At 34.4% G+C, this 72,089-nt stretch overlaps 4 protein-coding genes across 5 annotated transcripts in view; 3 read left to right on the forward strand and 1 right to left on the reverse strand.

Annotated features, from left to right (window-relative positions):
* LOC127178398 (myelin-associated glycoprotein) overlaps positions 1-2,359 on the reverse strand; it is a 4,912-nt gene extending 2,553 nt beyond the window's left edge. The window contains exons 1-2 of the mRNA XM_051131256.1: positions 2,241-2,359; positions 1,693-2,088 (exon numbers count right to left, since the gene is read on the reverse strand). Of these exons, the coding sequence (XP_050987213.1) occupies positions 1,693-2,088; positions 2,241-2,340 (496 nt within the window). The 5' untranslated portion in view covers positions 2,341-2,359. The remainder of the gene's footprint in view (positions 1-1,692; positions 2,089-2,240) is intronic.
* Positions 2,360-3,831: 1,472 nt separating this feature from the next.
* hpn (hepsin) lies at positions 3,832-20,194 on the forward strand. 2 transcript variants are annotated; one of them, XM_051131254.1, is made up of 13 exons: positions 3,832-4,066; positions 4,794-4,900; positions 10,822-10,923; positions 11,036-11,077; positions 12,127-12,256; positions 12,381-12,497; positions 13,640-13,680; positions 13,766-13,931; positions 15,054-15,250; positions 15,997-16,092; positions 18,286-18,428; positions 18,586-18,750; positions 18,841-20,194. In XM_051131254.1, exons 2-13 carry the CDS (start codon positions 4,882-4,884, stop codon positions 18,892-18,894), a joined length of 1,272 nt encoding a protein of 423 aa, XP_050987211.1. In that variant the 5' UTR covers positions 3,832-4,066; positions 4,794-4,881; the 3' UTR covers positions 18,895-20,194. The 2 variants fall into 2 exon arrangements, with proteins under 2 accessions (XP_050987211.1, XP_050987210.1); XM_051131253.1 differs by having other exon boundaries at positions 3,834-4,072.
* A 10,221-nt stretch (positions 20,195-30,415) lies between these two features.
* fxyd11 (FXYD domain containing ion transport regulator 11) lies at positions 30,416-33,739 on the forward strand. Its single transcript, XM_051131260.1, has 7 exons — positions 30,416-30,525; positions 32,211-32,255; positions 32,668-32,700; positions 32,866-32,880; positions 33,047-33,121; positions 33,220-33,244; positions 33,414-33,739. The coding sequence occupies exons 2-7, from the start codon at positions 32,222-32,224 to the stop codon at positions 33,439-33,441; spliced, it is 210 nt and encodes a 69-aa protein (XP_050987217.1). The 5' UTR covers positions 30,416-30,525; positions 32,211-32,221; the 3' UTR covers positions 33,442-33,739.
* Positions 33,740-34,227: 488 nt separating this feature from the next.
* fxyd3 (FXYD domain containing ion transport regulator 3) lies at positions 34,228-45,926 on the forward strand. Its single transcript, XM_051131259.1, has 8 exons — positions 34,228-34,386; positions 41,530-41,580; positions 41,698-41,733; positions 41,848-41,871; positions 41,976-42,050; positions 43,577-43,613; positions 43,719-43,762; positions 45,445-45,926. The coding sequence occupies exons 2-8, from the start codon at positions 41,547-41,549 to the stop codon at positions 45,462-45,464; spliced, it is 270 nt and encodes an 89-aa protein (XP_050987216.1). The 5' UTR covers positions 34,228-34,386; positions 41,530-41,546; the 3' UTR covers positions 45,465-45,926.
* Positions 45,927-72,089: the final 26,163 nt, after the last annotated feature.

Below are 72,089 nucleotides of genomic sequence, written 5' to 3' on the forward strand. Positions count from 1 at the left end.
GAAATACTTGCAGATATTGATATTATAACTTATTTTATATTTAATGTAGAAAGACATTAACAGGCTAGCCTAATAATGTCATGGTAACTAGTCACAATAAATCGTTCACAGTGAAGGTCATGAAACATTTACAGATTTCTCTGAGGAAGTGACTCTATTTTGTGGAAACGTTTTTGGTCCTCTTATGAAGAACTTACATTTGCTGTGGCCTAAAAAGGAGGTTCTGCTTTTACTCTCTATGGAAATAGACAAAAGATATTGGCCAATAAGATTGGGGTTTTTTTGGCTTTTTTTTTTTTCTTGTCTCACACATGTATGTGTCAGCTGTTATGATGCTTAATTTTAGACATGATTTGGATGAAAATAAAATAAAATAAATAAAAATTATTACAATAAGGTTCCATTTATTAACATTAGTTAACTGAATTAGTTAACATGAAATAACAATAAAAATATCTTCTATATTAATACTAAATTAATCTTAATATTAATCTCAGAATCTACTAATAAATTATTAAAATAAAAAGATCTGTTAATATTATTTAATAGACCTGTGCTAACATGAACTAGCAATAAATGTGTTTTAATTAACAAAAAATAGATATAATAATAAACACTGTAACAAATTTATTGCTCGTTTTTAGTTATTATTAGTTAATGCAATAGCAACCAAAAACTAATAAGACCTTTGGTTAAAGTGTTACAATATAAATAATAAAAATGCTGTACTAGTCAGTTTTATATTTTATGTGATCTAGAAATTCAGAAATATATAAAGACAAATAAAACTGCTAAAGGGATCTTATAATTTTGAAAATATTAGGAAATTTTAAAATTGTAATTTCCGGGCTTTCCTAGAATAAAATATTTTCAGAAATATTTTTTAAATTTAATTTAATTTAATTTTGTATTTTTGTATTACTAATATAAAATTATATTAGTAATAAAATTATTGTTCATAAAATAACATAACATGGAAATTGTCTAGTTAATATATATATATATATATATATATATATATATAATGGGAACATAATTTTATATTATTTTAATATATTATTATTTTAATATGATACTCATAATATAAAATTATTAATTATTATGCTCATTTGTTTTTCATAAATACCATAGACTGTGTATGCTCTGTGCCCATTTTATTATTGTTCAATAATAATAATAACAATAATAATCACAGCTATTATTATGTTTATAATATAATATGAAAATTAAAATAAAAAAAAAATATTTAACATAAATATTTAGTAATGTTAGTTTTAATGTTAAAATACTTAGTTATAGATTATTATTGTTCATAAAATGGCAAAACATTGGGAATTATGTAGTAACAAATTTTTCAAAATTCTGACAAATGATTGAAAACTTTGAAATTCATTGACGAAAAACAGTCACTTGAATGCACTTCTCATGCTTGGAATAATAAAGACTGTTTTTTTTTTTTTTTTTTTTTTTTTTTTTTTTTTTATAGTTCATTGAAGAACATTTTACATTCATGAATCTTTCAAAAGTTTCATTATGGGGGGGTTGGGGGGGATATTATTTACACTAAGAGAAAATGGTTCTTTTAAGAACTGTTTACTGAAAAGTTCTTTGGGGAACCAAAAATGGTTACTCTATGCGAAAACCTTTATTTCTATGAGTGCAGTGTGCATGTCCACAGAATAAGACACTTACTTCCTGTCTGATTTGTGACCTGTAGATTCACTCCTTTCTGTCCTGGTAGCTTGGCCTTCGGGTGGTCAGTAATAAACCAGAACATGTACACCCCGCTGTCTTCTGACCTCAGATTAGATATCATCAGAGAGCAGTTTTTGCTCCCTGTCTGCCCCAAGTACTTGACCCGGCCCTGGTATGAGGGCTCAGGGAATATCCCTGCACTGTGGTACACGTATCTGGGAGTAATGCAGCGACTTTCATTCAGACACCACATCTCTGACAGCACTTTGTGCGGTGTTCCCTGGTCAGACTCCTCAGGGTAGTCATAGGTGCATTGCAGAACTACAGAAGATCCAGAAGGAGCATAGACTGGATCCACAGGAACATGCACTATCCAGTCAGAGGCAAAAGCGACTGAAATGGAAGCATATGAGTAATTCTGAAGGAATCAAAAACAGCTGGTTCTTCTGTCTAAACAGCATTCCTATCTGTGCCTTCTCAAGAAAGTTAGATACTCTCAGTCTTGGAGAGCTCAACAATAGAAGCAAAACTTCTGTAAGTCTTACCCGGCAGAATCAAAAACGTCAAGGTCCATACGCCTGTAAGGAGATTCGCAAACATTGTTGCTGCCTTGAGTATTTCCTTACTGAGCAGATTTGAAAACATCACCCTTGTCTAGTTTTTGTTCCTCCTCCTCCTTTGTCGTCATTTATTTATGTCATTATTTCCTGCTTGTTTGATTTTTTGTTGTTGTTACTACATGTTTGTACATGTTGTTGGTACATGTTTATGGTATTTATTGCCAATCTTAAGAGCTAAAAAAAAACAGAACATCAACAATAATAATATATTATAAATTAATTATGAATTTTATTTTTCCATGTTTCATGATTTATAATATATTTAAAAATATATAAAAAATATATATTTTTAAAAATGTGTAAAATATATTCATTACTACATACTACATAATAACATAACAATTTTGTTATTTTATGAACAATACCAAACTATAACTAAATATTTTAACATTAAAACAAACATTACTTAATATTTATATATGTTAACTATATATTAAATATTAGTCTTTTGATCATTTTAGTATTTTATTAAAAATAATAATGCTTGTGATGATGATGATGATGATGATGATAATATTATTATTATTATTATTATTAATAATGGAAAATAACAAAATGGACACAGAGCATACATGGTCCATGATATTAATGGCCAATATAAAGAAGTAAAGAACATAATAATTAATAATATTAGTAGCACAATAGTAGAGTATTTCATTAAATAAAATAATATTATATTATATTATATTGATTATATAATAATAATAATAATAATAATATTTATTATATTGAATTATTATTATTATTATATTATATTATATTATTATTAATATTATTATTATTATTACTATTATTATTATTATTATTATTGCTGTGGTTGTTGTAAAATAATAAAATGAGCACATATGGTTCATGGTATTTATGGCCAATCTAAAGACCACAACTAAAGAGCGTAATAATTATTAATATTATATTTGAGTATTACATTAAATAAAAATAGAGAAAAATGATGTTCCCATTTACAGTTTTTTCTGAACAACAATCTGTTACTAATATATTATTAAATATTAATTTTATTTAATAAGTAATATTAAATACTAATTATTTTATATTTAACAATTCATTATTAATAACAGCTGGAGTGGTTATTTTAATAATAATAATAATCATTATCATTATAATTATTACTCTTATTATTGTTGGAAAATAATAAAATGGGCACATAGCATATATGATCCATGGCATTTATGGCCAATCTAAAGAACTAAAGAACATAATAGTTAATAATATTAAGCATAATATTAAATACAATTATTATACTGAATATACTGTCTATTAATATTCTGTATGTGAGTGTTATATTATAATATGAATTATCTTTATTAATATTGACCAATTTCAACGACTAGTTTTGTATGCAAAAATCTCTAAAAACTACAAGTTACACACTCGCTCGTGTCGTGCTCCATCAGACGAGCTGCTGCTGAAGGTGAGTTGTGCGCACACAGATTCACCTGTCCAGCGCGCGCGCGCACCTGCACACACTTTACACACCTGCGCTCTCCTGAGACTCGCTACTGACCGGAAGAGGGAGGTTTCCACTCCAGCGAACAGCGGAGAAGTAGCAGAGTGAGTGAGGTGAAGAGCTGTCCTGCCCGCCGGAGAATAGCTTCATTTAACACGCAATAAAAGAGAGAGGGACTCCGGGGAAAGTGAAATGTCAGCGCGAATATCTTGAAGAAACCGCTGATTTACTTCTTCACCTCTTTGTTTCCTATTCAAGAGTTTAACCAAGAATCTGAAGTGGAGAGGTAAAGGTGAGAACTTAAAATTTTTACTATTAAGAGCACTGATGAGCTGGAAATAAACGAATAAGACATTAACATTTTATATATTTTAATTATGTTCATTTATAGCCAATAATGATACCAACAATTCATTTCAAGATCTTTTTTTTTTTTTTCTTTTCAGATTTTTACCTTGTTATGTAACTGATCATCAGGACCGAATTCATTATAGGTTTTTTTTTTTTTTCATTCTTGCAATTTGTGTATTTTTTGTTTTTCATTAATTTAGAACTTTTAACGTACATTTAAAAAAGAAGTAAAAATACAGAAAATATGTGAATATTTAGAAACATTAGAGAGAAAAAGTGGATATTTAGCTGAACACAAAATACACAAAACTAAACTGCTTTCAGCCCTCTAAAAGGTTTAATGGCTTAATTTAAACCAAATTTATAAAGTTATAAATCACAGTAATAAATTAATTACACTTTAACCAGTTTGAATGTAATTATTAATAAAGATTTAAAAGTGAGTAGCAATTACTTAAATTAATGCACAAGTGAAATTATGTTGTGTCATAATTATCATTGTGTTGAAAACATTTTTACAGTGATTGTTAATAACGGCACTGACTGTAACCCTCTGAATTTTTTCTCAGTTTGCCCTTTGGTTTATTTAACTTGCTTAACCCATCTATGTCCACGACGGCAGTCGGATTACTTTTTATAAGCATTTTCCTTGACATTTTCAGGTTTGAAGAAGCAACAAATCAAGGTTTCGGGAAGGAATCACTGGAAACCATTCCAAGCTTATTTTTTAGTTTTTTACTTCGGATAAAGATGCCAGAGAAGAAGATCGGTGAGTACCGAGCTATTTCTCTCCTTTTTGACATCAGACGACTGCCATGTTAAAGATTAACAGTGATGGGTCATGTACTCGATTTGTTTTGGTCAGTTTGGATCTGTGTATTACTTTGACAAAAGGCCAAAATGTGTCAAGACATGACGTGATGTGCCCATACAGCTGTTTACCTGCACAAAAAGCTGAACTGATAGGAAATTAGGGATAAATTAAGGTTGGGAACTCTTAGATCAGACGTTTAGAATTTTCAAAAACTGTTCTAGACCAAAACAGTCATTTATAGTGGATGCATTTCATTGTAGAGGCCATTTTAGAACTGAAGGCTGTTGTGATGTTTTAATTTGGCTGCAAAACTCGAATCATCCAGGTATGACCATCTTGAGCAAGAGAGAGAGAGCAGCGTACCTTGAAAAAGCTCTGTCTCATAAAAACCCCCACTCAGACAAAAGTACTACTTGTTCTCCGGTCAAATGGGTCATAGCAGGTGCTGTAGAAACGGCAGTGGGGAAATCCTCAGGAATGAAACGAGACAGAGCATACAGGAAAACATCACACTGTTTCAATTTTGTTCTGACCTCTAATCTAACTGTTCAAATTTGGGCTTAGACAAAAAGTCACCAGTCAGTTGAGAGTCACAGTGAGATATGGATGGCCTCATTTTTACTTTATACTCTGATATGTTTCAAGTGCATTGTTTAAGAGCTTGCATCAGTGACCAAGACATTTCATAAGAAGAATTGCAACAGTTCTCAGATAGTTTCAGTCCAACATCTAATCTAGATGATAAAACCTCCTGTGTTATTAGATGCTCTCTGGAAAGCCGCTTCATGGCATAACTCATGCAAACAACTGATTATCTGCATTATGCACCTTATTTTTCCCGTAAGAGCGGCCATTTGTAAATTTTATGGGTCTGGCTTCTGGTTGTTTCTGTCCAGATAATTTTAGCTGTACAAAACAGCTTGTTTTGCTGCTTGATATTGCAAATTGGTGTGTCTTACCATATTATTTTAATGTATTATTTTAATTATGAACACACTGGTTTGTAGTGCAAACAGTTTTACCGTTTACTGCATGTTGGTATTCTTATGGTTCTTATGGTTATTTCCCTATAGCGGCTAATGAACTCTAAGTCTCACCCACAGGCTCACTTCTGTGTTGAAGAATAAGGTAAATAGACCTTAGTTAGAGTAACACCATATTTTATTTTTGATGGAAATGACAAAAAGGCTGTGAGTGAAAGAAATAAATGTTCAGTGGACTGCAGTGCGATTGTTCAGCTGATGAAACTTTCTTTCCGAAAAAACATATTTAGGCAAAAACTCTGTAAAATAGTTTTGAAAGTTGAGAGCTGTGAAAATGACATGATGTAGGACCTTTATACAGTGAGTGCCATATGTAGGTGTCATTTTCATGCACGTTTAATGCATGTCTAATCTGACTAGATTATGGTCTATAAATCAAAAGTTTGAGGTCGGTACAATTTCTGAAAAATGCTTTTGAAAAAAGTCTCTTATGCTCACCAAGGCTGCGTTTATTTGATCAACAATACAGTAAAAACAGTAAAATTGTGAAATATTATTGCAGTTTCAAATAACTGTTTTCTATTTAAATATATTGTAATATGTTATTTATTCCTGTGATGCAAAGCTGAATTGTCAGCATCATTACCCCAGTGTCACATGATCCTTCAGAAATCAGAAACCGCTGCTCAAGAAACATTTCTGATTATCTTACTGTTAATTTCTTACTATTACCAGTGTTGAAAATAGGTGTGCTGCTTAATATTTTGTGGAAACCATGTTTTTCCAGGATGTTATTTACTTTCACCTTGCTGAGTAAAATTATTAATTTCTGATGAAAGAAATGTATGACCCCAAACCACTGAATGTGCAGTATGCTGTCTCTTTATTTGAAGAGTTTATTTGCAAAAACAGATTTTTAATTATTTTCAGAAATCATGTTTTTTTTTTTTTTTTTTTTTTTTTTTTTTTTTGTGCATTACAAGTAAAATCAATCAAACTACAGTTGGGTTATTTTGAGTTAAGTAATATAACTTAATTAAATACAGGTAACTTACATAATTAAAGTTCAATAAAAGTATATTTTTTTAAATATAATAAATATTTGTTTTCCCTCACCATTATAACACGCTGCTTTTGCAAGGTTCTATGAAAAAGTTTCAGCTTTTATTTTTCTTTTACGCCCTGAAGAAGATATCAGGGGTTCATCAAGTTCATCGAAATGATCCATGCTTGATCACTTTTAGTCAGCGTTGACGAAATTCCTCTCATCTAGCGCGTCTTTTCCTCAAAGTGACTGGCAGCCTTGTCACCTGACCTGAATACAGCACGCTGATTCGCTAAAATTGACTTCTTGATCGGCTTCTGTTCACAAACAACAAGAGCGCTTGTCGGCTTCTGCAGTAAAACGTGAAATCATGATGCCCTAAAGGTCCACTGAGATGGCTTGAAACACGCAGCGTTATTCTTTGTGGTGATGTAATTTCAACTGAAACAGGAAAACAGGGCGGGACATATCGATCAGCCTCGCCCCCCTTTTTTAAAACAGCCAATAGCGTTTCATTTATATCTGCCTGGCCTCTCCGTAAAGCCACATTTGACAGCTTATGACAGCCACAGTCTAATAGATTACCTTCTAGATTCAATATCAAACTCTTACTAAAATCATCAAAATCAAGACGTGACTGAAATATGATGAATTCCAGTCATATTTTAAACCGACTTGACCAAATGGATGTCAGTACATGAGAAACAGTAGTAGAACAGTGTTCGTTACCTGACATCTCCTCACAGCTGATGTTGGCAACAAGCTTTTTTATAGTTTTTATAACTAAACTGTTCATTTGCAAATGCTGCAATAAAACAATTACCACTTTATAAATAATTTATTGGCAAACTAGCTGTGTAAAGAATGGGAGAATAGTCATTACTGCTGAATAGATTTCTTCCACTTTATGTTGAGAGGATGACCATGTTAGGTTTTAATTTCTGTTATGACTCTGTGATCGTACATTATTTCTTACATACTGTAGTGCATGTAAGAAAAAATGTTAGCAACTTGGGTCCTTAGCTCTTGGCGTTTGAAATTAAATTCAATGAAAGACAAAACAGCAGCTCACCGCCATTTTTCTTATAATGATAGAAACATCATTCTAACATCACTTTCCATGTGTTATTTATCTATGACCATGACCTGTAATTCCCTCCGAACTGCAAAGAGTGTGAATCATCAAGCTCTGGCATGAATGAATTTCCCAGCAAACGCATCACACATTGTTCTCTAAAGGACAGTCCACCCAGAAATGAAGGTTATGTCATCATTTACTCATTTAGTTTGTCATTCCAAACCTGTATGCGTTTCTTTCCTCTGTGGAACACAAAAGATGTTATTTCAAATAAAGCTGGTAAATAAACAGTTTCGGCTCATATATTACTTTTTGTCCATAGTATGGAAGTCAGTCGGAGCCAAAACGCTTACATACTCCAGAATATTTTCTTTTGTCTTTCACAGAAGAAAAAAACGATGACAGAATTGTAATTTTTGGGTGAACCTTTTCTCCTTTCCTGTGCTTGTTTAGGTCATAAGGATCACAATGGCCTTTAAATACTGTAAAGAGATGTTTCTACGTCATATGTCCCTATGACCCAAAGGCCTGTGCGTTCAGTCCTGATGCAGAGCTGCAGCAACCTGTTTTGTGTGTTTGTTTGCACTGGGCTTATCAGACAGCACAGTCTCTGCTGTAGTCTGATGTCGCATGGGCCGACTGTTAATCATCACACCAGAGCTTCTGCACAAGCTCCTCACAGGAAAACACACGTTTTGTGATGGTCCACATGGCAGCCGCATGTGCAGAAACACCTGAATCTGAAGCCCATCAATCACAAAATCCTACACATGCTTCATGTTTGTTAAATATTATCAAAAAGCACAAAGAAAGGTAAATTTGGTGATCCCTGCTCATTTTCTGTGGACTATATTGGGTCTTGACATTGAATGTAGTTTGGTTGGAGCCATCGCTCATTGGTACGTTAATGCATGTGGTTACAATGTAAAGGATGCAAGTTTGAGTCTTGTCTGTATTATTTCCCACTACTCCCAAAAAAAAGATTTATTGCTCATTTTTTTGTCCCAATGACAGAAGCAGGATTTTACATATTTATCATTTGCAAGAAAACCCCTTATATTGTCATCATTGGCTTTTAATAAAAGTAAAAGCAATGAAAATGTAAACTTAAGAACAATATTAAATCATATATTTCATATATTTAACACTTTATAATATAATATATATTAATATTTAATGTACACTACCAGTCAAACATTTTTGAACAGTAAGATTTTTTGTTTTTTAAAGTCTCTTCTGTTTACAAAGCCTGCATTTATTTGATCCAAAGTACAGCAAAAACAGTAATATTTTGAAATATTTTTACTATTTAAAATAGCTGTTTTCTATTTGAATATATTTTAAAATGTAATTTATTCTTGTGATTTCAAAGCTGAATTTTAAGCATCATTACTTCATGATCCTTCAGAAATCATTCTAATATGCTGACTGGCTGCTCAAAAATATTTCATTAAAATGTATTAAATTTATTATTAAAATTCATTACATTTATTATTATTATGTTGAAAACCTTAATTTTTCAGGTCTCTTTGATGAATAGAAGGTTTGAAAGAACTGCTTTTACCTGAAATAGAAATATTCTTTGTAACCGTATAAACGTCTGGAGTAATGATGCTAAAAATTCAGCTTTGATCACAGGAATAAATAACTTTTTAAAAATATATTCATATGGAAAGCAGTTAGTTTAAATAGTAAAAATATTTCAAAATATTGCTGCTTTTGCTGTATTTTTAAATGCAGGCTTGATGAGCACAAGAGACTTTTTTTTAAAAAAATCATTAAAAATCTTACTGTTCAAAAACTTTTGACTGGTATTTAAGTAATATTTAATATACTTAAATAATTTTGACTTGCATTACTGATCCAGAGATAAAGGGAAAATTATGAATGTTGTTCTTCATATTTACTGCTGTTTGATTCACTCAATGAAAATAATATTATATTTTTATATTTATAATTAATATTCATTTTCTTATTTTTTCATTATCAATTTCATTTATCATTTTTACTATCATTTGATTCACTCATGTCAAGAAAAAGCTATTAGGAGAAACAAAAGTTGCTAAAAATAGACACTAGCTATAAAAGAGTATAGAGCTGTTAATATATAATTTTATTTGTTTTATTAATGGTATAATAGCATATTTCATAAATGTTTGAGGTCATATGTTGACTTTTGATGCCAGACTTGTCTTGGCAAATCTGAGCACAGTTTATTCTGACATTGTTGAGATCTTCTCTAACATCATATAGGAGACACTTGAGAGATTATTAGGGTCTTTTCATTTCAGGATAAACATCTGAGAAGCAGGATACATAAGTCATACGTATATAAAATTATGTGTATGTGTTTTATCTATGTTGAAATTGGTTATGAATGAGCAATACCGATACAAGGAGAATGAAATAGTGCTTTTATAAAAAACAGATGTGGTAAATGTTCAGTGCATGCAGGACTGGATATGACTTCATATGATCTTTATGGCACTGGCCACTTACCACTGACATAGTTACATCTTTAGGAGCATGCTGACACTGTTCTGTGTGTGTGTGGAGAGAGAGAGCTGATCATGGCACTGAGATGAATCCCACGTTTACTTTAGCAGTGAGGAATTGATGACTTTGGACTATTGATCTTGTTCATGGTTCTGTTCTTTTCATCAGCTCTGTCATGATTTATGTGTTTGCACACAGGCATGTATTTTAACGCTCACAAAATATTAAATTACTGCTTTGTCCTGTACTGAAACGGTACGTTTCTGTCCTACAGGAAGTCCAGGGATGAGCATCTTCAGCCGGTGTCGGGTGGCCGCTGCGGTAGCTCTGATCTTGATCATTTTGGGAGGGCTGGGAGCCGCCATCTGGGCACTTGGTGAGACTTTCTGCTTGGATTTCTGGGAAATCCAGTTTGGTAATAGGAACTGCTTATAATACTACAGTCACTCCAGAAACTCAATACACTTGATTTCTTTGTTGTTTTTTAGTCACGTATCTCAGAACGACAGAAGATACTGGATTATTTGATGGTAGGCATTGTTCTTTTTTTTTTTAAAGATTTATTTTTAGCATTTTTGCCTTTTATTAAGATAGGACCATATGTGTTGGTACATTTTTATCTATTTGTCTATCTGTCTGTCTGTCTATCGATCTATCTATCTATAGATTTACATGCAAATCCTAGACCACCTGAATATACTGTAAACTGACTCGTAATATTTGTGTTGCATGTATAATTCAACAAGTGGCATCAGTTTATAATCTCAGAAGTAAATTCATTATTTTGCATTTTATATTTTGGAAGTTCATGTTAAGTGCATTGAACTGCATCATGCAGTATTTAGCACAGTGCATTCTGCATGTACACTCGTATCCTGTGCAACACAGGAAGTGTATTAGGTCATCTATAACAGTATAAGCATGCTCAAAAGCCACGTTTACATGTACACTTTTTTGTCATTCTGATTAAAATCATTCAGATTGAAAGATTAGGTGGACCGTTTACATGAGACGTTATCTAATCCGATATGGTGTTTATATGAGCTGGCGCCTTCAATTTTGGGACACTCTAATAGTGTACAATGACAACAAATACAAATCACCAGTATTTGCGTTAATATTTTGAATAGCTGCTTGCACTTGCTTAGAATAAAAGGCCTAATACTGAACACACCAAATAGATTTCTTGTTTGCAGTTTCTAATAACCAGGTTGCACAGATATATCTACCAGATAAAATGATAAACACAATATAGCTTCATCTCAGCAAGCTGATTAACATATATCATATTGCCCTAATTTCTTAATGTTAAAGCAGTAAGGGATCAAAAAATAGCATGACCCTCTGTAACGCAGTTCTAAAATGAGCTGCGTTGTGTTAGCTACTAAAAAGTTTTACTGTACCAAGAGTTGCTTAACAATGAATCAAAGCGTGCAATCTGTGATCGCGTGCAGTTGCCGACGATCGCGAAAGCGTGCAGTCGCTTTCTTATGCGCGCTGTTTTACCGGTTTCACTTTCGAAATAAAAATGCTCATTGCTCCATGTAAACACACATACTGTCTTGATCATGTCTTGCAGTACAGGTGAGCGCAGCAGACCAGAGGCTACGAGTGTTTGACTCCACTCAGCGGAGGTGGAAACACGTCTGCTCATCCACCACCAACCAGCTCGTTGCCAACATCAGCTGTGAGGAGATGGGCTTTGTCAGGTAACGAACACATGTACTACTGTTTCTCATGTATTCACATCCATTTCATCAAGTCAGTTTAAAATATGACTGGAATTCATCATATTTCAGTCACATCTTGATTTGCGTTTTCCTTTCTATTCAGAGCAGTGAATTTCTCAGCGACATGTGCTCCTGATAATGGTGGTGACCGAGATTTTTTCTGCGTGAAAGAGAGTGAGTTAACATATGGGAAGAAGATAAAAACAGCCCTCTATCCTTGGTAAGAAATGACCTTTACATACAATTAAAACTAAATATAGTTTAGCTCAAAAGTTTACATACACCTTGCAGAATCTGTTATTTTCTTTTCAGTACTGACCTGAATAAGATATTTCACGTACAGAAAAAGACATATATAGTCCACAAGAGAAAATACTAGTTGAATTCATAAAAATGACCCCGTTCAAAAGTTTACATACACTTGATTCTTAATACTGTGTTGTTACCTTAATGATCCACAGCTGTTTTTTTTTTTTAGTGATAGTTGTTCATGAGTTCCTTGTTTGTCCTAAATAGTTAAACTGCCCACTGTTCTTCAGACAAAATCCTTCAGGTCCCACCAATTCTTTGGCTTTTCAGCAATTTTGTGTATTTGAACACTTTCCAACATTGACTGTATGATTTTGAAATCCATCTTTTCACACTGAGGACGACTGAGGGACTCATATGCAACTATTACAGAAGGCTCAGACGCTCACTGATGCTTCACAAGGAAACAGTGCATTAAGAGCAGAGGGGTGAACATTTTTTGAATTTGAAGATCAGGGTAAATTTAACTTATTATGTCTTCTGGGAAACATGTAAATATCTTCTGTAGCTTCTGAAGGGCAGTACTAAATGAAAAAAAAAGTACACATCTTCATTCTGTTCAAAAGTTTACACCCCTGGCTCTTAATGCATCGTTTTTCCTTCAGTGAGTGTTTGAAACTGTTCAGGACAAACAAGGGACTCATGAACACACACACACACACAAAAACACAGCTGTGGATCATTCTAGTAACAACAGTATTAAGAATCGAGCGTATGTAAACTTTTGAACAGGGTCTTTTTTTTAAAGATCCAACTATAGATTCTGTATATGCACCATGCATATCACCAAACTAAATAAAAAAAAATCAATTTGAAACACTTCCCCAGCAGCCATTGTTTTAATATAATATAATTTGTGATTAATATGTTGCCTGCAATGTTGTTATGTCCAGCCCAGTCAACACCCTACACTCTCACGTCTAATCTGTCTTTAACAGTGTATCAGATTGAATTTTAATCTGGTAAACAAAAAAGAAACAATAACTAAAGTCTAAAAACAGCTGCAGTTTTGTTAACTCTCTAAACCATTTTAATGTTTCATTTCTGTTTTAGTAAATGTGACAAAGGTCAGATACTTGAGGTGATTTGTCAGGGTAAGTGCTACAACTCAAGCATATTTGTAGCATATTGAATATTTGTACTGCAAATACATGATTTGTTCACTTTCTATTGCTGTAGACTGTGGTCGTCGTATGCTGCCTGAGGAGCGGATTGTGGGGGGAGTGGATGCTCGTCAGGGTTCGTGGCCATGGCAGGTCAGCTTACAGTATGATGGAGTTCATCAGTGTGGTGGATCCATCATTTCAGATCGCTGGATTGTGAGTGCTGCACACTGTTTTCCTGAGTAAGTGACATATACACTTTTTACTACTATCTTTACTAAAACACGCTAAAAGATGCTTTCAAAAGGTGTGTCCCATGTGTACATGCACATTGTTTTATGGCATTTTTTAGTATAAATACTGTGAATTGTGTACTGAAAATTCCAAAAAACAAAAGTTGGAGGTTAATTATGTAATGGAAGGGAGAGGGCTATCAGACTGATATCGGATGACATAATAATCTTACTTGTAACCCTAGACCACAAAACCAGTCATAAGGGTCATTTTTTTAAAGTCTGAGAAGCTGAATAAAAAAGCTTTCCACTGATGTATGGTTTGTTAGGATAGGACTATATAATTATTTAAAAATCTGGAATCTGAGGGTACAAAAAAAAAAAAAAAAAAAAAAAAAACTCTAAATAATGAAATTGCCTTTAAAGTTGTCCAAATGAAGTTCTTAGCAATACATATTACTAGTTTTGATATATTTATGGTAGGAAATTTACAAAATATCTTCATGGAACGTGATTTTTGGCATTAAATAAATAATTTTGACCCATACAATGTATTTGCTGGCTATTGCTACAAATATACCCGTGACACTTATAACTGGTTTTGTGGTCCAGGGTTACTTAATACACTACGCAGTGGAGTACATAGTGCATAGTGTACAGTAGTCAACATTTGAAGTGGATCAAAAAACCTTTCATCAAAGTTGTCCTAAAACCAAAACAATACCCCTACTTGTCTTAGGACAACTTTGATTAACTTTTTTTTTTAGCCTGTGTCATTTGGGACACAACTAACAGGATAAATCATATTAACAATGTGTTAAAACACACTAGCAGTGCCCTATATTATGTTAAAAAAAATATGCTAAAACATGTTAGAAACATGTTAATGTCTAGAATCAAGCTAAAACTTACTAACTTCATGCTAAACAATGGTAGCAATGTTTATCTTACAGATTGCATGGCTAAAATTGTGAAATATTATTACAATTTAAAATAACAGTATGCTATTTGAATACATTTTAGAATGCAATTTATTTCTGTGATGCCATGCTGAATTTTCAGCAATTTTCAGTGTCACATGATCCTTCAGAAATCATTTCTAAAATGCTGATTTGTTGCCTGTAACCTCAGGAGGTATCGTCATGTGTCACGCTGGCGAGTTCTGATGGGATCAATATACAACACTCCCATCCGTAAGAATGTTGTGATCGCTGAGGTGAAGACGGTTGTCTACCACAGCAGCTACCTGCCCTTTGTCGACGCCAACATTGACGACAACAGTCGTGACATTGCAGTCTTGTCGCTGACAAAACCTCTGCAGTTCACAGGTGAGTTTTCACACAAACCAACAGGTAATAGGTAGCCCTGCCCACAGTGAAACCTCAGTGGCCAAAATCCTGCTCTGTATAAATTCAAATCAAACATCACAGATGTTCTGACTGGCTGTGGTTATACATATTCACTTTTGGTTTAGACAGAAAAATGACTTAATGACTCTCTGAATAAAAGTGTCTATTAAATGCTACTGTAAATGTCATGTTGGTTTTTTGTGTTGTGTTTTGAAGGCATTTCAATACAAAAGTATTTTCATAAAAGAATGCATGCAGAAAGGAAATAGCTCTGTGTAACGAGGACAAATCTTTACTGGCAGCCGTTTAATCAGCGTCTGTTTTGAGGAGTTTTTCATTAGGTACTGGTATGTTACGGGCCTGTCTGAATGAACACAGCGTTATAGTAAAACCTCGCCCCGGTCTCAGGTTGCTCATCCTGAGAACAAAGCTCCTCTATTTCCAAGGGGCCTTGAGTGAAACAAAAGACAATACCGTCAGAATTTTCCAGAGGGACAAAGCTTTTGCTCATATCCACAGTTTTCTGTAACCATTAACCAGACTGTGTTGTAGGGAATATGCTGGATTTGATTCTGAAATGCATTTGTTTCTCAATGTAAACTGAAAGAAATCAAACTCGAGAAGCTAAAAATTGCTCCTCTTTCCCTCTAGTGTCCTTTCCACAGTATTGCATTTGACTATGTTTGTTTTCCTCTCGGTTGACATCATTTCTTTTGGCGTTTTAGATTATATCCAGCCGGTGTGTCTTCCTACCTACGGCCAGCGTTTGGCGGATGGACAGATGGGTACAGTAACCGGCTGGGGTAATGTGGAGTATTATGGTTAGTAATAACTTATTCTGTGTCTTTGAAGTGTTGAATTCCAGTGTTTATCATCTCTTTACCTGGAACTGGAGACTCTGTCTGTTTTTCTGTCTGGCTTTGACCTTTGTGTCAGTGTCCTGTTTGAGTGTTGCTGTGCTCAAATGTACCGCACGTATGACCAGCTATCGGTTATCAGACAATAATTTCAACTTCCCTTACAAGTACGCTTACTTGTGAAAGAAACCTAGCAGGCTTATCACATCATTCCAGTGTTGTTGTCATTTGTGACAACAACAAGTACACCTATTTTTGTAACTGTTCAATATTATAATAAATTTAATACATTTTAAATGTTGCAACTTCATTAGAAATGCGTATTTACAAATATATTTAAATACACAACACAACTTTCATTAAAGATGACATAAAAGTATATTAGAAAGTACACAAAAACAACAGAATTATAAAATTTCATATAAAGAAGTCCTACTTAAACACTCTTAAGTTCAGTTAATTACATTTAATATACATTTAAACTATATGGTAATATAATTTGAGTTAATTATGAGTGCAATGAATGCAGTCTTTTAAAGTATATAATTTCCATAATAATTACTAATAATAGCATAATAAGTATGCTAAAGTGCTTTTCACAGAATAATTAAATTAATTATTTAAATGAATAAAATAAAGTAAAATATACTGTAAATATTAGATTAAAAAAAAACTTAAACTTGAAAACTGAACAAATAATTAAATCTAAATAAAATTATTCAAATAAAAATGGCAAAAGCACATAATATGACTAAAAGTTACATAAAATAAAACTAATATTAAAATAAACCCTTTTTAAAATATTAATAAATATTATGACAGAATATAATAATGCTAAAATAACACTGCATCACTTTCATATTCTAGCATGTTTCAGTACGATGGTTATACTTTTAGAAAAGTTGCATGTTTTAAATGTTTATTTATGATGCTGCCCACTTACCTGCTAAGCTTCCATTTACTGTAAATACATTTCCTGTTTGTTCATAAACACTGAGGGTCATGTATTATTGTCTGTGTAGTGATTGACAGCGTACATTTGGCTGCTTTTATGTCATGTCAGAATGATTGTATTTTAGATAGAATCTACTAAATTACTAATGGAAAACTTGTTGCTTAGAATCATGCCTGTAACTATTTGGTCTTGGTCATAATAAGTTATTAAAACTTATAAAGATTTATGAAAATGTTGTGATGCATTGTTACCTGTAAAAATGCATTTGCAGTTATATATGCATTCCCAGGTAACAAAAAACATATTTTAAGAACATTTCGCTAACATTCGCATTAAGTTATGAAAATGCTTTTTTTATGAATGTTTTGTTAATGTTCGAAATGTCCAGTTTTTTTTACATTTAAAAACCTTTTTTTGGCTATGCAAACATTAGCGAAAACATTAAGGGATTATTATTTTGCAAGCATAATTGAAATGTTACTTTTGAATGTTGACTGAACAATCTGAATCAAGTAGTAACATTTAAAAAAATGTTTGTGAAAATTCTACTTTGAAACAAATGTTCTACTAATGTTACTGGAAGAACGTTTGTTCAGAATTCTGAGAAAAAATTTGAGACAAAATTCTAAAAACATTCCCTGTTAGCTGGGTATATGTCACTCACAAGAAACAACATTTACAGTTATATATTTTTTTTTATGTATTATATCTTCGTCCTATGTATTATGCCCCAACAGTGAAAAAAGTAAAGCTACTTTCCATAAAAAGGAACAATGCAGCATTTTGTGATTGATTGCTTTTTACAGTATATTGAGTAATGCAATTCTGCAACAAATTACAGTGCTTTTAAAGGCATAGATCACTTAAAAATTTAAATTCTGCGTTCATTTACTTAGCCTCATTTAATTTCAAACCTGTACGACCCATCGACTTTTATTTAAAGTCAAAGTTAAAGGGAACTAAAATCATTTGGTTTATGTTCCACCGAAGAAAGTAACACAGGTTTGGAGAGACATGAGCGTGAGTAAATTTTCATTTTTGGGTGTACTATTCCTTTTAAATATGCTAAATCCAACTTAACATGAAAGCTAATAGACATTAGTTTGAAAAAGCATGAATACTCCTTTAGGGACTCTACAGACTTTCAGAAAAGTTTCAGTTTAACACAAACACCCTCCTTCACGTCTCATGATTTCTTGTAGGCACTCAAGCCAACGTCCTCCAGGAAGCCCACGTGCCCATCATCAGCGATGCTGTGTGCAATGGCCCGGATTATTATGACAACCAGGTCACAACCACCATGTTCTGTGCCGGATATGAGAAAGGAGGAACCGACTCCTGCCAGGTATCTGCTGCTTAGCTATGACATCATCAGTTTAGATGGACAAAGCAGCACGTGTCCACTAGAGGGCAACATTCATAACTAATGTGCGTAAGGTTGCTGTGTGGAACTGTGAACTGATTTGAAATCAGTTATAATACTATCTCTCATGTCATGTCAGGGGGACAGCGGTGGTCCTTTTGTAGCAGCGGATATCCTGTCTAAGACTAGCCGCTATCGTTTACTGGGGGTGGTGAGCTGGGGCACAGGCTGCGCCATGGCTAAAAAGCCTGGCGTCTACACACGTGTGTCACGCTTTCTGCCATGGATATCTACAGCCATGAGGGTGAGTGTTGCAGGTTGACTGACAATCACACTTTCAACAGCATATCTACATATCACAAAAACAAACTCTCTCTTATATTTACCTCCACAGATGTATGAAAACTCCCCAGGAGTGCACAAAATGGCACGAGCGGTTACACCATAGCCATTCAGAGCGGAAGAATGTTTCATATGAGACTGAAATGTTGCCTGTTGAGGTCAGATGTGTTGCTCGGATCAGTATAAGATGTCACCAGACGTCTGGTGTTGATCAGATGATCTGTGATGATCAACCTGTCTCAAGGACAATATCTGACTCACGGAGGCCAAGAACAATTTCTAATGCTGTGCTTTGGTTTAATATGTTTGAGAACATAGTATGTTTTATTAACATCAAACATGCTATTTTTCTCAGAAAATCTGTCACCAAAATACAGTATAAAAAGGTTTTTAAATTAGCAATTTTGGCTGAACCCAAAACCACTCATAATATGCGTGTTATATGTAATTATATATTACATATGTTATTTTTCACACAAAAACAATTGAAATAATTAATAATTTAGGATATAGAGCATTTTTGTCCTACTATATTGCCGGTTTGTACATAATGTATGGTAGCAAAACAAATTAAATCCATGGTCATGCTCAGCTGCAGTCAGATTTATGACTAGATTTAAAAATTGTTATTCATCTACCTGTACAAAAAAAAAAAAGTATGTTTCTGTTAATTTAAATAGTATGTGACCCTGGACCACAAAACCAGTCGTAAGTAGAGCTTGTATATTTGTAGCAATAGCCAACGATACATTGTATGGGTCAAAATGGTCATTTTTTCTTTTATGCCAAAAAATAATTAGGACATTAAGTAAAGATCATGTTCCATGAGGATATTTTGTAAATTTCCTACCGTAAATATATTAAATTTTAATTTTTGATTAGTAACATGCATTGCTAAGAACGTCATCGGGATGATTTCAGATTTCAGATTTTTAACTAGTTGTATCTCGGCCAAATATTGTCTTATCCTAACCAACATACATCAATGGAAAGCTTATTAATTCACCTTTCAGATGTTTAAATTTCAGTTTCAAGAAATGTACCCTCATGATGTTTTGTGGTCCAGGATAACATATAATGCTATGCAAACAGACATAATATAAACTCCAGACAGCAACACACACACAAAATACAATTTTATCACAATCCTAAATCTGACTCTATATTTCAGTCTACAGTATTTATCACAATTTTGTTTACTAGTGGCACAGGTCCAGTCAAAATCTGTAGAACATGAAGCATTTTGCCGAATAATACAGGCCTCTGTGAAATGTGCCATGATTATATATGTACTTAAATAGGTTTTATAAATTAAAATGACCAAAACGGTGACATTTGAAAATGTTTCATGAAAACTACACACTTCATGTATTTTACATGTATTATATTTTATTTTCTCTTCTTTTTTCTTAAAAGATGGGTTAAGCATTGATATGACGAGCACTAAATGTAAAGATACAAACCAAAGACTGGTTTAGAAAGCAGTATAAATAAACTCACCGCTGTTGCAGTCAGTATTGTTGCTTATATTGTTGTACATATGAATAGCTAAAGTACTATGCAATGCACTGTTTAATTCAGTTTTATGTCTAATTTTATGTTAAGCTGCTATATTGTTATCCAGATTTTGTACCGTAACCCTCTGAGTAACATTTTGTAGTAATTTGGTAGCTGTGTAGGCCTGCTGAATATGACAATGATAAAACTCAAACAGCATTTAGCTTTTATTCTATAAATATGCTTATTTTCTGTTTTGATGTTCATGAAACTGATATTAATATATGTACAATATAGAATTTTTGATCTGACGTACAGTAATCTCACTACTTTTTTCTTTTCAGTTCTTTTCAACCAAATATACATGTTGCACCCATAATATATGACTTTTAAATGCTGAAATAAAGACTTAATTTTTTATATAAAAGAGTAGTAATTTGTGGTTATTTTTGTTTGTGCTTTAGAAACTTGACATTAAAATCAAATTTTTATATTTAATTTATTAATTATAATGATATAGTAAATGCATTAGTTCTTAACACTGTGTGTGGTTACCTGGATGATCTAAGATAAGTTATTTTTTTGTTTGTTTGTTTTGTGATGGCTGTTCATGAGTCCCTTGTTTGTTCTGAACAGTTAAACTGAGCACTGTTTTTCAGAAAAATCCTCCTGGTCCTGCAGATTATTCAGTTTTCAAGCATCTTTTGCATATTTGAACCCTTTCCAGTAGTGACTGTATGATTTTGAGATTCATCTTTTCATAACTGAGGGACTCAAACACAACTATTAAAAACAGTTTAAACATGCTCTAGAAGGAAGCACAATGCATTAAGAGCCGGGGGGTGAAAACTTTTGAACAGGATGAAGATGTCAAAATTTTTCTTATTTTGTTGAAATACCATTTTTTTTCCATTCAGTAATGCCCTTCAGAAGCAACAGAAGATACTTGCATGTTTCTCGGAAGACAAATTAAGTACAATTTACCTTGACCTCCAATATAAAAAAAATTCTAAAAGTTGTCATTTTTTACCGATTCTGCAAAGGGGTTCCCAAACTTTCGCATGCCACTGTATCGCAATGGCAAATCAATCTTCATTAACTGAACCTTTAAAGCTTATAAAACTTTCAACAGGCTGTAACTTGCACTTAATCATATTGTTAAAAAAAACAGCCAAGCCTCCACCCCGGCAAGTAGTCCTTGTAGTAACGCTACTTAAAGAAATGACATCCCAGATGTAGAAGTTCAGAGAGTGAGTTCATATGAGGATCACTTAACCAAGTTTCAGTTTAATAAAAGAAAACCTAACCCATGTGCTACATAAAAGTCATTCAAAATGAATGTTTTCTTAACTTTTGTTAACGACTTTTGTCCATTTCCACTGAGGCCGACTTGACAGACTGGTTAGAAGAAATAGCACATGGCCTCATTGATCCAACTCATCTCACCAGTCGCAGATTTAAGTAAACCACTCCTCCAGATATTTTAGTTTTTGCTTTAGAAATAAAGCAATACATTTGTGGTTACTTTTGTTTGTGGAAACTAGTGCTGTCAAAATTAGTGCGTTAACGCAGGCGATTGATTTTTCCAGTTTAATGGCGTTAAAAATATTTAACGCAGTTAACGAAAGGGCAGGGCTAGAGTTGTCCACTCCACTCACAACTGCTGTTTGTGTCTCTTTTTTTCTTGACAAGAAGTGTATTTAATCACAGAACGTCTTTACGACCACATTAAACAGAAGACATTTCAGACGCGCACTTCAACTCCACACTTTAGCGAAATCACTAACTTTTGTAGATTCATCTATATTTAATTTAGCATTTAGTGTTTGATAAATTTATTCAATTTCTGTATATTTCCTACTTGCTGAAAGGCACAGGTAAATAATGGGTTTATGTGAAGATCACTTAAATTAATTAAATTAAATTTTAAAAAGTTTACTTAAATATTTTTTTAAAGTCTAATGAACGTTCAGATCGATAGATATTATACATTAATGTTGAATGGCTGTAGTCAGTGTTTAACTATTAGGAAAAAAGAACAATTTCCTAGAGATATCAGTAATATTGGTATCAGTGATACTCACCTTCAGTCATAGAAAGAATATTTAACAAATATTAAAAATATACTGTCTTTATGTTGTTACTAAATTAATTTTAAGACTGAATGTGGAATTATTTCAATATAAAAGTATATTTAAAAACTTTAATATTAGGTGGGATTAATCACGATACATTTTTATAAATAATGTGCGATTAATTAGTTGTTTTTTTTTTGTTTTTTTTTTAAATCGATGTATAGGTCTGTCAGTTGTTTAAATCTATTTAATTACATGATGTTTTGATGAATTAATCTTAAGATTATTTGAAGCTTTTTTTGTTTTAAATTAGAAAAAAATCAAGTGGACATTACAAATTGTAGTTTTAGAAAGAAAAATTTTATTTGATTCAACATAAAATTTATTACAAATAAACATTTAGGCTTCAACTGCCTAACGCAAACTATGGAACATAAAAGAAGATAATGTGAGAAACATCTCAGTATTTTTATGTTCATACAATGAAAGTCATTGGTAACTGAAACAGCTTTGCAACCAACAGTCTTCTAAATAGCTTTTTTTATGTTCCATAAAAGAAAGTTTTGAAACGACATGAGGGTGACTAAATGACGACAGAATAAATTTTTGGGGGGGTGAACTATTCCTTTATTGTTTTTTTTATTATCATTTTAATGAAATGATACTAATAAGAAACTAAATCTGCCAGCACGTAGCGATAAATGTCTTAATGAGTCATTCATTCATTTGATTCATTCAAAAAGTGAATTGATTCAGAAACTAAACACTGCTGTGTTGCTCTGAGACGTGCAACAATTCTGCTATCTGCGAAACCGAGCAAAAACACAATATTGTGTTTAAAATAGAACACAATATCAACTTCTTATTTACTAAACTGTTGTATAAAATCAGCTTTAAGCTTATGTTGATTCGGAACAAAATCAGCATGTGTCATATTGCTCTTGCTGCCCATGTGATATTGTGTGATGTGATATAAATATGAGATAAAACACATACAGGGGCATTTTTTGCACCAGTATCTAGAATTTTAGGGTATTACTGCATTTATGGAGTTGCTGCCCAGTATCATATTAGTCAACAGTCAACTATATGAAATGTAAGATGACGTACAGGTCTGGGGCAGGACCAGCTCATAAACTGTTAAAATATTTTAATCACATTATTTTTTCATTACTAATTTATTAACCCGTTAAACTGACAGCTATATATATATATATATATATATATATATATATATTTTTTTTTTTTTTTTAACGAATAATTTAAAGAAATGTGTGATTAATTTTTTTTTTTTTAATGGACAGCACTAGTGTAAATATATATATATATATATATATATATAAATGTATATGAAAATGTTTCTGATTCTTTTTTATTATTATTCTGTTTAATTTTTATTATAGGTTTGTACAAATGAATGTACAAATGAACAACGTTCATTCATAAAAACAACTTAGCATCCATGGAACCATTGCTGGGTGGAAAAAATGTGTCTTTCTGGCTGATGTAAATTTTAGTTTTGGCAGTAAAATGCCTTATACTCAAATGGCAGTTCAGCAATGCTAGGAGGAAGGGAAAGCATAAAGAAATCAGTGCTAAGCACACAAGGAAGTGCAAAGAGAGTGAAACGTGTGGCTGTAAAGGTTGGAATAGGGTATGCCCCAACCCAGCCTAAAACTTTCTTGGAAGAGGTCCTTGCAAATGAGCATCCTTCATCCGACAGGCTGTTTATCATCACAGTGTCTACTGAGAAAGAGCACAGCTCTCATCCGCTCCACTACTGAGCCATCGCTCGAGACACTGGACCAGCAGAAAGGGCTTTTTGTAGCCCTGTGATGACGGATGAAATGAGAAGGATGAAGACCCAAACCACTGTCCATCTGATGTGGCTTCTGATTTTAGTGCTGCAGTTTGCTTCGCTCACAAAAGGTGTGTTTTCAGGCTTCATTTTAATGCTTACGGTTTAAGAATTACTGTTGTAATGATAGGTACGGATTATTTATATTCCTTGACTTTTAAACTTAAATTCAACACGCTGTTGCTTTTAATAGAACAACACAAACAGCTGTTGGTAAAGAAGGATGTTTCAGTCTTCCTCATTGGCTCACAATGAGAGTGTTTTAACATTTTCCCTTTATTTTTACCTTTTTTTTTTTGTTTATATTTAGACTTTGTTGGCTAGTTTGTCATAGGTGTGGTCATTAGAATAGTCAAGTTCATCATTTCTTAGTCAAATGAGTGAAACCCTCCTCCTTACAATTTTGCTTTTCTGCTCTGCTTCAGGTCTGAATCACTTTTTAGTACCTCAGAATTTGACCTCGGAGACTGGAAAAACCGTCACCTTTGAATGTGGTGTCAGTGGACTGGGTTTGGAAAAAATTCGGTTTTACATTTTGGGTCCAAAGGTCAACGATTCTGTGTCTTGTCCAGGAGACAAAACCAAGTACTTGCCCGCTCAGGTGAAGAACTGATTTCTCTTTAAACTATACTGTTGAGTTTGGACATGCCTGTTATTATGACTCTCTTCAACATTTAAGAATCATCAAAACTAAAAAAAAAAACAACACTGAGTGATTAACAATCAAAACTAGATTAAAAAATAGCCAAAGTCTGCCTACACTCTTAAAAATAAAGGTTCTAATTGGGTTCCCATAGCAGTGCAATAGAAGAAACACTTTAGGTTCTAAAAAAGAACCTTTCAGTGAACAATTTTTAAAAGAACGATTTTTTTTCATAGTGTGAAGAACATATCAATAAAAACCTTTTGTGGAATGGAAAAATTCCAGGATGTTGAAAGTTCTTCATGGAACCATCCATGCCAAAACAAACCATTTTAGCTCTGCACATTCATGTAGTGCATCCTGGGATGCTTTTTAAAGGTCTTTCCATAAAAATGATAAAAATTAGGGCTCAAAACTATTTATTTACTTCAACCATCAGAAAAAGTCATTACAATTATTTCAAACTAACCTCAGTAAAGTCTAAACGTTTTTTTTTTTTCTAAATAATTTGTAGTTATTGATAAGCATATGAATTGAACTCTCATAAGTTAAAGACTTTTTTTTGTTTTTCTACAATTGATAAGCTCGACATAAGCAGCTGAGGAAAAAATATTATTTACTGTAATTTTATGCAATGTGTAATTTTTAAATGAGATCTAAAAATTCAGTGTTTGATTTTTAATAATTAAATTTGTAATGTTTTAAAAATAATTTCATTTTCTTAAGTTCACTTTTAATATTTTTTAAACTTTGATCAAATTAATAAATAACTAAATAAATTTCATAATTTTTTAACACATTTTAACCTGTTTTTTTGTTTTTGTTACATATTTTTTATTTTATGTAAAATTTTAGCTCTCTCTTTCTCTCTCTATAAAAACTAATATTTAATTTGCTAAATATTTTTTAAATACATTTTTTTTTTAGAAATACAGTATTTAAAATAATCAACCATCAAACTAACCTCAGTAAAGTCTAAACATTTTTTTTAAATAATTTGTAGTTATTGATAAGCATATGAATTGAAGTCTCATAAGTTAAAGAAAAAAAAAAAAAGTTTTTCTACAATTGATGAGCTCAACATAAGCGCCGAAATAAAACATTTACTGTAATATTTACGGTGTCACAAATTTATGCAATATGTAATTTTTAATTGAAATATAAAAATTTAATCTGTAATTTTTTATAATTTTATTTTTAATGTGTAAAAATGTAATTTTAGTAATTTAAATATTTTTTTAAATATTTCTAAAATTAGTAAATAAGTAAATTTCATACTTTTATAACACATTTTAACCATTTTTTTATTATTTTTTTTTTTATAATTTTATATTTTAGCACTCTCTCTCTCTATTTATTTAGCTAAATATTTATTAAAATACTATTTTTAAAATAAGAGTACATTTCATTTCTTAGTTGTAAAATCATAGTACCCTCAAATGACCATGAATCCTTCCCTTTTCTTCAGTCAATGAAAGCTTACTGTTACACAAAATCTATTGGAGACGTAGCTGCTTGGGAAGTTTCAGGAACGTCAGAAGATGACAACGGCACTGTTTTTTTGTGCAAGGTCAATACTGCAGATGACAAAATCGGACACCTTTATGTATACGGTATGTTACTAGCTATTAAAAAGTGCATGTGAACGTAAACAGACACTTGACTTCATGTCTCTCTGTGTGTTTCTTTTAGAGAATGATTCCTACTATGCCAAGCTCATTGGATACGTGATCGGAGGATTTTTAGCTGCCCTCATTACCATCATTGTGGCTTATGTCCTATTGAAAAGATCAGAGAAAGTACAGCACTGCTTCAGTAAGTTTCTCATTGCTTGTGTACTTGGCACATTATAGACAGATTTCAGTTTATAAAGTTTCCTCTTGTTCTGCATTTTTAGGGTCGGTGGGTGGAATCCAAGACGACGTGCAATCGGCACAATCTAAGCAATATTAAACCCCTCTCGTGCTCCTTATTAACAAATGTGGATCTGGAAGGTTAAAAATAACACGGCACACACATCGTAATATAATCTATGTAATATACAGCATACAGTTAGTTTCTATAGATTTGCAAAAAGGCCTGTGTTTCTGCAGTTTCAAACTTGTCCAGTAGAGGGCGCCTTCACTTCTTGGTTCACAGCTATTAATGTTTTAGTTTCTAATTTTATTTCTTAATTTCCAACTCTAACTTTCACTAAAATCAGAGGGATTTTGATCCAGGAATGTGTTATTTTGGCTAATCCGCTTTAAGCATCAAGCAGCTCGATCTTTCCATAATGTTTATCTCACAAATACAAAAATTGGATTGCTTAATTGTGGATCTGCTGTTTAATGCATAGTCAAGTACTCTGTGGCACTGTCATGCTGTTTACAATATGCATTTATTTTAGTTAGTTGTTTTTTATTTTACATTTAATGTACATTATGCACAACTTCGCCTGATTTCATTTCATTCATTTCATACTGCTTTAAGAGGCTGGATGACAAAACTCACAGCACACAAAATGAGGCTTTCAGGTTGCGTTGAGTAGATCAATAGTAGATGGGTCAATATTGACACAGGTGGTTCGCTGCACCCTGGAACGGCCGCGTTTCTATTCTAGCACGCTTTTCATTGTAGATGCGTCAGTCTGTGAGCATTGAGTTTTAAAGTTTGGCTCAGAAATTGTGCATTCAAGCCTGTTTTGAAGCTTTGACTATTTGCATATGTTCTCCGGCATTTGTAAACACTCAAGAAAGAGGTCACATTACAGCACACAACCATCTGCTTTAGCTCATAGACAGATATAAGTTTAATGTTGTATGATATTTTCAGAATATGCTCATTTTAAACATTTCAAATCAGATTAGACAGTCAAATCTAAAACATTTATTTTATGTTGTTTTTGTTTTCATTTTGACTTTATTTTAATGCTTACTGTTCTCCTGAGGGACAATGCTGTATGTGTAAAAATAATCATAGTAATTTAATTAATCTATTGTTTTCATTTCAAATTATTTTAATGTGTTCCACTGACCTTATCAAAACCCTATAGATGGATATTAATGAGGCTTTTACTCTCTGTTTTATGCATGTACTTTTCATAAAGGTGATTATCTTGTATAGAGACTTTTATTTGCGGTCAATTTGACCCCAGTATAAATACATTTTAGAATAATACAATAAAACAAATAAAAATCAACAAGTGGCAGGTGTGCATTTTTACAGTGTGTTCAGCAATCAAAAGCTTAAAATGTGAATTTCAAAATTTCAAAATGTATTGGATTTACTCATGATGTTTCTGTATAGATTTTTTTTCATGGACAATTTTTGAAAAAAAAAAAAAAGATAGGTTAAAATTTAGTTTATAATCAGTTAAAAAAAATGGTGTTTAGGACATCATAACAGCACAAATAATGATGAAAGATTCGCATAAGAGTGTTTTGCGTGTAATCTTTCAGTTGACTGCTCCTGATCCATGTGTTTGCTGGAGATGCCCTAGAGAGCAGCTCCTCCCTGACTGCCTACGCACACTTAAATACTGTGGTTAGGACATATAATTTCTTCTGTAATGGCGCAGTAGGGCAGATTTTTGTTCTCTATTCTGATTACAGTCCGTAATAAAAAGTAAAAAATTGAAAAAGTAAAATAAAATTAAATTAAAAATAATCCTGAACTACAAGACTACATAATTTTGCAAAGTTTTCTTTGCCATGATTAAAATGATTCTTGAAGCACACAAATAGTGACATTTCTGTGCCTAAGACATATTACATATTATGCGTATGTGTGTGTGTGTGTGTGTGTGTGTATATATAAATGCACCATTTGGACCAAATTAAAAAAAAAAAAAAAAACATAAAATAAATGTAAGAATATAAAAAAATTGTAATAGTTATATAATTTTTTATATATAATTTTTTTTTACAATATAAATAATTAGATATAATATGTATATTGATAAAAAAAAAAAAAAAAAGGTAAGGTACAAATACCAAAATTGTATAGTACTAATAATGTTCTACATTATGAAATATATCATTATTTTGCAATATATGTTATTTATATATATTACGTAATATATATATTACGATTATATATATATATATATTATTATTTTTAAAATAGTTTAATTTTTGTAATTTATTATAAATATTGATACAACTAATAATTAAATTTGATTACTTTATTAACATATTTTCACTTTTTTATATTTTTTGATTTAACATGGTTTTTATTTTGTGTATAATACATCTTGTATATTATATATCTTGCATATAAACTTTTGATACATAATTACATATTATACACATCGTAAATTATTTACATAATATCTAAAATAAAAAATAAAACTAAAATACACATAAAATATATGATCCATTAAATATTATAATATTATATTATAATTCATATTATAATATTATTATAGTAAAAAAATATATATTGTGTATATATTTTAATATTCTTTTATTCTTAATATTTTTATTCTTTTTTGTAAAAAACATATTTCATAATTTATAACATATATTATTATTACTATATTACAATTTTGATATTTGTATTTTACATGTTTTTTATCAATATACTTAATATATAATTACTTGTATTGTGAAAAAATTATATATTATATATATTCTTCTTTTTACATGTTTTTTTTTTAAATTTTATTTAAAATGAGGCAACATTTGGTGTAAATGTTTTTAAAATGGTTTCTAATATGAATTTTAGGTAATACTTTAGTAAAAGGACCAATTCTCACTATTTATTTATGTAGTTAGTTAGATCGTTTATTTATTATTTATTATATAATTAACAACAACAACAACAACAACAACAACAACAACAACAACCCTACTGTGTAAGGCTAACTGAGACTTATAGCATTTGCATATCATTGCTCTTTTGTTGATTTTGATTGCTTCCATTGTCATCATTTGTAAGTCACTTCGGATAAAAGCGTCTCCTAAATGATTAAATGTAATGTAAATGCTTATTAGCATGCCTATTAACATATTGGTTGTTTATTAATACTTATAGAGGACATATTCTGCAAGACCATATTCTACGTCCTTGATCCTATCCAATACCTAAACTTATATACTGAGCAGCAAATTAGGAGTTTACTGAGGCTAATGGTTTGTTAATAGCGAGAACTGAATTTTGCTCCTACCCTATCAAGTTAACATTTACATTTATAATAAAGTGCCAATGATGAGTCTTTGTATAGGTCGAACCAAACATGAGAGACAGTAATGCCTTGCACCCTTGAAAGTGTACACGTAATGTGCTCTGCCCTTCAGAGTGATGCTCACATCTGCTCATAGTGTCACATTACTGGTGACTGTCAGGTAAAGGACATCAGCTTTAAAGCCTATAGTCAATGAAAGAACATTTAAAGGACACTGATTTGTACTCATGTTAGCCTCAGTCTTAAACAACATTAAGCTGTGTGTAATTCATCAACATGCAGGTCATGTTTTGGGCTAAATAGTGGTCATGATGACGTGATGATGCACACACCCAAAAATGCATCCATTTGATATGCTGTGCAGTGTTTATGTGTATACAGTAAGGAGGAGTTTTCTTTAAAGGTTATTGAAAAGACAGAAAGGTTGTGAGATTAGCCCACCTGAGGAGCCTCATCCAACATCTACTGCTCAGAGAGCCATCAGTTCCTCTGCTAAGGTAAGGTGAGGGTCATTTGATATATTGGATTGTGCTAAATGTGACACGGGAATGATGCAATGAAGAACTACTTCCTTTAATATTATTGACTTAGCTTGCATGCCAATCTGGATCTTTAGAAAATCTTCATTAATGTTTGATTGATTGCTGTTTTAGGTGATTTAATACATAATCCGAGCTCTGAGTTATTCATTTAAATAAAAATTAACAGCGATTAGATAAAGATTCCTAGAATCAGGCCGATCGATGAAGGTGACCTCACACCTGCCATATTGGATACATTTCAAAAGTTCCATTTTGGAACATTTGACACTAAAAGGATAGCAAAAATGTAAATTCTGCCATCATTTATTCACCCTCAAGTTGTTTCAAACCTGTATGAACCTGTAAAACATATTTTGAAGAATGCTGGTGACCAAAGAGCTGACAGTAGCTATTGACATCTAGAAATACTATGAAAGTCAATGGGTACCGTCAACTGTCTGGTTACCAACATTCTTCAAAATTTATTTTGTGCTCAACAGAAAAAAAGAAAGTCATACAGGTTTGGAACAACGTGAGGGTGAGCATGATGACAGAATTTCATTTTTGGGTGAACTATCCTTGTAATACAACAAAAATGGCATCAAGACATCAAGGCCCATGTGTGGTCAGTGAGATCAAGAAAGCGCTGAGCGACAAATCCAAAGCATTTCGAGATGATTCTATAACCAGAGGAGGTGGGAGGGCAAACTTTCCAAAACACCTCGAGGCGTTCAAGGGTACACCAGCAGTGTCCTGGAACGTGCTGCGTCCCGACCGCGTCGACCCGTCGTTTCTATGTTTACTTTCAAAACACGAGTGCTGTTTTCTCTCAGCTGCACTTACAGCTGGAGTTTCTTAACAAACATTCCTCGTCTCAGAGGCTGCGTCTCACTGTTGACCTGTGCATGGGAACGAAATATATTCGATCTAATTATATGTGCTGCAAGTAGCCGATACTGACATTAAGCTGATGTATACTGATAAATGATTTCAAAATACATCTGGTTAAAATGTTTACAGCCAAAAAATCTGAAAATCTTTTACTCACTCTCATGATGTTCCAAACTTGTATGATTTTTTTTTTTTAAGAAATCTTCAACATTCTTTTTAATATAATGAATATGAATTGAGGATTGGAGCTGTCAAGCTCCTAAATGATGCATAAAAGCATCATAAGGTAGACTGTACAACCTGTTACTTGTTTTCTGAAGTCATATTAAAGCTTTGTGAAATAATATAAGTCGTCATTCACTTATACCACTCCAGTGTGCTGACTAGATGAGATTAAGTGAACTGAATCAGTCTGATTTAAGAACTGTTGTGTGATCAAAATCAGTTGATTCGTTAAAGAGATATGACTCAGAAGATTCACATATTGAACATGGTTACTTCTGACATTGCTATGAACTCATGAATGCACCAAAGAGAGCTAGTGCAGCTTTAGGATGGCTTACGCAAGTCATATGAATCACTTACATGATTCATTTAGGGTGCTTTTTGAAGCTTTGAAACATCATTCCTCATTTGCTGTGATTATATTGGGTTTAACATTACATGAGGGTCAATAAATGACAAATTTTGAGTGAATTATTACTTTAAGATAAAAAAATATAATGTCTCATTTAGTGTGTGTTTGTGTATATGTGTGTGTCCTTAAACAGGAGAGGTAAAAATGAGCCAGCTCACAGAACTAGTTCTCCTTACAGGTAAGTCATGACTATTTATGTACACAGTAAAGGTCACAGACAGATCTGTGACCTTGGACATGAAGGTCAAGCATTCAAAGACGACTTCCTGTCCACATTAAACTAGGACTAGGACATTATACTAGGACATTATACCAGGACATAATTTTGCTTTTAGAAAAAAAAAACAAAAAACTAAGTTCTCATTACATTATATATGCACAGTATAGTTTATGACATGAAGAAATCATGATTTTGTTTTTTACTTAAATTCCTTATTTATTTTATAGGACAACATTTTTTGTCTAAAACTGCAATATTTTAAGTGTATAACCTTTTCCTCAAATGACTGATAGCTTATTAGTTTGTTAATGTTATTAAATATTTTCTTCTTTGTGTATGATTTTTCACAAATCTTTATTTTAATTTACAGTCTTCTTGGCACTCTTCGGTCACGCTGAAGCAAGTAAGGCATAAGAGTTTTTATTTGCCTTTACCGCTATTCAACTTTTGAGCCTATCAGTCTCACACACTAAAAACATTACTTTTCTGGCAGCATTTTTGTCTGTTTTCAAAAGCAATCTAACTTCCTTTTTCTGTGTTTTTTTTTTTTTTTTTTTTTTTTTTGCAGATCCTTTCGTTTACAGTAAGTACTTTGAGGCAGATACTCATGAGATCTTAACAATATAACATTCATTATATATATTTATAATAAATATATAAATAAAATGTAGAAATATATAAATATACACGTCTAAATCTAAATTTATATTAAAAATATAATTTTTAAATTAAAATGCATCTGTTTTTAGACTATGAGGCGCTGAGGATCGGAGGTTTGGTCTTCACAGCCCTGCTTGTAGCCGGAGGGGTTGGAGTCCTATGTTGTAAGTAGCTCTGAATTTTGACTCATGCATTTTCTACCTAACGAAAACCTTATGTTTGACATACATGCACAAGGAGTAACAGATTGTTCTCTTCACAGGGGGGCAGTGCAAACCAAAAAGAAAGTAGGTCACCTGATCTCTCTCACTGATATTCACACTTTCACATCTCAATAAAATGATGTGCATTTTGAAATCAAAACATATAATTTATGAATAAATATAAGATAGGACAATATAATATAAGAGAGGACAAAATGCTATAAATAAGAAATATTTCATCTCTTTGGCGTAGGAATGATGAAGACCCAAGCAAAATCTAAGGATGGGGGATTTCATCTTCTGAAACTTTCCTTTGGATTTTTGATCGAACACAAGACTGATTTTTTTTTTTTCTGTCTAGAAACTACTGATGGCTAACTAGCTCCACTTTTCACCTGTACTTTATTTTATTGTATGTTTCAATATTTTTCAACCATTTAATTTATACAATAATCACAGTCCCTGCTTAAAAAAACGAGCTGCTGTTGTTTTGAATTTGTAGAATCATTCTATAAATTTTAAGTAATCTCTCCAAGTGGCGCTTTAATAAAGAGTCTCAGTTATGGGCCTGCATTTGAATTTGTTGTCATTTTTTTATGCCTGAATTTAGTTTTTAGATGAGACATAAATCTAATGAAGTCAAATGTTTTGTTGTTGTTGTTGTTGTTGTTTTCATAGCACTAGAAATCAAAATTAATTAAAAGTGAAATGCATGATTAAAGCATAGAGGAAAATGATTAATTAAATAAATTAAAGTGGTTAAATTTTATATGTTTTTGACCTGTTTCTCAATACTGTATACATTGGAATCCACAGAAAATGGATAATGTCCAAGCATAAAATTACCAGTAATTCTTCCATTTACATACATTTCCTTAAACTCTAAAACAAAACACAATGCAATGCATATTTTAGAGTATGTACACATTTTATAGACTTTTTTTTTTTAAGTGTACTATCCCTCTACTTCTGTTGGATCATTGTAGTCACACACCAGCTGGAAAAAATTCAGCCTGAGCGTGCACAACAAACTAAAAACTATCAGAGTTGCTCTCCCAGAGAAAGGATCCTTCATTCAAAACTCAACCCACATAGGACTGAGCCAACCTGTTGAGCGGATGGTGTAGGGTGTTGGTTTCAGTCTGTCTAGATCAAATCCTTACGGGTGGTTCCTACACGACCACGTTTCAAACTTCAACATTTCACTTTCTTTCTCCTTGAAAAGGGTGAGTAATCAGTTCTGATACCATTTTAAGGTTTATATAGTGAAACATATGTTACAGCTGATGGATGGTTACATTCACTGTATATTAAAATGTGATCATTACGCTTTCAGAAACTTCTTAAGGTATTTTAAGGTGTTTTGTGTTCACACTTGATGTGGTTTTTAATGAGGAATCTTTGTTGCCTTTGTATCCAGCTGTTAGTCTGTTTAACATTAAAACTGAAAGTACTAATAAGCGTCTAAAAATACTGAGTTTCTATTCTAAAAAAAAAATAAGACAAAATATACAGATAATCAGACATTATCGGAGTAGCACAGTGGTGTCCGAAAATCTGAGAAAAATCTACTTTTTAGCATTTTTCTAATTTAATACTAATTTAATTCTACAAATTACATGTTGTCAACATGACAATGTACATGAGAAGTCTAAATGAAAAATATCCATGAATTTCATAGTATTTGGATCCTCCACCTTTTGTTTGACAGTAGCATTGGAGCTGGATTGGCAAAATATAATAATCATATTCTCCAGCATGATGCAAGAACATCAGTACACGCAAGAACATCTGGCCATCCGTACGAAAGAGTCTACATATTCAGTGTCGCAATTTAAGCATAACTGAAAAGTTTGCAGGTTTTAGTAACAAAACAATCCGGCTTTTCAAGTGTGATCTCTTGACTTATGGACCTCACTGTATGAGTTAGTTTTCCTCCAGTGATTTGGAAACTGGAATGTCATGCAGCTTTACTGTGGAAAGCAGCTGTGTCCTGGATCACTACAACTTTTAAAGATCACAGGCACCTGAATTCTTTGCTGAGCAAACAAAGCTTAGTGAGTACAATCTTAAAAATAAAGGTCCTTTTTTGGCATATGGTTCCATAAAGAACCATTGAAATCCATGGAACCTTTCAATTACACAAAAAGTTCTAAAGTTCTCCAAAAAAAAGTTTTGGGAACTGCTCACTGAAAAGGTTCTTTGAGGAACTCTGCTCTTTTAATAATAATAATAATAATAATAATAATAATAATAATAATATGCAAGCTTTGCAAGCTTTATTTGTAAGAGTGTAGATCTTGAAGGTTAAATCATGAGCTGGCTGTGTATAAAAAGTAATGAAATCCAGACCTCCAATGAAGTAAACACATCTATCATGGTGTTTAAAGATTGAGATTCATCATGACAGCCGTCTCAAAGCGTGTTTTGTTTTGGTGACCTCTTAGCTTTTATAATCAGCGTTCCAGTTTTCCATTAAGGGTATAACAATTACATTTAGATGGTAATGGTCATATTTTTAACTAAAAATTGTCTAAAATGTATTTGTAATGAGGCTTATTGCATGATCTGCTCATGGAAACAGAGGTTCATAAAGACAGCACTGCTTTAACCACTGGAAAGGGCGGGATTGTGGTTTTTGGAATGATGATTCATTTCAATAGAATGTTTTGTTCCTTCCTGCGTCACTCTGAGCACATGGGTGGCAAAGAGCCTGAAAATAAACTTCAGTGCAAATGAAAGAGTTTTCTGGATAGGTGATTCCTTAAAACCCTGCTGAGCTTGATTGTTTTACTTCTTCATCTTTATTTTAAACAGCCTGTGCTACTAAAGGGCATCTGACAGCGTGTTTGTGCTGCAGTGTATAATCATACAATACTTCAAAGTTCACTGCCTGTTCTCAGGGGTGGAATTTTGTTCCTAATATAGCTGCAGTCTGGATTCCTGTGTACATGGCTTGCATCCTTTGTGGGCCATGTGATTGTGTCAAGTTGTCTTATATGGAGTTGGGGTGTTTGGAATAAAGTAGGTGAGAACAAATGTGACCTGCACTGCACTGACCACTCACACATTATACTGTACATGTATTTCACCCTTACTACATGTATTTTGTTTTCTTTTTAAAGTTTAATTACAACAACAGGTAGCAGTTTTTCACTATTTTATATATCCATGCAGCTACTTCAACATAACTCTCTCATCTGCTCAGCACAGAGCAACAGGCTTTAAACTCGACCAGCAGCTGCTCGCAATAAGTACTAGCCTGATCAAATTAGTGCAGAGAAAGAAGGTGTGTCCATCAAATTAAATCAAATTAAATAGATTGATCAGATCTCCAGCCAATCAAATGCACAATTTGCTGCACACGCCAGTATTTATGAGGCAGATGCAAAGATTTTCAATCCTAGAAAACTTGAAAATTCAAAAGGTTTTTAAAGTCATTATGCGTTTTGCACACTGTACAGCCTCAATGCATGTGCAATACTTAAAATAACAGTCTTCAGGTTGACTTTGGTCAAGAAACCAGTAGCAGACATGACCTAAATATAAAAACTATAATTAGGAGAGAGAAGTGTAGGACTAATATTAAGTATCTGTTCAAAAATTTAGGTTTGCAAGTAAATTATTATCAAGACAGAGATGTTTTTGCACTCTTTTTTAACTCACCACAGTGATGCCAGGATGGTGCCATGTGATTGCAAAGGTGTTCTGAATGATGTTCACATGTGGTTGCTAGGCGGTCTCTAGGGTTTTCTGGATGGTTGCTAGGCGGTTACCTGCTGGGGCAAGTCATAAGCACACAAACATAAGTTAGACAACTTAAAAATAGTAAAATGCCCTTTCACACTTCCAAAAAGGCTCATTCTTAGCATTTTTGTCTAATTATTATGCTTAAATTAAGAAATTTACTTGAGCAGGACAATTATTTAAAAAAAAAAATAGGTAATCTCTTCAGAAAAAAATTATAAAAATTAAGTGAATAAATCCTTTAAAGCAGAAAAGTCAGTGGGGTAAGAAAGATAATCATGTTTTCTCTTTGAATCAAGTTTATTTTTTCACATGCCATGACACCATGAAAACGCCATTTTCTTTTTTTTTTTTTTTTTTTTTTTTATAAATAAACTCACCTGATGCATTTCTTAGAAAACAATACTTAATATTTTAATGTTGCTTCTCTGGATCTTGATTTAGGAATGTTTTAGATGTTTTGCACTGGAAAACAAGACAAAAAATACTGAGTAAAACAATGTGTTTTTTTTTAAAAAAAAAAAACATTTTTGAACAAAAATTAATGCTTATAGCATTAGGGGTTTGAAAATCACTAAACTATGTAAAATTTAAACCGGACACAGTGCAGGTATTCAGACTGAATATTAACTTTCTCAGCAATATTCCTCGAACGTCTAGTTTAAATTCCTCATTTCCCGAACAAGGATTTAATGTTGCAAGTGAGGAGCAAAAAGGGCTAGGAGACAGTATTGTTAGCAGAATGAACTATGGCAACAGTAAAGAAAGAAACAAGGCATTGCATTGAAGGAGAGATGGTCGTTTTGTAATGTGAGAGGAGGAAGTGATGTTAAACACTGTAGGAGACAATTCCTCATTCTTTCTCATGACTCACACACACACATTGGCAAGGCAACGTGACCGTACCCTATCACAAGACTTTCATTATTATCTCCATGCACCCTGGGTGATGCTGCCTGGCAGGAGGTGCCAAAACGTCCGGACTGTCCAAGCTGAAAACAAGAACAGTGCAATGAAACACTCTCTCCTTTTCTCCCAGCTACAATATATTTATATATTTAGCGTTTCTAGGACTCTCTGAAACGATTGTAAAGACAGAGTTTCGCTTGGCAGAATTACCTTTGCACTGCTTGGTACTGGACTAGCTGTATCTGATATTTAATTTATTGGATGTAGTAGACATTACAGAAAGTTATAAGCGTGCATAGCCAACTTTTCCTACTTTTTTATTTGGGAAAAATAACTAGTTAAAATGAAAACCATTTAATTAATACTTTTTTATAGCTCCTTTTATTTACGTTAGAAAGCTTAGTCGTGCTGATGTTAGACAAACATGGTGGCTCCGAGTGATATTTTGTTTATACAACAGTCAAATAAACAAGGTAATCTTCTTACATTTTAGACACAATATTGACAGGTACTTTGTCTGCTTTTGTTATCCCACCGTTTCAAACGAATCCAAACACTACAGTATGATCCGTGTTTCCAAGAAAGTGCACTGAATACCTGAATGAATCATTGTTTTGAATGACTCGGTGGAGAATGATTCAGCGGCTCGCTAAAATAATAACAACCAAATTACTTGTCGTCACTTGCTGGTTTAATCAGGCGACTTACATAAACAATCACCATAATAAAAACCACTAAAGGCCCAAACTGTCTGTCTCCAAAGAGAAAACACGAAAGTGAAGTTCTGGTAGGCCAACAAAAGAATGAATCAGCATTGAACGAATCGGTTGACAACGTTTGAATCACTCATAACAATAAACAAAAGACTGTCACATGTCGTCATCTTTCTAGAAACCACGTAACGTGCAGACACTAAACATCGCCACAAAATGCTGACAGTTCATAATAACAACATCTACCAACCTCAAAAAGGACATAAATATTGTAAGCCTATCCACCTTATTCTTTAACGCGGAAGTAAGCCTATGAGTGAGACTTCCAGTTCATTAGAAGAATAACAAACCAGTATGCTCATAATTATAAGACAGTCAAACCAAAAATTATTCAGACACCAGATATATTTTTTACCAGTGGGTGCAGGACACTATAGTTCATTTATGTAAGTGATGATATCAAAATAAAGTAAACTGTGACATTTATACCCAAAAATTCTTCATACACTGGATTACCAGTAAAACTGATACAAATCTGGAACCAAAAATTATTTTGTCCTGACCATGTTTTGCTTAAGTGTTTGTCTTTAATTGCTAATGTGAACTTTTTACACCACTGACTAAACAAAATTAACTTGCTTGGTAATTGGTCAACAAAGTAGTGATAGTTGTGTAAATATTGTCTTACTAACAGCTGTTTGAATTTTTGGTTGATTGCAATCCATTACATACCTTTCTATCAAAGTTATCTGACATTATCAAGATGAATTTGTTCTGGCACAGTTCAACTCTGAATTCTTGTCATATTTTATTACCATTTTCTAAACTATAGCGAATAAACTAGTAATGTGAGAAATGTTCAAGGTGCCTGAATAAATTTTGATTTGATGGTACATATCACACGTAAGATTGCACACGTACGTCTGCAAGATGTCTGTTAAAGATCATTCGATCTGGAAAGCATCTGCTATGTACAAACGTCTGTAAGACGTCAGTTTTACATACACTCTAAATCATAAACATCTTAAAGACATCTAATAGACGTCTATTTGACATGATAGGAAACGTCTTATAGACGTATTGCAGATGAGCAAACAATCTAAAAAATATGTCTTGCAGATGCAGACATCAGATAGACATCTCTGAGATGTACGTGTGCTATCACAGAAAATAAAATTTGGTAAGACACCAATTTACAATATCAAGCAGCAAAATTGCTGGATGCGGATGAGACCAGAAGCCAGACCCAAAAAATGTACAAATGGATGAATAGTTTACAAAAGGTGGGTAGTTTTGAACCATATCCGAAATCTGATTTCTCAGTTATATTTAAATTCAAAACTGTGCATCAAGCAGGTTGAAGATTCTTTAAAAAACCTAATTTGTGTTGGACAAATAAAAGCATAAACGTTTTGAACCATGAAATAAATTATGACTGAATTGGTGCACTACTCCTTTAATAAACACATGGAAGCATCATCAGGCAAGCACCTGTTTGCAAATTTCATGTTCTGCATGCAGAATCTAATTTGACTTGATTTACATAAACAAACTGGTCAGGCGTCCATGCTTAATCAAATGAAGTAGGCCGACTATATAAATAAATTTAATAAAGAAAAAGTTGACACTCAAACAACAACACAAAAAAGTGGCATGCGTGTTTACAGGAAGAAGGAAATTAGATAATCCATAGTCAAGATAACAGGGTATAAAACAGACACAGGGATTTATTAAACCTCTCTGAAAAGCTCTTGATTAACCGCTGCCTTGTTCACTGCTCACGCTGGCCCAGGCTGCTCTGATGAAAGGCCTGAAATACTGGACTTTATTTTGTCTCAGCATGTCTCTGGTGAACCCATTATTTTTCCCCTTCTTTGCCACCATGGTTGGAAGCAGAAGGTGGAGATTGTTACATCATCTCATGCTGGTAGGGATGGGCACAGCATTCCCTCTGGTCTCTCAGAGACGGAATGGAAAATCCCAGCTAAGCTCAAATGGTGCTCCAGCATGTTTCCACAGTGCACTTTTAATTATGATGTGGACATAAGTCACCGTCTGCATCTGTCAGGTCACGTAAACCTCCAGCTGAGAATGTACTCTTTTTATATGAAAGGGTTTAGCGTGTTAGTGTGTTTCCTGGCAGCTGTTTTGTTTGGTGTATGAACGTTTGGTTGCGATGTTCCAGGCCCTTGTTGAAATTTGATCCAAGTCTGCTTTGTGTTCTCAGAGCTGCTATTTGTTGTTTAATCAGATCAGATGTATTGGCAGGGTATGTAATCATTTGATTTACCCCATTTTTGTTGATGTGAAGCTGGCAGAGGAAAATAATTCAGGCATTAGGGGATTCATGTTATATTTAGAGCATAATGGATTAGAGTGGATTTCAAAGCATAATGGGAATTAGCTCTCATGTACGCAACAGATACATGATCTGCTTTTCGATCCTAACAGTATTATTTTCCTTGTTTTAATGTGAAAATCTTAAGCTCACATCAACAATCCATTTTACATTAGTTAATCTGACTTATGTCAGAGAGAAAAAAGGCTATTCAATGAGAAAAAAATGTTGGGAGGAGCTTTTGAAAACAAATGGACCATAAAGTGCAGTGGCTAGAGTGGAAGAATTAAAAATTATGAGGGCTTGGTGACATCAACAAAAATGAAACTTGTTTGAGAGCTGTTAAGTGAGTGGACTTCACTGTCATAAATATACCACTGTTGTAATTACATAAAGCAAGCCATTTGCCTTAATAAAACTCATTGCATTATCAGAATTGTTTTGAACTGGTATTTCAAAGTAAAAACATACATTACATGCATTTGCCTGAAAGGTTTCGAAAAAAAAGTTTTAAGATTAAGTGATGATATGCTAATATTGCGTATCATGCACAATAAGGCCTACAACATACATTAGGAAAGTAAATAAGGATAATTTTGATTTATTGTAGAGCAGATGCATCTTATTATTTTGTTCATGGCAAACCTAATTTTGTATTCCAGGTTAAATCCACACTGTCATGATGAAGACGTTGGCACTAGTTTTCTTGACACGTGAGTATTTTTGTACCGTTTGTACCATGAATAGTTTTCTGTAGTAATTGCATAGGTGCATTAAGTTATGAACACACTATAATACTATGTTGCTAATATACTATATTACTTTTGTAGTTTTGTCCCTTGTATTGGCAGAAGGTCAGCAGTCAAGTAAGAGATTTCACATTTCAATTCTTTCTTTTCTTCTTACTTTTTTATTTGAAACATTCTTAAATATCTTACATAATGTTACATGCATTTTTAATGTTTTTTTGGATTTTACAGCAGAGGACGACCCCTTCTCTTTTGGTTAGTTGCACACATCTTTTAGTTTGAGCCTACCATAATAGACCATGATACTTAAGGAGTTCTTAAGATCATCTTTGATTGTAATTCATTCTGTCTCACACTAGATTATCACAGACTTCGGGTCGGAGGTCTGATCTTGGCAGCAGTTCTGTGTCTGATTGGCATCACTATTCTCCTAAGTGAGTGTTTCTTTAAGTTTTGTTCTTCTTTTTTTTCTTTTTTTTAATGTAAATTTTAACTTTATCAATGTTTAGACAAGCTGAGTAACATAGAGTTGAGGTCAATAGTTCACATACCTTGCAGAATCTGCAAACTGTTAATTTGACCAAAATAAGAGGTATCATACAAAATGCATGTTATTTTTTATTTAGTACTGATCCGAATAAGATATTTCGCATAAAAGACATTTACATATAGTCCACAAGAGAAAAAATATATATTTTTTAATTTACAATTTAATGAAAATAATTAATAAAAAATTCTTTCAGCATTTTTGTGTATTTCCAACAATGACTGTATGATTTTGAGATCCATCTTTTCACACTAAGGACAACTGAGGGACTCATATGCAACTATTACAAAAGGTTCAAACACTCACTGATGCTTCAGAAGGAAACACAATGCCTTAAGAGCCGGGGGGTGAAAACTTTTAAAATTTGAAGATCAGTGTAAATTTCACTTATTTTGTTTCCTGGGAAACACGTAAGTCTCTTCAGTAGCTTCTGAAGGGCAGTGCACAAGAAAAAAATATATAATATTTAGGCAAAATAAGAAAAATGTACACATCTTCATTCTGCTCAAAAGTTTACACCCCTAGCTATATATTTTCATTGTCATCGTAAATAGGCCTATATAGTTTTATATTGCTATGTTTGTTTTATATATTGCACTAAAATTAATGTATCCTTATTTATTTTAACTGGCGATATTGTGTTTAAAATGTAAGTTACTCAGTATAGACTCACTGAATTATTTAACCAATTCAATCATTAACGAACAAAACACAGCTACTGTTTTTCTTGCCTCTGTTCTGTTTTGTCTTTGGAGCTGCTTAACAATTTTTGTTTATTTTAACTGGCAATATTTTGTTTAAAATGTAAGTTACTCAATATAGACTCACTGAATTATTTAACCAATTCCATAGAATCATTAAGAAACAAAACACTACTGCTGTGTCTTGAAGCATTTCTGTTTTGGCTTTGTTTAGAGCTATTTAACTATTTTTATTCATTTAAACTGGCAATATTGTGTTTAAAATGTAAGTTAGGCACTGTTAACGCTTTGAATCGTTCGGCCAATTTCAGTGAATCATTAAGAAACAAAACACTATCACTGTATCGTGCAGTGTTTCTGTTTTGGCTTTGTTTAGAACTATTTAACTATTTTTAGCCATTTTAACCGTCAATATTGTGTCTAAAATGTAACACACTCAGTATTATCTACTTGATTATTGAACTGGCAATTAGTAATCGAGGCTTGGACGCATATTTGAAACTATAGCAACAGTAGATCCTGAATCCACGGAAAGCACACAATGGATTTTCCTAATTTATTTACATAGACTGTTAAACTGGCAGTGTTCAAACATTCCGATAAACGGCCTTAACTTTCGCTTGTGCGCTTATATTCATGAGGTGAAATGTGACCTTGACATATTTTTGATTCTCTCTGTGTAAAAACATCCTGTGTTCTGCTATTATCACAGGTGGGCACTGCAGATGCAAATTCAACCAGGACAAGAGGTATAACCAGAAGACATTTTTTAAGTTTTGCATTATTTTGTTTACTTTTATGTACATAAAGTTATATAAATTGTCCAGTTCTAAAGCACAGCTCTCTGTTGACAGGCGGAGGACAGGAAGTAACGCTCAAGCGATGCTCAACGACACAGGTATGACCGCCATCATCTACCTGTGCAGTTTACAACCAATAAACCGTAACATGAGGCCAGTGCTGGTATAAATCAGCAACCTCCCCCCCTCAAGTTCCCTTATAAGACACGTCACCATAAACCTGTGTGGCCTGATGGTCGTGTGAAATCCATCTGCTAATTATTGCTGTGCCAGTGCCCCTGTGATGCAGTGGGATGCAGTGGGTCTGTGCTCAGTGGTGGGTCCGTATGGCCCGTCTCCACAGCACCTCTCACATGGTTTCCAGGATGAGTCATACATTCTCCCTTGGGTGTATTTACGCTCCATGATCTCTGAGGGTGGGGTTGGAGAAACAGGATACAAAGATGTGCTATGTAAATATTTTATTATATATTCAGTATCTCATTGTCTATAGTGAAGAGTGAAAGAATCAGAAATGAATTAAAAACTTATGCTGATTGGAGTTTAAATTATTTACAGGGGGGTCAGATTTCCCTTGATCTTTTGAGATTAAAGTACAGTAGACACGTGCTGTAACTTTCAGACCTCAAAAACCTGTTTTTTTAAATAGGCTGCAAAAAATACTTTGTAGATCTGCAACTTTTTGATATTAGACAGATAAACTGGCATTTAAAAAACTAAATTAGGAATTATGACATTGTGACACAAAGATTATAAACTGATATTAAGGGTAAAAAGTGTGATCATTGGATTTTTTTAATTCATTTTAATTACCTACAAAGATCATATATTTAATGCAACAGTAAAAAATATGATATGAACAAATATAGTAAAAATATTTTTATTTATAAAAACATTTACATTTAAATGTAATAATAATAATAAAATATAAAAATTAAAAAATTAAAAAAATATATATGATAATGAAGATACAATTTTAAATAGATTATTTATATTCATTTAAAAAATTTCATGCAAATGTAAAAAAAGAAAAAATATAATAAAAAATAATTTTATTATAAATGCATTTACATTTAAATGTAATAATAATAAAACATAATACAAAAGTGAAAAATAATAATGAAGATAAGATTTTGTATAGATTGTTTATATTCATTTAAAAATGTTTTTAAAGTGACAGAAAAAAATACAAAAATATAACCCCATTTGATTAAAAAAGTAGAAAAAATGGATATGAAAAAACAAAAATAATTTTATTTACAAAAACATTTACATTTAAATGTAGTAGTAGTAGTAGTAGTAGTAGTAGTAGTAATAATAATAATAATAATATACAAAAATTCGACAAAGATTTTATATAGATTATTTATATTAATTTAAAAATATTTTATACTTTATAAAAAAAATACAAAAATAGGACCCCACTTAATAAATTATTGTATTTCATTTCATGAACATCTTGATGTAGATCTTGTAGATCTGCAACTTTCTGATATCAGACAGATTAATTGGCATTTAATAATTAGATTTTTTATTAGTTTGTTGACCTACAAAGAATATAAAGCATAAAACATAAAAAAGTGAAAAATTAAAAAAAATATATTATGATAATAAAGATACAATTTTAAATAGATTATTTATTAACGAATATAAATAATGTTTTTAAAGTGTTATGTAACGCAATAAAAAATGACCGCACTTGATAAATTATTGTACTTCATATCATGAACATGTAAATTCAGTTATATATTTTTAAATGTGTTTGAATACTGTTTTTTAGGAAGGGCCAGTGAATGCTGAAAACCTGCTGACCTGACCCGAACCAATCAGAGGAGACGGTCTGCCTTTATCCCATGTGCTGGTTTTTTAGAGGAAGCATTTCTCTTTAAGACGAGGAACCTGATATGAAGGTTTTTCTGTGTTTTCACTGCCTATCTGCTCCAGAGGAGGAAGGTGGAAATCCATATACCGTTTTTTTATGCCAGATGTGTCTTTATAATATCATTTAATATAAATCAAATACCAAAAAATTGAATGTAAAATGTTTTTTTCTATCCTGTCAGTAATTGTATTAAATTATGTTGGATGTAGGTATGTAAAGGAAGGCTTTCAAAGGCAGTGTACTGAATCAGTCTCAAAAGGTAAACTTTAACTAAATATTACTGTAAGCTGTAGTGAATCCATCCAGTACTACACTGTTGCATTCTGTGTGAAGTAGTTCAGATTCGCTTCGTCATTGAGTAACTAGTAGATCTTGCTATCTGAAAATACAAACTCCATCATATTTACGTTGCGATGTTGTCATGTGCTTGATTTATTTTCATGTCCAGCCTATTCATCACAGACATGCTAGTAGTATTACAAAGTTTATTTTTATCTGTTGTGTAAAAAACTGTCAGTATCAGTCAAACATACACTAAAATAAACTAAAAGACACTAAAAACACCTGTATCAATGTTTTCTGTTCTCCGTCTCCAGCTGAGTGACACCCTGCTGTTTAGATGAGCACGAGATTTGTGTGGATTTTGCATGATTAAGGCTAGTAGCCTATGGCCTGTTATTTCAAAATCAAATCCTTTTCATGCATGTAAAGTGTTTTTAAGAAGCTACAGGGCTCTCAAGTTTTGGAAAAAGTTTGGAGTGAGATTATATCTGTTAGGGGAGGAGCCACTCAAATATTTGCAGCAGCGGCCCCTCGGCCCCACGCAAATCTCTCCAGTTTTTGCTAGAAGTTCAACTATCTATTGTTCATAATTGACCAGCACAAAATTTAAAAAAATATAACAACTGGTAGATCTGATAAAAGTCAAATTCATAAAAATAAAATGTTTTAAATATTTAAAAAATGCAGATGTATCAAAAGTTAAAAGACATTTGGCCCCAAACAAGCAAACTAAACAGCAGTGCTCAATGCACATACTGTAAACACACAGGAGAATTGCAGAACTTGCCCTGAGCATGTATGTCAATCTGAGTGTGTGTTTGTGTGAGAGAGAGGGTACATATTTCAGCTTACGAATGTCATTTTGTATTTCAAGTGTTTATTGCACATTTTGATGCCTTGATGACAGTGGTAGGGGCTCAAACTTAGCTAAAGTAACTAGTTACATGTAATGGAATTATGTAATGTAATTAAAAACAAAATTGAACTAATCTGTTACAGTTACTGAGAAATAACGAATATAGTTAAATTACAGTTACTTATGAAAATGTGTACAATTACAAAGTGGGTTACATGTGAATATTTTGACTGATTTATTTCCCAAATTGCATTGACTGCTTTAAAATATGAGACACCAATGTTTCAGGAGTTTGGGACACAAAATAGGACACATGCTTATTCAATAACTGAATTATTTCATATTTGGGTGTATGTATATGCTTTATGTTTTAAGATTAACTGTATCATAGCTATTAAACTATATCTTATGATTTTAAATCTGTATTTAACCTCATGATCTCAAAGTAAAAAGAGGTGCTAAAGATTTTGTGGTGACTGTGATTTAAAATTATATTATTATAATCTTAATTCAAGTGATGAAATATTTGGTAAATTTGACACGTGAAGACGTGTACGTTGCCTAGTGACGAACGTGATTGTAGCGGGATCACGTAATATACCAGAAATCAGCAAATTCTAATTTCTTGGCTGGTAGGTGGCATTTAACTCTCAAGATAGCTATGAACTCGACCTCGTCCACTAACATTATATAGCGGGACAAGTTAACCCTTACTTCTCAGCGTGAGAAATACAAGGTGTGGCGTGAGAGCGTGTGAACTGGTTGAAATGCGTGTGTCTCACGGTGAATGCGTGACACTTGAGAGCCCTGAAGCTATTCAGATGAAGCTACATAAAACTGTGAAAGTCAAATGTGACTGGGATAATAATGTGTAAGTTGGGAGGGTTTGGCTGAAAATGTACTCAACAGCGCCCTCTACACACTAGTATTTTTAAGGCATTACACAGGAACTATTATCAGAATTCAGCTGTCAAAACTGATTGTAGTGTGAAATACAGTAATGTTCATACACATTTTGATTGTAATTCTACATTAACTGCAGTTCCCAACATTTTTAGGAGTCACAAACAAATGTTCAGAGCAAGATTCTTTGGTATACTACCAGTCAAAAGATTTTTTTTTTTTTTTTAAAGAATTCTCTTCTGCTCACCAAGCCTGCATTTATTTGATCCAAAGTACAACAAAAGCAGTAATATTGTGAAATATTTTTACTATTTAAAATAACTCTTTTCTATTTGAATATATTTTAAAATGTAATTTATTTCTGTGACCAAAGATACATTTTCAGTATCATTACTCACATTGTCAGTGTCACATGATCCTTCAGAAATCATTCTAAGATGCTGATTTGCTATTCAAAACATGTATTATAATAATATATATATATATATTTTTTTTTCAGGATTCTTTTCAGAACTTTATACCATTCAAAAGCTTGGAGTCAGTATCTTTTTTATGGGGGAGAAATTATAGAAATTAATACTTCTATTTAGCAAGTATGCTTTAAATTGATCAAGATGATAAAGACATTTATAATGTTACAAAAGATTTCTATTTTAGATAAATGCTGTTCTTATGAACTTTCTATTCATCAAAGAAACCTGAAAAAATCTACTTTTTGAGCAGCAAATCAGAATATTAAAATGATTTCTGAAGGATCAATTGTCTGGAGTAATGATGCTAAAAAAAATCAGCTTTGAAAAAAATAATGGTTTTTGAGAAGTGTTTTTTAGATGTTTTTGAGCAAAGTCTAATCTGGCCTTTTTTTATTTGCTCTCTGAAGTCTCTTGATTGTGGACTTTGACAGTGACAGTCTACCTCTGGAGATTGATCTTCACTTGGCTGGAACGTCTAGGCCAGTGGAAGGAATTATTTGAAACATAATCAGATTGGAGATTAAAATAATAGCAGATTTGTCTCATTTTAAATAAATACTAAAAACTGAGATTAAAAATTTACTTCAGCCAGAAATTTACTTTTACTATGGTAAAATAAATATTCAGCGATATCTTCAAAAAGCTTTCGAATTTTGGCGCACTTTTTTCTCTGTATAATGTTGCTATGGCAACTAGTAAACACCATAAATTTGGCTACGCTACAAGCGGCAACCTCCCGGTCTCCCTCTTGAAGCCAACACGGAAGTGACTAAAACTGCAATTCATCGACTGGCTGCAAAAGGGAGTCAATCCCATAGACTCCCCATGTTAAAATGCCCAACTTTACAGCAGAAAAAAACATGTTTACAGCCTGGTACAAAAAGTGGCTTTGGTCTATATAACTAATTTTGCCCTTCATGTCAGCTGTGAGGGGGGTGAATTTTTTTGTAACTCATCCGTTTAATTTATATTAAGCCTTAAAGTTCTGCATAATTTAGGGCGTGGCCACTTGATTGACAGGTGGATTGTCGCTGCTGTCACCACCGTCGCATGAGGCGGGCGTGGTTTCAGCAACCAGCTCCACCCACGTCCCGCCTATTTGCCCATTTTTGATTATCTGGGAGTGACGTGCAGTGACGCGATTCGAAGATGGCGACGGCCGACTCACGCCCACTAAAAGCTTCAAAAATGCCCTTCAGAAACCTACAGGTGACATCACGGACACTACGTCCATATTTTTTACAGTCTCTGCTACGCTAGCGTGTGTGGAAATATTTAAACCAGGCGTGTTACAACTAACCTCGCATTAGTTTGTGCCCCACGCACCCCTACTACAGCACGTTACAGCACAGTTTGTGACGCTATTGCAAACAGGAACAAATATATGTAGACATTTTCTGTCGGTGCGTTATTTGAGCGGACTTTGCTTTTCTGTTGAGCATAAGCGGTACACAAGTGGAGCATTCATATGGGCCGTGAGCAACTCAAGGGAACACACATTCATAGAGCGGAATATTGAGCGGAGCGTCACGCATTGTGCGGGCACGCTGAATACTGCCGGGCAGCGCGGCAGATATTTTCAGCCGTTTATCTCTTTCAAATCTATAAAAATCATATATATATATATATATATATATATACACTGTAAAAAACAATTTGTTGTCAACTTAAAATAATTTGTAACCTGGCTGCCTTAAAATTTTAAGTTCAGTCAACTCAAAAAAAGTTTATTCAACTTGAAATGTTAAATTATACTAAGTGACAACTTAGATATTTGAGTTGAGTCAACTTAAATTTTTAAATAGCTTTTGAGTCAACTGTCCAATTACTTATGGTCACTTGAAAATGGCGGAAGGTACATATTAAAGAGCTGTAATTCCTTAACCTTTCCTCCAATTTTGATGAGAATAACCTTAAATTAAATATAAGCGTGAACTTTAAACTTTTTTGGTCAACAGCTAAAATAAAAAAATAAAGTGTCATTGTGGGGTGGTGACATTTTGACCTTAACAGTGAGAGTGAAAGTACTGAAAATGTAACAAATTAAATTATTATTATTTTTTTTTTTACATAATGGTGAACTGTGGTCTATTTATCTGTGTGCATAACCTGAATGAACTGTAGATGCATGCACACTCTCACTGTTGAGAGGTGAATTTGGGTTAGGTGTTTCTCACTATGCACTCAGAGATATGAAACCTCAAGCAACCTACTCTCCTCCTCCACTTTCTTCAAAGATGTCACAAAGGAAGTGGAGGATATTGTGAACTTTCCAAAGAAATTAGTTTGAAAAGATCAAACGTTTTTTGCACAAAGAACAGTCAGTTGGTCACCACTTCCAATGTAAATATTCAATGTGAAATCCTAAAGCAGAACCAGTTGAGAGCTGCTACTGAAAATGGGGTATAAATTGCACAAATTAACTGTGAACCATTGGAACTATAAATGTTTCTTCCAGAGGGTGGGAGTACACAATGACACGGCGATTTAAACAGATGAAACAGCGCTGACAAACAGGAGAAACACTGTGTGCAACGATAGTCAGAATCATTTAATATGGATTATTTTTACTGTAACACTGACTGCACTGTATTGCATCAGAATTGTGGGACATATCAAACTGTGTTATATTATTATGTAGACATGTATTAAATCTATTAAAGGAGTAATGGAATATAATTATAGTATTTTCTGATTAATAGCGTTTGTGCATTTATACTAAGACCACTGTTCTTCATAAAAATACCTAGAAACCATGTAGTTCATTTTTATACCATGGTATTGATGTGAATAATTATTATTAATAATTTTATCAAATAAAAATAAGATTGTTACAATTTTTACAGATGTTACTGTTTTTGATAATGAACATTATTTGAGCTGTAAATCAGGAAATCAGTTTAATATATTACTAGACATCTTGCTTATTCCATATTAATTCTATTTCTGCAGGTCTTTAAAAAAGCAACAAAAAGCCTTAAATTTGATTTAAAAAAAAAAACCCTGTATAAAATTTCTTCCTTGATATTTGTATTTTTAAAAGGAGGAAAGAGGGGCATGCCCCCAGACCCCCCTACAGGGACACACGTCCACCCACCATTTGTATATGTGTCAGTATAAAGAATCTGTGAATTTATTGCATTAAAAATGTCATTCATTTAATTAACTAACTTACTAATTAACTTTTACTTGCTTAACTCATGTAGAAAAAAAAGGATATTGTGAACTTTCCAAAGAAATTAAAGAGATAAAACATTTTTTTGCACAAAGAACAGTCAGTTGGTCACCACTTCTAATGTAAATGTTTAATGTGAAATCCTAAAGCAGAACCAGTTAAGAGCTGCTATTGAAAATGGGGTATAAATTGCACAAATTAATTGTGAACTGTTAGAACTATAAAAGTTTCTTCCAGAGGGTGGTAGTACTGTGTGGGTAAACTAAAAAGTAGGCCACTTCTCTTTTACCACAACCCATTGCCATTCCAACAGTTCACTATAAAAGACCACGGTACGGAGAAAAGTCTCACAATATTTGCTCTGAAAAGTAAAGAACTGTACCTAAAGAAGTAGGGTGGAAGTGGTCAGGCATGGAGCAGGCTTCATCTCCACTATATCCTCAGAGTGGTAATGATGGACGTCCTTATGCAGTCCATCCCGAGAGCATCCAGCTCCATCCCCAGGTCCAGAATCAGGCTGTAGTCTTTGTTCAACCCTCTGCGAACACGAGGCACCATCCACCAGCTGAGCCTGTGCCGGATTACATGAGTTACTCCATATTTACCACGCTGTGCTGCTGCCTTCTTCTGGGATTATGCGCTCTTAGTTACTCTAGAGCTGTGAGTATTCATTTATTTAGCTTTGATTGTATTTTTCCTGTAGTTTTAAGGTTGTGCACATTATACAAACATGTTCACAAAGACGTAGGTTCAAATTATTTTGTGGTCGGTAAAATTGTTTAATGTTTTTGAAAGAAGTCTCTTATACCCACTAAGACTGCATTTATTTGAGTAAAAATGCAGTAACAGCAGAAATATTGTGAATATTGTTATTCCTTTATCAACACTCCAGTCTTCAGTGTCACATGCACCTTCAGAAATCATTTTAATATGCTGATTTATTGCTCAAGAAACATTTCTATTCAGTATAATAACAAAATGACTAAAAACAGTTCACATATACTGTATAAACACATTTTTAAATCGTTTTTATTTTTGAGGGGTATGCATAAATATTGTCTGATTGGAATGCAATGCAGTTTGTGAGTTGATGTATCTGTCACCTGATTTTCACTATAGTGTAGAAACTGTTTTCACTCAAAAAGTTGCCAATAAATTTCACAACTCCCTACAAAGAAATTGCAAGTAACACAATTGAGTATTTGAGTATATATGAGTATTTGGAGTATAAAGACTGAAAAAGCACTTTCTTCTAACAAGTACAAGTATATTCTTTGTTTTATTTATTTTGTTATAATGTGCTTGTAATTCTTTTTTTTTCAGATGTTTTAAATTATTACATATCAGTTAATTATTATTATTATTTTACTTTTTTTTCCCCTTGGTTTATAGAGCTTTTTAGCAACTGACCTCAAAATACCTGATTTTATTGTTTGCACATACTATTAAAATAAATAATAAAATGAATGTTATGTCATAGGCCACATTTTGACCCTTTCAGAGAACAGGACTGTGGAAAAAAAGTAGGTTAAATGCATGCAAGCAGGTTCTTCAGTTCCACTGAAATTCAGACAAATGTTTCTTGTAAGTGCATCAGGTCAGGTGCGTGGAAAACCACACTACTGGCACATTCTGAGGTCTCAAGATGACATTTTTGATGTTATTTTACAGACTCGCACTGCTAATGCTGCTGGACAGAGGAGCGAAGCAGAGAGTAACTCTCAAACTGCGCTCATCCTGAACCATTTCAGCGTTGTTGTGGGAATCATCGTGATTGGAGTATATCTCCTCAACAACTTTTACTTTTCAGATAAAATACATGATCTGTAGTTATCTTTCCAAAGTTACATCCCATCTACTTTTTAGACAAGTTTGGCAATGTACTCTCACATGCAATGTTTTCATCATTTTTTGTTCTGTTTGTAGATCTGGCTAGTTTCATTCTTGCATAAAACATTGTGCTATGTTTATATATGCAACATCTTATTTTTTTTATAATTGGATTTTGGATAATAATCTGGATTTAAAAACAAGGAAAGTTTCAATTGACAAGTTAAATGTTTTATTACTTCTTGTTAAATCTTGGATTTATTAACATAAATGCTAAAATAAATACTTCAAATGTACTTGACTTTGTGATTTTGTGAAAAATAAAGTCCATTATGTAAATGGAAACTTGATGGTAATAATGGATTTTTCCATTTAAAAAGCACTATATGCAAACAGTTACAGATATAGATCAATATATATTTAAACATTTATAATTTGCATTAGTACTGAAATTCTCAAGGTTCAGGTGAGACTGTTCCCTCATGCCCTTAACCTTGTCCTCTCTAATTTGCATCTGAAGTGGCATTTAGATGTATTTACAGACTGTTTAATGCAGCTCAGATGTAATGAATGCATTTATGCTCCAATTACAATTAATTATGAAATTAATGTTTTAAATATAACATTTTGAATACGGAAACAAAATGAATTTGTTGAAACCAACTGATTTGTGATTTTATGATTCATTCATTTCCCACTAGGTTGGTAGAAACTATGTAACCTCAGAATGAGTAGTTCTGAAAAACAAGTGGTAGACAGTACTTACTTTCAGAGCCAACATCTCCAGAAATCAACAAGCAGAGACAGAAAGCCATCCTTCATCTACAGTACATCTTTTTTATGCTCATCTACACTGGATATCTGAAATCTCCCTGATAGTTAAAAATATTATACAAGAAGGTGTCCTTTAATACAGACTTAAATATAATTGAACACAAACAGATTTAGTGTTATGATTTTAAATTTTCAATGGAGATCTGCTATAAATGCAAATGTAAGAACAAACAAATGTTTACAATATTATTTTGGTCTTAAAAATATGGCTCCACTGGCAATATGGGTTCCATTATTTAAATGGGTTTAAAGATAAGTGAAAGTATAGTAAAAAGTTAAAATAAACATTTATTTTGCTTCACATACAGCTCTTGAATGGTAAAGATTCTCCATCAGGTTGATTTCACTTAAACAACTTATAAAAGAACATAACTATAAAAGATACAGTTGACAAGCAAATAGGTGAGAGGCTAAAGCTTGAGCTGTATCTGTAGTCACACAAATGTTAGCATTATTAAGTTAAGCTCATTCATGTTACTTCCCCATAACCATCATGCTCCACTGATAGGTAATCATTTTTGCTGTATTGTGAATAAGTCAGGACTGAAGATTACTTTTTTAAAATAAACTCATGAAATGCTATATCCTACTGCTAAAACATAATTCCTGACAGTGAGAGTAAATGGCAAAAGAATGTTAATATGCCTTATATTATGGCGCTCAAACAAAAACAGTGAATAGGAACTGTTTTTATGTGCTGATCTTTTTTTTTAACACCATATATGTTATTTTCTCACACACACATCTGCTTAGCTCTTAGCATGAGAAAATGTCTGATTTCCTGCATGAGAAGATTTTCTTTGATGAGGAGAATGGCATGGCCCCAAAATTAAAGGTGAATGATGCAACATAATGCCAGATGGAGTCATGATTCATTACATAAAAATAATTGACGATGCACAGTTGAATTCTTAGAAAATAATGGTTTATTATAATGCATGGGTGTGCTTTATTTCCGAAGAATTAAACAGATGAAATCGGACGAAGTCAATTATTCTGCTTATACTATGGTTACCGTACGCCTCAAGACATCAATCAGATGATATATTTCAAGGCATTCGTCCAGTTTTTGGCCTTAAAACGCTATTGTGAGTATGATTAATTTATTACGCATCTCATCCACTGCCTCCATTGCTAATTCCAAAATGTTGTAAACTTTGTAACGACGCATGAGCCATTGATCGCAGACTAATGCAGTTAATAATGAAGTTCAGACAGACAGGCAGAGAGAGAGCTTGTGAATTACCTCTTGTGAACTCAGAAGCATCTCTACTAACCTTTAAGTTCATTTTTATTCAGGAACAACGCTGCTGTTCCCTTGCTTGTGAGAAAAGTCATGTAGTTTTTAAGTTGTTAATTGTCAGAGCAGCGCTAAAAACATTGGTGCGTTTGTTAATGTGTGTGTAAACTGTATGTGTGTGCGCCTGTAAGGCAGAGAGAGTGGGAGAAATAGAGTATGTGCTTTCCGTACATAATAAAACAATTTTGTGGCAAAACCATGAAAATAACCTGTCGTTTTTATCCTATTGTTTACTGTATTTATTTATTTGTCCAGTGTTGTTGTGGGTTTTGGTTATTTTGCTGTTTTAGGCTGTAAGGACCTTTGAAACAATGGAAATCGTGTGGTGAAGTGATATCCACCTTATTTTTCAATGTGGAAGTAAGCTGTTTTCTGGTAATGTGTTAGACGTCCAGTTCATAATCCGCCATAGGGAAATAATGAGAAGAATATCTAAGTGCAGTAAATGGTAAAACAGTTTGCACTACAAACCAGTGTGTTCAATACATTACAATACAAAAGACAATACATTAAAATAATATGGTAAGACACACCCGTTTGCAATATCAAGCAGCAAAACAAGCTTTTTGGTGCAGCTAAAAATAGCTGGAAGTGGATGAGACCAGAAGCCAGACACACAAAAAAAAAAAAAAAAAAAAAAAAAAAATACAAATGGCTGCACCCACTCTTATGGGAAAAATAAGGTGGATAGACCTTTATCACAGTCCGCGTGTCGTCACATCCGGCTCCAAATAGTAGCGTAAAGGAATTTCCGCCTTTGTCAATGAATAAACGACAGTTTAGTGAGGAAAATTAAACTAATTTAGTTGCACTTAGCAATAAGCAAAACTGTTTATTTTTAACTGACTGTCACACTCACGCACACACAAGGGGATGGAAGAGACGAGAGATGAGTAGCAATACTATTCAACCATTTATTTAACAACGTCTTTAAAAAAGACAACAGCATCGAACAAGTAATGAGGCTCTTAACTGAGTGGTTTTGGCAGATGTAGTAGTCCCAAAGTCCAGTAGTTGAGCCACGCCACAGCATCGACAGAGAGAGCAACAAGGCTTGTGAACGGTAGACCAGACAATGTGACAATGGCAGAGAGTCCTGTTTTATAGGGCGTGACTCAACGAGCAACAGGTGATAAGGATTAGAATTCGGGTGATTGTGAACGCGTGGGTGGAGCTACCGGGTGTGTGTCAGATGAGGGTGGCTGTGGTGAATGCCTGACACTGACACACTACTACGTATGTCATTCTTCATTTTTCATGTGTTACTGTATTTGATTGACGCGATTGTCATCGCTGCTAATGTTGCCTGTCATGAGATTAAATGAATAACAGCATGCAGCTCAAATTACTCCCAGAGAAATAATCGGAGTGATTCAAGATTTTCTTATTCTTGCATTATATTTATTATGATTTACCTTCCATTTTGTGTAAAGTATAATGCTATTTAATAAATGCACTCAATCACAGAGGATATGACTAATTTATGATGATCAATATTGTTTTGGAATAATCGTCTATGGGCTGGAAATGTTCGTTTATTTAAACAACTTTAATTTGATGTAATTACTGAGGATTGCATCATAAAGTAAGTGCATAAAAATGTGAGCATTATTGTTAAATATGTGTTTCCCACTGAACCTTTAATTGAATAATTCAAAACAGTCTTTAGTCGTAATTAATATTTTAAACTTTGGCTAATTGGCATGCTCTTTAATATGGAATGCTGTTTGTATTGTTTTCTTGCAGTTTTGTAATAACATAATGTGTTCAGACTCTAAAGTGTTGATCATACACATATGGCTTGGGCTCTCCCCTTTAAGTCACAAAATATACCTGTGGATACCATAAAGCCATCTTCCTTGGTTTCATAATATTCAATTAATAATTGTACACTGAGTTTGGTATTTTTAGAAGATGTATCTGTGCTGGATTTTACATAAATACATCACAGCTATCTCATGGGCACAGCCATTGATAAAGGCTGCAGCGGAAGTTTTTTACGCTACTATTTGAAACTTCCCCTTTTCTAACGTAAAGTGTGATAAAGGCCCATAGACATGTAATGCGGTCAAGAGTTGCAGGGAACTACTTTCGCAGTGTATTTACTGGAAAATAAAGCACAATAACAAAATACTACAAAGACATTTGGTTCACAGTGATCAAATAACTAAGCAGAAGTGGGTGTTTTTCTATTGATTAAAAATAGCACAACAGCAGTTTAAGTGGGCTAAACTTTGGATCATTTCCATATAATGCTACTGTTTTTCTTAGGTCATTGTTTCATGAAAGCGTGTGCAAGTTGGGTGATGACATTTGCTAGTGTCACAGAAGAATAAGTTGATCTCAGACATGTATGAAAAAAAATAATACTATAATTAAATCATGTTTAATTTTCATAACGTAAGTTACATTTGGTCTGCCTCAGAGAAGACTTCCAGCAAAATGGCCACCCTCAATGTAAGGTAGACTAGTGTGGATGCTGGTGGAAAATGGGGAGACATAAGTCGTCTGGTCAGAGACAAAGTAAACTTTAATGGTTTAAAGCTTGTACAGGGTTTACAGTCCTTCAGTTTGCCTGAGTGAACGATTGGAGTACAGGTAGTAGAGTATATGTAGAGTATTACAGAGTAGTTTGGAGTGTATAGTGTAGTATGAGTGGTTCTAAACAAACAGAAAATAATAATACTCAATTAGTAATGATCTGGGGTCTGATTCGGGCCAATTTGCACGTCATATTTCAGACGTGGGACGGTCTTTGGGCCAGTTGTAGGCTTCTTCTTATTTTTATATTTTAGACATCCACCAAATATGGTGATAAAACAAAATTCAGCTGGTTGAAACAACAAGAGACTTCACTTTTGCTTTCACTTTCGAGACCGGCTCGGAAGGCGTTTAGTGTCTCTGAATTTGCCGATCCTGACTCGCCATCTCCTCTTTACAGATTACATAATGAAAGCGTTTTTGTTTTCGATTTGCTTTATTTCGTTAAGTTATAATTTAAAGTTATAATTTTTTTGTGAAGCGCTTCTGTTGAGACCACGTTTGTTTTCTTTATTTTATAGAACCGTTTGCAACGTTTTGTTGATGTTGTGAGTGCACACAAATATAAGCAGACCCTTCACAGTTTGGAATGATGTATTATTCATACTTTTATCAACAAAAATGATGGAATATTTAAAATGGTTTCCACTGAAAAAAATGCAAGTGATCGCGCTGTCGCCTCCATGTTCTGCAAAGCGGCTTTAGCTTCCACTCTCCGCACAAATGATTGGATATGGGACTAATAGCACACATTTATCTAGGTTTAACGTTTAAAAGTAACATTGTTTTATACTTGAACTGTCTTTTTATCTTTATTATCACGTAAAAGCACCACTTATCTCAGTTCTAACTGATACTAGGAAGCGCGCTCTTCTAATACACTGCCTGGGTGCCGAGGGTCAAAGATTGTTCTACACCCTGAACATGAGTGATCAGGGAGACAATACGTACATGATTGGCTCTGCGTCGACTTACGTGAACCTAACAAGGCATGGGTGGTGGACAGCTTTTCTCTTCCGTATATGGAGGAAATGTTTGCTAACCTGTGCGGAGCAACAGTGTTTTCTACATCGGACCTCCAAAGTGCTTATCACCAGGCAGTGTTGCATGAGAACAGTCGAAACCTTACTGCGTTTATCAAGCATGATGGATTATTTAGTTTCAAAAGGGTTCCATATGGATTGGCCTCAGCCCCAAGCTGCTTTCAGAGGATGATGTCTGAAATACTTAATGGTCAGTCTGGAGCTCATTGTTACTTGGATGACATCCTGGTCGCAGGAGCAACGCTCAAGGAACATGATAAAAATCTGCAAGTTATGCTGCAGCGAATTGATGAAGCAGGTCTCAAACTGAATATGGCAAAGTGCAACTTCAGCAAAACCGAACTGTCATTCTTGGGTCACACCCTGTCTGAGAAGGGATTACAGCCTGATGCTTCCCATGTCTCTGCGGTGTCCGACGTGCCACTTCCTGTTGATGAGGTTAGTCTTCGTTCATTTCTGGGGCTCACATCTTGATATTCTAAATTCATACCCAATTTACGCTACAGTGGTGGAGCCACTGCGTATGCTTTTATGAAGCTCTACTTTATTCATTTGGTCACCTGAGGCTCAGGAGAGTTTTGAGACTGTTAAGGGACTGATTGTGAATAGTGCTGCCCTGGCGCTGTTCAATCCAGAACTACCTACTATAGGGACCACAGATGCCTCAGATTATGGAATAGGAGGTGTTCTTACCCAGATACATAGAGACAACACAGAGAGAACAGTGGCTTTTGCCTCGTGTACCCTTACTGCAGCAGAACGGAAGTACTCCACGGTAGAAAAAGAGGCACTAGCATGTGTTTGGGCCACATAGAGGTGGAGGACCTACTTGTGGGGACGACACTTCACACTACAGACAGATCACAGCCCGCTGACCACCCTTCTGTCATCCAAGGGTCAAGGCAGAGCAGGTATAAGTATAGCAAGATGGTCAGCTAGGCTGATGGCGTTTACCTATGATATTCAATACAAGCCGGGGCATGAGAACGTGAACGTTTATCTCGCTTACCACTTCCTAGTACTGAACCTAGTCTGGAACATGATTTGGAAGTCGAAGCCCTCAGTTCTACGCTTACTGCAGTAACCAGCTCTGAGTTCAAAGAGGCGTGTGATTCTTGTTCTATCCAAAGCTATGTGGATTACTTGCCTCAAAATGGCCGAAGTGTGCTAAAACACTGGATCATGAGTTACGACAAAGAGACTTGTTATAAAAAAAAAACATAGTAACTTGTATCTTAACTGTTAACAATTTGCACTGAGACCATGTCCCTTTAGACCAATTATCTGTTTGTAAACATTCAGGATGCATGCGCAGCATGGTTGCAGAAAACCCAGGAGAGATAGCCTTTACGGCTAGAGAATTACACGGATAGGGTACAAAATACTTAGATTTAAAAAGAGTATGGATTATATTAATTAGATGTGATTTTCAAAATGTTATTGGCATATTACAAGAGCTTGTCACCCAGCAATAAGCACTGTTATTCAACTAAACTGACGTTAGATAGTGGGATAATCTTACAGATCCAAAACAGAGATGACGTTTTTTCCGTGGGCGGTTCAAGTGACAGTCTATGGAACCATGGAATAGAAGAGTAAAAAAAAAAGGTCATTTGATTTTATATTTTAAAATTCTGACTTTATTTTCGCTATTCCAAGATTTTATCCCACAACTCTAGAGGAAAAACAAATCGTCATTCTCTCTTTTCCCCTCGACTCAGAGTTTATATCCCACACTTCTGGCTTTTGTCCCCCTCAGAATTTACAAACTCACTAGTTTTGTTAAGTCGAGTTATAAAGTCCGAATTAGGAGATATAAACTTGCGTTTGTGAGGAAAAAAAGTTGGAATTGTGAGAGAAAATAATAATAAAAAAATGTTATGTAAAAATGTTAATAGTAAAAAGTTTAAATAATATTTCATGCTATAACTATAGGGCTAATACAGTACATCCCCTATGAACAGCATATGTGAATGTAGACCTATTTTTTTAAATCAAATGTATGCTTTAAAAGTAGAGTAATCATAGCAGTTTTCATCCATAGTATGTACATTTAAACGTCTGTGTTTAGCTTCAAAAGGCATCTTTGACTACAGTATTCTATAAAAATTATTTGCATTGCGATTTTGACATCAAAGGGCACAAAAATATTATTCCATGGATTTTACCCGTTTACCTCCACTTGTTACCAGTGTTTTTCTGCAACCACTATGCGCGCACAGCTGCAAGTGACGTCACTGTCACGTCTACTCAATGTTAGTCTATAGTATGTTTGTTCTTAAGAGAGAGAGATATGTGGTGTTTTGAGTAAGCCTCTAGAGGGAGCTCTTATATGCGTGTTAAGGATGAGAGCAAGAGGAAGGAGTTCAGAGTTCCAGACAAAGAGTGTATTTGCTTTTACTACAGACACTCAACCAAAACTTGATCTGAAAAACAAAGAGCCGTATGTAAAGAAGAAGTGTGGAGGTGATCAGGCATAGAGCAGGCTTATTCTCCACTATATCTTCAGGGTGGTAATATTGGAGGTCCATATGCAGTCCATCCCGAGAGCATCCAGCTCCATCCCGAGGTCCAGAGTCAAGGCAACCACCCTGTGGTCATCATTCAACCCTCTCCGAACATGAGGCACCATCCACCAGCTAAACCTGTGCCGGATTACACGGGTTACTCCATATTTACCACACTGTGCTGCTGCCTCTGTCTGGGATTATGCGCTCTTTATTACTCTAGAGCTGTAAGTTGTCATTTATTTAGCTTTGATTGTATTTTTCCTGTAGTTTTAACAGTAAGGTTTTCAAATTAGATTGACACATTCAGTAAAATTGTTTAATGTTTTTGAAAAAAAGTTTCTTATGCACACTAAGACTGCATTTATTTGACAACCGGTAAGGGACGCATCCATTGCTAGCATTACGCGGCAACAAGGAGCTCCCAGCACCGGGCCCTGAGACAGGAACCAAGACTTCCTCCAAATGTCCAAGGCACATAGGTATCACCGTGTGACCTTGATGTTTGAAACAGGATCTGAACACAACCTCCCCATCCTTCTTCGGAACAATGAAGTACCGGCTGTAGAACCCTGTTGTGAGGAGGGACCACCTTGATGGCCTTCCTTAAGAGAGTGTCTACTTCCTGTTCCATTACCAGACCCTGCTCGGGGCCCACCAGAGTGGGAAGACCCCGTTGAAAGGTGGCGGCGGAGCGCTGAATTGAATGCGATAGCCTCGCTCTACAGTGCGCAGGACCCAAGCAGATACATTTGGCAGTAGTTTCCATGCTGCCAAATAATCTACTAAGGGAACCACTCTCGAGACTGGCCTCCGGTGTTGTTTGAGCTGCTAGTTCGGTGTCCTGTAACGGATGACCGGCAGGAGACCGCCAAACTAGCTGCTGTAGAGACCCCCGCAGTGGTGGCGAGCTCCCCAGCTCCGCTACATTTTTAGAAATGAGCAATCTAATATGCAGTCAGCTCATATGCAGACAGCATCAATCTCCTTGGAGAAAGATAGCCGCAGCAGCACGAGCTCTCACTCAGGGGGGGAGGAACCGCAGCGCGGGCTTCCGAGCCCCAAGAGAGAGCGCTAGATCTCAGGAGAAAGGCAGAGAGGGAGCGGACCCATCTCTAACCCGTTCACAGATCTATGCTGCGATCCCCACGGCCGCAGTCGCTGCTCTACCTCGGCAAAGCAGGACCTGAGCCGTGGGGAAGCTTACGAAGGCTTCCGACCCAGAGAGAGAGAGCGCTAGATCTAGGGAGAAAGGCAGAGAGAGGGCGGACCCGTCTCTAACCCGCCCGTAGATCTATATCCGTTCCCCACGATCACAGCCGCCGCCCTGCCTCGGCAGAAGCGGGAGCTAAGCTGCGGGGAACGCAAACGCGGGCAGTCAGCTCCCTCGAGAACTGACTCCCATGCTTTGCTCCCAAACAGACAACAAATAGATTGTGTGTATCGCCACCCAAAATAGCGCAGGCAGAGAGGAACAGTCTAAAATGCCCCTGCTTATATTCGTAAGAATGCTTTGTAGAACATAGTGACACTCTCAAATAAACGCTGTGCAAACTAGCACAAAAAACAGAGTGACATACACACACACACAGAGCGCTTGCTGAAAGAAGCTGCCGGCTGCACGCACCACACGTGCTTTTAAGCTCCCTGGTCTCTACGTCACCCCCCCACCCCCATTTTTTTGTGGAAAATAATGTAGGTTAAATGCGTGCAAGCAGGTTCTTCCGTTCCAATGAAATTCAGACACCACAATGTTTAATGTTTCTTGTAAGCGTATCAGGTCAGGTGCATGCTTTTGGAAAGTCCTCCATTGCAGCATGGAAAACCACAATGCTGAAGGTGGTTTGTGTGCTTGAGCTTATTGGCACACTAGTCTCTAGATGACATTTGTGATTTTACTTTTACTTTCACAGACTCACACTGCTGACACTGCTGGACAGAGGAGAAAAGCAGCATGTAACTCTCAAATTGCATTCATCCTGAACCATCTCGCCCTTCTTGTGGGCCTCATCTTTCTTGGAGTATATCTTCTCCAAGATTTTTACTTTTCAGATGAAATATATAATCCATAGTTATCCTTTCAAAGTTACACCTCATCTACTTTATAGGCAAATTTGGTATTGTACTCTCACATGCAAAGTTTTCATCATTTTTTGTTCTGTTTGTAGATCTGGATAGTTTCATCCTTGCATGAAACATTATACTTATGTTTATATATACAACATCTTATTTCAATCTTTTTAAATGACAGTTTTGCATTTAAAAAATGAGGAACGTTTCAATTGACAAGTTAAATGTATTACTTGTTAAATGTTGCATTTACTGAAATAAATGCTAAAGTAAATAATTGACAAGTTTTTTTGTTGTTGTTGTTGTTGTTTGATGTTGTTGTTTGAATACACAATTTTCATTCTAATTTTCTCTGAAGTATCCAAAATTAATGCTTGACCAGAGATTTTGTGAAAAATAAAGTCCATTATGTAAATGGAAACTTTATAGCACTAATGGAGTTTTGTCCTATAGTTGTTCTTTTGTCCATGTAAAAGCAAAATATGATACAGATATAGATAAATATATATTTAAACATTTATAATTTGCAATTCTCAAGGTTAAGGTGAGACTGTTCTCTCAAGCCCTTAACCTTGTCCTCTCCAATTTGTATCTGAAGTGGCATTTATATGTATTTACACAGACTGTTTAATGCAGCTCAGATGTAATGAATGCATTTATGCTCCAATTACAATTAATTATGAGATTAATGTTTTAAATATAAAATTTTGAATATGGAAACAAAATGAAAATGAATTTATGATTCATTTATTTCGCATGAGGTTGGTAGAAACTATGGCGGCGTCCGAAAGCTCTAAAATACTGCCTTCAGAAGCAGCATTCCAAGGTAGGAAGGCAGCAAGGCACGTCAAATTCTGCTCACTTACTGTCTCCGGAGGTACCTTCTTCTGATCGAATTTTGAAGGCAGCATAGATGTATCCTTCGCTGCCTTCGATTTCCCACAATCTTGTGCATGTGCGTCACATAAACTATATCAATATAGATATTATGGTGAAATCAGACTTGTTACTTTATATGATAGATGAGATCTTGACAAACAAGATAAACATGATAAACTTTATGAATTATAATAGTGTAAAACACAATATTGTTTGTAATACTAGTATTTAATAAAACATGTTAAAATGGTTCAAATGAGTAGTAAATAAGAATAATATTTACAACATACTACCAATAATAACTAAACAGCCTCTAATAACTATGACCTGTTCTGCAATATTATTTGCATCAGTGCTTTTATTTTTTTAACCAAAAAGTGGCTGCCATTCTCAGTTGTCTTCTCCGACGCACAGACTTTCTGTGGGTAATGACATTGAAGTCTTTATGTATTATTAAAGCATTTATGCATAACTGTAAAAGACAAAGGGACAGTTTCTTAGAGAAGAACGCACATGGATGGAGTACAGGGGGTTCACCTCTCCATTGGGACAGTATGGTGCCCACTCCCAGGGTTGCAGCGTCCACCTCCACCACGAAGCGGAGATTGGGGTCTGGATGTGTGAGAGCTGGGGACGCACAGAAGGGCTGCTTGAGGTCTTGAAAGGCTTGGCGAGCTTCAGGAGTCCATGATAGGGCCTTGCTCTTCTGGCGGATCAGAGAAGTGAGAAGAGCTGAAAGCTGGTTGTAATGTGAGATGAATCGCCTGTAAAAGCTGGCGAACCCCAGGTTCCATCTGCTTGATGGTAGTAGGGAGTGGCCAGTTCCGCACCGCATCCACCTTCCTCTGGTCCATCTGAACTCCAGCAGGGGTGATGTATCCCAGGAATTTGATGGTGGTTTTGGGTAGGAAGTGGGTAGGCGAACACCGTTATTTTTTTTTCATTGAGTGCCCGGTAATCAATGCAGGGTCTCAGACCCCCGTCCTTCTTGGCTACAAAGAAGAAGCTTGACGCTGCGGGTGAGGTGGACGAATGGATAAACCCCTGTTGCAATGCGTCCTGGATGTACTGCTCCATGGTGGCTCTCTCCAGGATCGATAAAGGATAGACTCTTCCCTTAGGCAGTTTGGCCCCAGGCAGAAGGTCTATGGCACAGTCCCATGGTCGGTGAGGTGGAAGATGGGTTGCAGCGACCTTGCTGAAGACTTCCTGGAACGCCTGGTATTCGGGAGGAATGGAGAGAGTTTGAGAGGAGTTGGGCCTTTCAACGGAGGTGGAACAGACTGACAGGTGAGTGGTAATGATGACTGGTTTGGGTAATTTCTTCAGACTCTCCTGGTAACATCTGGAACTTTTTTCGGATATCCGGATATCTCCAGACCTCCAGTTGATGATGGGATCGTGTCTTGTGAGCCAGGGGTGTCCTAGGACGATATCCACATTAGCCTCCTCCAGCACCAAGAGTGAAATCCTCTCCGAATGGAGACATCCGATGTCGAGCATGACTTCTGGCGTGCTGTGGCGCACCAAGCCCCTACCCAGCAGTTTTCCTTGAATGGTAGTAATCTGATCGTCCAGTTGTTCGTGCTGGGTATATGGAGCCATTGGAGAGTGCGAGATGAGATGAAGTTTCCTGAGGCACCGGAGTCCACCAGGACTTTAACTGGGAAGGACGTACAATTATGGGTGAGTAGAGCATCAACGTACGGAACACAAGAAACAGAAGGAGTTATATGGACAGTGCTCACCGCTGGGCGTGGTGGATGGACAAGACAGGTGCACACAAGATGGTCTTGGGAGCCACAGTACAGGCAGAGGCCATTAGTAATTCGACGTGCTCGCTCAACGCTGGACAGATGGTAACTCTCCGTGATCATAGGCTCTGGTGCTGGAGGAGTGGGCTTGGGAGTGGCGGCAGCAGTGGGTAAAAACTCCATATGGCAAGTGGTTATATGTTGAAAGATGTGGGAAGCTTTTAGCAGGAAACTCTCCAAGCCCACCGAGTCCTCGTAGATGGCCATGTGTTGACGAAGGAGTGGATGCAGTCCTCGCCGGAAGGCTGCGAGAAGGGCAGTTTCGTTCCACCCGCTGCTGGCCGCGAGGGAGCGGAAGCGGAGAGTGTAGTCATGGATTGTTAAATCAGCTTGCCATAATCTCAGGAGTTCGTCATGCACAGAAATTTCGGTAGTAGCCTGGCTGAAAACTTATTTGAAATGCTTCACGAAGCCTGATAACGAGTAGATCAATGGACTTTCCGAACTCCACAAGGCGTCAGCCCATTGCAGGGCTCTTCCGGCTAGTAGGGAGATGATAAAGGCAACCCTCGCCCAATCGTTGGCAAACTGGTGAGGGTGGAGCTCGAAGTTTAGTGAACATTGTAGTAAAAACTCACTGCACGTGGCTGCCTCTCCCGAGTAGGTTGCTGAACGAGCCATGGGACTGGCCGGTGGTGAAGAGACGGTGGCAGTGGGATCCATAATGTCCGTAGTTTGTAAGTTCTTTTTATGGGCTGGTCTTCTGTTACAGTTGGGAGAGGCAGAGACGAGGTAAGTTTCATAAACAAGGTTTTTTTTATTGATGAACTCAGAAGCTTCCAACGTAAATGCATAAAGGGAGGTGAGATCAAAAAGGTGGAAGCATATAACAATATAAGGTTCAAAGTCTTATCTCTTGTGTAATCCTCTTTAGAAATCCTCACATCCATCCTAGGAAGATGAGCAGAGACTGGTAGGTATTCCCAACGTAGAGACCTTGAGACCAGCTGCTGACTGAGTGAAGTACATGTGCTTGTATGTGGTGCAGGTAAGTGGTTCCAGGTGTGTCCAGTTAGAAGGCAGGTGACTGGGAACGAGTGACTGTGGCTGGTGAGACAGGTGACTGTGTGACAAGTACATCTTTTTTATGGTCATCTACATTGGATATCTTAAATCTCCTTAACAGTTAGAGATATTATATCAGAAGATGTCCTTTAATACAGACTTAAATATAACTGAACTCAAACAAAGTTGGTGTTATGATTTAAATTATAATTTTCAATGATGTGCTAAATTCATAAATCCAAATGTAAGAACAAACAAATGTTTACAGTATTGTTTTGGTCTTAAAAAAACATTTATTTTGTTTGACATACAGCCTTTGAATGGATTCTCCATCAGGTTGATTTCACTTCATACCTATGAAGATATAAAGTTGACAAGCAAACAGGTGAGAGGCTACAGCTTGAGCTGTATCTGTGGTCACACAAATGTGACGCTGGACCACAAAACCAGTCATAAGGGTCAATTTTTTAAAATTAAGATGTATTCATTATCTGAACACTGAATAAATAAGCTTCCCATTGATGTATGGTTTATTAGGATAGGACAATACTTGGCCGAGATACAACTACTTGAAAATTTGAAAATATTGAGAAATCACCTTTAAAGCTGTCCAAAGGAAGTTCTTAGCAATTCATATTACTAATCAAAAAAAAAAAAAAGTTCTTAAATATTTATGTTAGGAAGTTTACAAAATATCTTCATGGAACATGACCTTTACTTATAATCCTAATGATTTTTAGCATAAAAGAAAAATCGATAATTTTAACCCATACAATGAATTTTTGTCTATTGCTACAAATATGTCACTCCAGCTGCAATGGGGAACTCTTCACTTCTGTCAAGCCCTGGTAGACTCGAGAGCTGAAGGTAACTTCATGGACATTCTCTCTCAGAGAATGCCTCTCAACTTCATCTTCCAGTTGTTCCTCTTGCTCACCCCATCTCTGTTAATACCTTAAACGGTCAAGCACTACCTACCATCCCTCACACTACTGACTTTCTCACCCTTATCACAGCCGGTAATCATACCTAGGAGACAGTTCCTGCTCATCTCCTCACCTTTTGCTCCGGTGGTCTTGTTGAGCTGGCAATATTCACACGTTCTGATATACGGCCTTAACTCTTGCTTGTGTGCTTATATTCATGGTTTTTCCTTTACATTTTGAGGTTACATGTCAACTTTCTGATACCAGACAGATAACTTGGCATGAAAAAGCTAAATTAGGAATTATAACACAAAGAAATAAGTAATACAAAATTTAATATTATAAGCTTTAAGACATCAAGCCCACATTTTTTTTTTACCTACAACGATCAAATATTTAATGCAAAAGCAAAAAATATGATACGAAAAAATATAATAATAAAAAGTGTTTTATTTACGTTTACATTGAAATGTAATAATAATAATAAAATACAATATAAAAATGAAAAATAAAAAAATATGATAATAAAGATAAGATTTCATATATATATATTAAAAAATAATGTTTTTTTTAAAGTGATATGAAAAATACACTTGATAAATTATTGTATTTCATATGATGAACATGTAAAATCTTGTAAATCTGCAGCTTTCTGATATCAGATGAATTGGCATAAAAAATAACAGGAATTAGGACATTGTGACAGAAATATAAGTAATAAAAATGTCATATAAGTTGATATCAAGGGTAAATATAAAATGATTTTAATACACTAAGTGTGATAACTAGATTTTTTTTTTATTTGTTTACTTACAAAAATCAAATACTTATGCAAAACATAATAAACATAATAAAAATCTTTTTATTGATAAATAAATTTACATTTAAATGTATTAAATACAAAAGTGAAAAAAATAAGATTTTATATAGAATACTTATATTCATTTTAAGAAAGAATTATTTTTAAGTGATATGAAAAATACTAAAATATGACCCCACTTGATTAATGATTGTATTTGATATCATGAACATGTAAAATCAGTTACATATTTTTAAACATGATCTTACTTTGAATACTGTTTTTCAGGAAGGGCCAGTGGATGCTAAAAACCTGCTGACCTGATCAGAACAGACAGTCTGCCTTTATGTTTATCAGAGAAACCATTTCTCTTAAAGACGAGGAACTTAATACAACGCTTTTTATTGGTTTTCACTGCCTATCTGTTCCAGAGGAAGTAGTTGAAAATCTGTAAACCTTTTTTTTTTTTTTTTTTTTAGATGTGTCTTTTTAAATTATTTTTATTATGACCCTCTGCCTGAAATGACCTGTTTTTAAGAAGCAGATCCTTTAAGGCTTCTTAGGAATTTGCCACTGTTACAGTTGGCTAACATCATTGCATAGGAAACAGTATCAGCACCTCCTTGCTAGTGTTTTTATGAAGTCATTCAACTTCAGTGGTCTTTTTATCTGTGTGCATAACCTGAATGCAGTCTAGATGCATGCACACTCACTGTCGTGAGGTGGTTTTGGTTTAGTTGTTTCTCGGTATGTTTTCAGAGATATAAAACCTCAGGATTAGAGCTGGTTTACCACCTCATCGTCATAAGACAACCTGCTATTCTTCTCCACTTTCTTCAAAGACATCACAAAGGAAGTGAATCAGAATCAGAAGTGGAGGATATTGTGGCATTTTCAAAGAAATCAGCTTAGCTTAAAGGAAAGATAATGCAGTTTTCTGAAGGCAAGGTGGACTGTTGACTAACTGTGGCTAATGGAAATGTTTACTTTTGTACTTTTGCATGAAGAACAGTCAGTTGGTCACCACTTCCAATGCAAACGTTCAATGTAAAATCCTAAAGCAGAACCATTTGAGAGCTTCTGTTGAAAACGGGGATAAATTACACAAATGAATCGTGAACCGTTGAAACTGTAAATGTTACTGCCAAAGGGTGGCTTCTGCAGTAGTGGTTAAACTAAAAACTAGGCCATGTGTCCTCTCCTACGACCCACTGTTCACATGGTTCACTATAAAAGACTAAGGTACAGAGAAAATTCTCACAGTATTCGCTCTGAAAAGTAAAGAGCTGTACCTAAAGAAGAAGGGTGGAGGTGATCAGGCATGGAGCAGGCTTTACCTCCACTATATCGTCAGGGTGGTAATGATGGAAGTCCTCGTGCAGTCCATGTCCCGAAACAACACAATGAGGCTGTGGTCATTGTTCAACCCTCTGCAAATATGAGGCACGAACCACTTGCTGACCCTGTGCCAGATTACATGGGTTACTCCAGATTTACCATGCTGTGCTGCTGCATCTGTCTGGGAAGAGCTGCTCTTTATTACTCTAGAGCTGTAAGTATTCATTTATTTACCTTTGATTGTATTTTCTTACTCTTGCACAGAAAACATTTTTTCTCAGCAGAACGATTTTGAATATTATACAAACGTGTTCACGTGTTCATGGGGACATAGAATAAAATTAGATAAATGCACACTGTCATTCAAATGTTTGGGGTTGGTAACATTTTTAAATATTTTTCGAGTCTCACCAAGACTGCATACATTTGATCAAGCTTTCAGTAAAACATTAGGTTTTGGGGGTAGGCATAATATCTTCTCAGGAGCCTTTTTCTCTTCAGATGTCCTTAAAAAAAGCAGCTTTACAGAAAATTAAAGTTCCTACAATACAAAAGGTTTCTACAAAAATCAACTGACTCTTGTGATGTGTGTGTATTGTTAAAATAAAATATAAAATCAATATTGTGTCATAGGCTACATTTTCATGGAAGTAGACATATTTATGCACTCTTAAATATATATATATATATATATATATATATATATATTGATCATCATATACAGTGTAGATCTGAAGAGAGTTGTGGAAATGAAAGGTAATATTTGCCATGTAGGTCAAATACAAGCAAGCAGCTTCTTTAGCCTAAATAATTTTAGCCACAAAGCCTTGTTTTTTTTTTCATATTTCTTGTAAATGCATCAGATCAGGTGCATGTTTTGCAAAGCCATCCAGTGCAGCATGGAAAACCACAATGCTGAAGCTCAACCCAAATAGCATTTGCATAGGCAGGGTCTTCTCAACACTAACCCCCGGTTTCGCAGACAAGGCTTAAAGGGGTCATTGGATGCCCATTTTTGATTTGCTTCTTTAGGGTCTTAATGAAAAGTCTATAATATACTTTGGTTAAAAATTCTCAATGATTGTGTAAAACAACACCCTTTTACCTTGTCAAAATCAGCTCTGCAAAAATCATCCCATTTTGGTCGAGGTTGCTTTAAATTCAAACGAGCTCTGCTCGCCCCGCCGCTCTCTTCTCTCTGTGGAGTGACAAGCATGTTTACTTTAGCCGCATTTAGCTGCTAAACTTGCTAACTAGCACATTATTAGGAAAGGTGATCACAAAGATTCATAAAAAAACCCTTATACTCACTTCTGCTGTAAATGAAGCTGGATCACGAATGATTCGCACGAACATAGACGGATATATGTAGATCGGGAGGCGCATTCCCTTCACAAACAAACGCAATCCACTGCATCTTCAGCAGCTCAGATGTCAGGAGTAAATGACGACCACTACGTTCATTATTACATCTACACTGTAAAATCCAATAGTTTACCTTACTTATCTTATCTTACTTATCTAGTTATCTTTACTTAGTTGCCATACTTACTAGGTTTTATTAAGTTACAGCTAATTTCAAGCGAGTAAAACAATTTACTTACTACTTTGAGTGATGCTTACTTAAAATATTCAAGTAGCCACAAAGGAACCAATGACATTAATAAACCAGTGAGAGGCAGCAGTGCACTAATATGTTGCTACTTTGCAAAATAACAACAGAAGGAAGAAAAGCAAATTTTTTGAGGTGGCAATTGTTAATCTGCAGTTATTTTTTACTAGTTACATTCACACAAAGTCATCTTGAATGTTGTTTCAATACAACTATATATTTGAGAGAACATCACATAAGCCGACTTCATAAATTGATGTTGATTTTCGTAAAATGTTGGTGTGTCTTATTTTATTTATTTATTTATTTTTATTATTATTTTTTTTTTTACTTACCATTATAGTGATTAATGTTCC

This window comes from Labeo rohita, chromosome 16 (assembly GCF_022985175.1).
Source record: "Labeo rohita strain BAU-BD-2019 chromosome 16, IGBB_LRoh.1.0, whole genome shotgun sequence".
In the NCBI taxonomy this organism is placed as follows: domain Eukaryota; kingdom Metazoa; phylum Chordata; class Actinopteri; order Cypriniformes; family Cyprinidae; genus Labeo; species Labeo rohita.

Excerpts from the sequence above, each read along its gene's own strand:
- hpn (XM_051131254.1), top strand. Across the intron at positions 10,924-11,035 it reads AGCCGCCATCTGGGCACTTG|TCACGTATCTCAGAACGACA; the intron begins GTGAGACTTTCT and ends GTTGTTTTTTAG. Across the intron at positions 11,078-12,126 it reads AGATACTGGATTATTTGATG|TACAGGTGAGCGCAGCAGAC; the intron begins GTAGGCATTGTT and ends CATGTCTTGCAG.
- fxyd11 (XM_051131260.1), top strand. The coding sequence starts at position 32,222 with ATGAGCCAGCTCACAGAACTAGTTCTCCTTACAG. Across the intron at positions 33,122-33,219 it reads AGGGGTTGGAGTCCTATGTT|GGGGGCAGTGCAAACCAAAA; the intron begins GTAAGTAGCTCT and ends TTCTCTTCACAG. Across the intron at positions 33,245-33,413 it reads CAGTGCAAACCAAAAAGAAA|GAATGATGAAGACCCAAGCA; the intron begins GTAGGTCACCTG and ends TCTTTGGCGTAG.
- fxyd3 (XM_051131259.1), top strand. The coding sequence starts at position 41,547 with ATGATGAAGACGTTGGCACTAGTTTTCTTGACAC. Across the intron at positions 41,872-41,975 it reads GGACGACCCCTTCTCTTTTG|ATTATCACAGACTTCGGGTC; the intron begins GTTAGTTGCACA and ends GTCTCACACTAG. Across the intron at positions 43,763-45,444 it reads AGCGATGCTCAACGACACAG|GAAGGGCCAGTGAATGCTGA; the intron begins GTATGACCGCCA and ends ACTGTTTTTTAG.